The sequence below is a fragment of the Rattus rattus genome, chromosome 14 (assembly GCF_011064425.1).
Source record: "Rattus rattus isolate New Zealand chromosome 14, Rrattus_CSIRO_v1, whole genome shotgun sequence".
Taxonomy (NCBI): Eukaryota; Metazoa; Chordata; class Mammalia; order Rodentia; family Muridae; genus Rattus; species Rattus rattus.
Window position 1 is genome coordinate 59,834,958 of NC_046167.1, and position 71,910 is coordinate 59,906,867.

The window sequence follows — 71,910 nt, forward strand, 5'->3', positions numbered from 1 at the left end:
AGCACACATACCACACAAACACACATACACTACAAGACACACACTATGACACACACACACACTACAACACACATACATTACAACACATACTACAACACACATACACTATAACACACACACTACAACATAGACACACACACAGATCATCTGAGTAGGTATGATTAAATCAATAAGCAATCAGTAACTGCGCCAGGAAACCAGGTCCAGCAGATTGACTGACTGGTCAGCTATGTACAGACTCGATCCTGCCCTTACGTATCACTGTCCCGTTTCTCCTGACTCCACACCTCCAGACTGGTTTGTAAAGTGCCGATATACTCAGACAGGGCTGTTATTAATAGGAGGCAACCACCATGACCTGGCATGCTATGCCTTTTGAAATAAATTGCTAGGTCAGGTGGTGGTGCATGCCTTTGATACCTTTGTTGGTAAAAGGCACAGCCGCTATGAAGCCTTTTCTTTACCTCTTGTAAAACCCCTCCTGACCAGGGTCTGCATCTTACATGTTCCCCAAAGTCACAGAATTCAAGACCATGGAGAAGCTGTAAGTCACATGGATGATCTGGGCTGGAGAGATTGCTCAACAGTTAAATGGCCTGACTGCTTTTACAGAGGACCTAGGTTCAATGTCCAGTACACGTGTGGCAGCTCCCAAGTATCTCTAACTCCAGTTCCAGGGCATCAGATACCCTTTTCTGGACTGAGTAGACCCCAGGCATGCAAACGGATGCAGGCATACATGCATGTAGGCAAAACACTCATACATGTTAAAAGTGTGGGGTCTGTAATTTGGCATTTATTTTATCTTGTTTCTAACACTTCTAAAAAAAATCTTTAACCCCACAGAATTTTATTAGTGGCTCAGACTTCCAGCTACTCAATCCACAGTCGCTCAAAATCTCTGGGACAGGATGTTCCTAGAGAGGGTGAGAAGCCTGCTTACCCTGCCTAAGAAGAACGAACGCATTACAACAAGAAAATGATAGCCTCAGGATATATAACCTGCCTCCAAATTTTTGCCAGTACCAAATCCTGCCAGTAGCTCAGGATTTCTTATCCCCAGTGGGGACATATTTGAGTGGGACACCCATCAAATTAAAGGTCAATGGAGTCTCTGTTAGGTCTCAAACTTGGAACAAATCGTTAGCTGATCAAAGCAGACTTGGTTGCCAGGTTCTCCCAGCATCCCTCAGTCCCTACTTACAGCGTATGGCTGGCAGACCCTGCCCCCAATATAAATTTCCCAGCCCAGGGCTGGGCTGCCCTTCCTTTAGATGCCCTTCCCAGTCATTTTGATTACTCAGCCCTTACGGTCCGCCCTTGCTCTCCTGATCTCCTGGTTCCCCCCTCTTTTCCTCCCATCTGGCTCAGGGTCACGTCACTCTGGTCTCTCCCAGATGTCTCTGCCCCTGTCTATGCTCTCTATGCTACTTGCCTACAATTAAAAAAAAAAAAAAATCTACATACTTTGGGAGTGGTCATGTCCTCTTTTTTATTTCTTTTCTTTTCCACTCCGTCTGAAACCACACAGGGAGCTAAATATAGGAGCACAACCTAAAGTGTGAAGAAAGGGTTTGAACGGTAATCCAGAATGCTGCTTCTGACATTTTGAGGCAGGCTCTGGAGAAAGGTCCAAGGGGAAGGCTGTCCCGGAATGACGAACTACAGCCCTGTACCTTTGGTGAGGGTGAGGCTCTTAGATCTTTGTAACTTCCCTGGCCTCTTCTTCCTAGAGCACTTCTGGAGCTGGGAGCCCCAAAGGAAAGGTCACACCTGGGCTTGGAGAATCAGGACCTCAGGTGTCTGCTCCCTGTGGCCACAATTTTCTAACCTCTGGGGTGTGAGTGGAGGCAAACAGTTCTTTCCATGTGCGCATTCCAGCTTTTATTGTTCCAGTCATAAACAATGCAGCAAACTGCCTTTGCCCAGAAGAGGCTAAGGGGATTCCCACGGATGCTTCTGTGGAAGGTTCCCAGGCAATGTTATCCCTCTGGGAACCTGGTCTGTGGAGAAGAACTGGCTGGAAAAATACATGGAGAAGGAAATCGAAAGGACTTGGTTTCCTCACCATTATCTCCATCTACTCCCCCACCCCCACCCCCACCCCCACTCTGTGGCATCTAAGATCCAGGAGGCTTGGACCCATTTGGACTACACATATATTCTATATTTTCAGAACCAAGCACAGTGATTGGTGGGGTGAGGGGGATGGATGAGTGACTGACTCACGCTTGACCACAGCACCTAAGATTTTCTGTTTCTAGAGATGTTTAATGAATAGCACGTAGCAGGGAGAAAGGGATGAAGAAGATCCTGGAGGGGCCGGAGGGGAAAGGTGGTGCAGGTGACCAAAACACATTGTGAATAACGGAACAAAAATAACAACACTCTAAGAATAATTTGTTTCCTACTATAATTTTCCCCCTTTTACTCAGTGAATTCACATTTAGAATTTGACCAGGTATCTCCATTCAATACATTTGCTTAAATGCAGGGAAAATGCAAAGAAAAAGGTAAAGCACATGATAATACAAGATGTGGAAAAAGACTGGTATTGGTATTCATTAAAGCCAGCACGTGTCTGAGGTTTTCATTCTGGCCTATGCATCCAGGGCATCATTTCTTACCTGTCATGTTATGCCATTAGTATCCATGGATACATTGACGATTCAGGATGACATTTGACCTTCTGTGGAAAATAATGCTCATCTTATGTCCCCCAGTTCCCTTTGTTGAAAATAAGATTTGAAAGAAATTCAAGAAACTAGTAAAAAGAAAACAAAACAATGAAGCAGTCCTTACTACAAAGTTCTGTGGAAAGGACGTGGGTACAAAGAAAGGCAAAGATGGCTTGTGACCTGGATGTGGCTTAAGCATTGGGTTTTAACATCCTTGGCCTGGGAGAGATTTCTATCCTTTTCTCTATTGGTTGAAACTTGCATTCCCAAACTCCAACTCCCATCTCATTGACCGAGGCCACAAAGCCTCAGCCAATGAAGAATTTGGGGCTTGAGGCCACCCCTCTTCCATTCTCACCCCTTAGTCAAGGCCAGCCAGAGGAGAGAGGACCCTAACACCTCTTAACTCTCATGAACTCTAAGTGCATCTCACGTTGCACACAGACTATGACAATCTCTTCCCTTAGTCTTTCAGACAAGGGGAAAGTTACAGATTTTAAGAGGTAACTGGCACTCTCTGGATTTTGCAACGCACATCAATTCATCTCTTCCAGAGTATCTCCTGTGATATTCGAACTTCACTCAGTAACAGGCTAAAATGAGAAATGAACTCCAGAGCCAGGGGGCTAGTGACACGGCTTAGTGATAAAAGGGCCTGTGGCCAAACCTAAGGATCTGAGTTCAATCCTCCAGGACCCATATGGTGAAAGGAAAAGAACCAGCTGTTCTCTGACTAACACACACACACACACACACACACACACACACACACACACACACACACACACACACACACACACACACACACACACACACCACACACACACACTAATTTTTTTTTAAAGAAAGGAAAAAACCTGGGACCCTGTAGAGTTGCAAGTGTATGAGAACTTTTCTTCTGACTTTAAAGATCAACCAAACAAACAAATTAATATCTTTCTTTTTTTTTTGTTTTGTTTACTTTTGAGAAAATTCTTATTATGTTACTCATGCCAACCTTAGACTCCATCCTTCAGGGTCTGTCTCCCAAGGGTCCTCTTAGGAGGACCAGTGTGCATTTCCACATCCTGTCTTTGATGAAACTTAGCGGAGCCTCTTTCCTTCGTTGGTAACACATTGGCCACACAGAGAGCAAAGCACCAGCTGTCTCATTGCAGACTGGTCTGTAAGACACAGGAGGCTGGGGTTCCCGGGCTTGGTGACCTTGAAGCAGGGGGGACCTGTTTCTTTGACCTTTGTTCTAACTGAACCATCCACTGAGACTGAACAAAGGAGGTGACACTCCCTGGCACTCCCTGGCAGGCTCAACCTAATGTAGAACTCAACCCACAGAAGCCAAGTTTTCCCTTCCGTACCCTCAAAATCAGATTATGAACTCGATCAGGAATAGACACCCATAATAACACCAGTGTCTAAGATGTATCCAACATGTAAAATATATCCACCCTTATAAAATACGTGTGATGGCTAATCTTGGTTCTCAACGTGAAATATTTGGAACTAAGAAAGCTCAGTTGAAGCATTTCCCTCTATCAGACTGGCTGGTGGGCATGTTTGGGGGCATTTTCTTGATTGGCCAAACTCCTGTGGGCGGTACTATTCCTAGGCGAGTGGGCCTGAGCTATACAGGAAAGGTTGCTGAACACGAGGAGCCTAGGAGTAAGGCACTACTGGTCACGTCTCCATGTTCTATACGTCACTTCCGGTTTCCAGGTTCCCGCTGGAGTTCTACCTCCTTCCCTTCCTCATGGACTATAAGCTAAGATGAAAGGAAAGCTCTCCTCCCCAACTTGCTTTCGATCGTGGTCTTTATACACAGCAACAGAAAACCAACCGCCGCAGCGTCCAACCTAAAACCTAAATATACTCAGGTCAAACCTGTTGATTTTCTGCAACAAAGCGGGGCTGTCGAAACTCGGTGGTTTGGGGCTCACCTCCTCAGTCAGTACTTAGCCCACAAAGCCTGCTATGGCACGCCAACACCCAAGGGCTCTGGAGCTTTCAGCTCCAGCGCCAACCGTGGTCCTCCTCAGTCACATTTCTTGACCCAAGGTCTTGACAAGACCAGCTTCGTTTTCCCCTTCCCTATTGCCCTGTTGCCAGCCATTTTAAATTAAACCCTAGAACCTGATCATTTTCTACCCATTACCCTTCTGGGTGGCTTGTCTTCAAAGTCTAAAATTAGCTCGGACACCAAGGAGCAACCATGGGCGGAGTGTCGTAGCTGCCTTGCGGCCATAGTCTTCCAGTAGCTGCACAACACACCAGTGTGGGTTTTTTTAGAAATGAAGGGAAAAAAAACAAAAAACAAAAACCAACCTAAGACTCCTGGGTGACTAGCTATGAAGGGTAACCCACATCCAGAGGCTGATTATTGGATTCTCCTCCAGACTGAGATACAGGGGTTCAGGGAGGGGCTTATCTTCTCAAATTACACCCAGCGGGAGCTAAGAGTGGGCAAACACAGGACTCTTAGAGCCTGTGGAGAGCCTCCTCCCTTCACCCAATCCGGGGGAACTTTTTAACCAGGCTCCTTGGCTATTTTAAACCCCTGATGCTTCAGGCTATTTCCTGTGGCTGCCGACATTCAGGAAAGTGAGGCCCCGAATTCAACTATAATAAAAATTAAAACTGTAATTTAAAAAGGGGGATGGGGAGAGTGGGAAACGATCCCAACAAGACGCCTGTGAACTTCATATTTAAAAAAAAATAATAATCCAGGCTTTTTTCTTTCTCTGAAATCTCATCAGGCTTCTCTAGATTCAAAAAGTTTCCACCAACTTCTTTAGCTTCTAATTTGGGCCCAGAGGCGATGTCATGATAAAGTGAATTGTGGGAAATCTACGTTGGGTGGCATAGGTGAGAGTGAAGAAATCCCTTGACACGGGCGCTGGTGTAAATTCAGTTCTCAGTGTATCGTTAACTGGATGTAATAAAAACTGGTTAATGTCCTTCAGCGAGAGTATGCCCTAAGGAGGTAGCATTGTGTTCCGTTGACCTCTGAAACGAATACACACCCTGAGATTTATTGAATGGTGAGCAGGTCTATCCTGGTTCCTGATTTCTTTATACCTGGTCACCTCCTGAATTTGGAATGCTAGGGTGTCAACGCTGAGCAAATGGCCGAGCTGGGTTGAGCCTACTCTTTTACCCTTGGGTCACTCTTTGCCCTCCTGTTGGACATGCACAGAACTCCGGATATAGAATGATTTCCTCTGGAGCAGTGAAGAGGCTCCAGAAAGAAAGAGGCTTTCAGAGATGGCTAAGAGCACCTGCCGTGCTCACAGAGGACCTGGGTTCAGTTGCCTCCGCCCACGGGGTAGTTCAGAGCTGTTTGTAAGTCCAGTTTCAGGGAATCCAACAGCCTTCTTGTGACGTTCTCCGGCCCCAGGCATGCCCGTGGTACACATACATAAGTGTGGGCAAAACACTTAGGCACACAAAGTAAAAATAAAAAACAACAACAACAAAAACCAACAACATATAATCATGCTCACGTTTTATTATTTATGGGTAGGTGTGTGCACACATGTGTATGCACCTCTGTGTGCACATGGAGGTCAAAGGACAACCTGTGGGTGCCTTCTCTCCTTCTGTCATGTGGGTCCTAGGAATGGAACTCAGGTCGTCAGGCGTATCAGACACGTACCTCTCCTGCAGAGCCATCTTCTCACGGACCCATCATTCATTCTTCTTAAAATGACTAGTGTTATGCAAAATAATACTGTCAGCAATCGTGGGCCTTTCTAGAAGGACCCTTGTGGCATTTCGGGTGAGGCACAAGGCTCTACTGCTGTTTTTAACAAAATCTCAATCGTCCGATTTTACCAATGAAACTCGGGAGCCAGATGCTGGGGTGAAAGCCTGCTAGCTCAGAAAGGCAGAGAACGAACCCAGTTGCCCTTCCTCCTCAAGCAACGTCCCACAAGCCATTCCATCTCTTGCTGCCTCAAAAACCCTCCGTCAAATGTGTCTCTCCCTCCTGCTTCTTGTTTCTCTATCCATCTTCCTGACTTTCCCTTACTCTCTCTGGTTTTTCTTAATAATCCTATGTTCACTTCCTGTCAACTGGTTGCTTGCTCTGCCTTTTGACCTATGGTTGACTTTATTTAATCCTGTTTACAATATTCAAGCAGAGAGCTCTTGGATTAAAGGTGTGTGCTAAGGCTGAGCCACACCTCAACTAAACACAAGGTTGTTGTTTTTTGTCCCAGTAAATAACACTATCTTAGGGTTCACAGTGTGATCAAATATCCAGCAGCGTTCAAACTGCAACCAAGCACCAGCTACCTCCTCTGTGCTTCATAACCAAATCCAGAGAGTTGCAAAGTCTAGGAACAGTGAGATGACTCCAGCTGCTCTCGGAGTAGCTACAAGGGGTAGAAGGAGGCTAAGATTGAGGTGAGGGCCAAGTACAACACTGACATCATCGTCTAGATAAACTAGGAGACAAGACCATGGGAATGGTTGGACCAGTTCAGGCAAGCATAATTAGGCACTGACATCTGCATTGACTCTTCCCCACAGCCGAGTTCATTTGAGGTGTACCTGGAGGAAGTCGAAATATTAGTACAAATTAGAGGAACTGTTTTCTTCTTAGGAAAGATCTTTTTTCCCCCTGTATTGAGGAAGTGGTGCGCTCTACGGCATTCTAGATGGACACCTTAAGGAAAGCAACTTCTGTTGGAGTTACGCAGACAAGACTATTCTACAGCAAAATCAACAGCACAACCAGTTTCTGTAGCAACTAGAGACTGTCTGAGACCTAAGGATTTGCCCACAGGTCATTTGTGGAGGTCGTTCCCAAGGCCTCAGATGCATGTGACCCAGAGCTGGGGACCAGTTCATAATTAGCTGCTGTGGGAAATCGGACCTTCTGGGGCACTGGCCTTGCGTGCTAAAAGAGTGATCATGAAACGGTGACAGGAAGCCGCGTGGAGGGGACAGACCAGCATCTCTCTCACTGACAGGATATAAATCGTGTCTTCCTGTTTGCTCTGGCGTTTCTTTATCTTTTATTTTTGTTTGGTTTACTATCGTCTGTGCGTGCACACATGGTGTGGCAGTGTACACAGAAGAGAGAACAGCTTTCAAAAGTCTGTTCTCTCCTGCTACCTCATGGGGCCCAGGCATGGAGCTCCAGGCAGCCAGGCTTTGCAGCAAGCACCTTTACCCCTGAGCCATCTCAAGAGCCCTTGGTGTCTTGGTTTTGTATATACACATATACACATACGTATACATATATGCATATGCATATGCATACATATACATCATATATGCATATGCACACATTACATAGACATATGCATACATATACATATGCATCATATCCACATACACATACTCATACACAAACACACATACACATACATATATATATACAAACACACATACACATATGCATACACATACATATAAATATATATCATGTACATATGCATACACAAACACACACATTCATATGCTTATATATCATATACACATACACATACATTATATATGCATCATATACACATACATACACATGTACATATGCATATGCATACACATACACATATGCATACAAATACATATATATAATGTACATATGCATACACAAACACACACATACATATACTTATTCATCATATACACATACACATACATTACATATACATCATATACACATATATACACATATACATATGCATATGCATACACATACATATACACATACATATACTTATACATCATATACACATACACAAACACATACATTACATATACATCATATACACATATATACACATATACATATGCATATGCATACACATACATATACACATACATATACTTATACATCATATACACATACACAAACACATACATTACATATACATCATATACACATACATACACATATACATATGCATATGCATACACATACACATACATATACATAACATCATGACCATGTACATATGTGTATGCATACCCATACATATGCATATACATCATATACATATGCATGTGCATACACATACATATACATCATATATACATACATTACTTATACATATACATACATACACACACACACACATACACACACATATATATATATGGAATTGAACCCACAGCTTCCAACACACTAAGTAATGGTCTACAACTGAGCTACACTGAAGATTCTCCCGTGTTTTTTTTTAATCAAAATGTGTGTGTCTGCAAGTAGGAGGGTCAAACAAAAGTACAAAATATGAATGGTCTACTACAATAGCATATTGGCCCTCTTATTAAGGTGCAGTGGGAAAACAGGTATGCTCAGTGTGGCACACAGGTTCGTGTATCAGTCTTATAAATCACCTGGCTTCTCTCACCAGTATGAGCACGGAAGCGGAGCATTCGGTCAGTGTCCATCAGCTCGCTGTGTACAAACGATGCTGAGGGATGCAGGCAGATGAGGATACGTGAGTGCAAGTCATCAGAAGACTCCCTTTCCCACTACTTACCTCCGGGTACCCCCCGATCCAGGGCGCATCAGTGGATTCAAACATGTATTATGTGTACTTGGTTTGAGCGCAAGGATTTCAAATGAAAAGCAGTAACCATGTCATTTTCTGGAAGTATGATGGTTAGAGGTTCTGCCGTGTGTGTGTGTGTGTGTGTGTGTGTGTGTGTGTGTGTGTGTCTGTGTGTGTCTGTGTCTGTATCTGTGTGTCTGTGTGTTTATTGTTTATTCTGGTACTCTGCCACTTCCCCTGCCTCAAGTTCATTAGGTAAAGAATTCTTTTATTCGTCATCTGAGGTTTATTCTTATGTCTGACTTAGAATAATAGAATCCTTCTTACACATAAAAACACACCTTTTAAACTGTTTACAAATCTGAACTGGATATAGTGACACACAATTGTAGTCTCTGATACTTGGGGACAGAGTAGGAGCTAAGCCAGTTTCCATCAAAATTAACATGTGAAGAAAAGCCACTTTTCAGAGGAAGACTAGATGCCCTTTCTTACCCCAGCTTCAATTTATGAATAGAGCATGCGCAGAAACAAAGCTCCTCCCCCCCAAACACACACCCCCCATGGAGGGAGGGGCTATAAAATACCATATGCTTCCTGTCCAGATTCTCTTAGGATCTTTCCTCAACTCCCTAGCATACATCCATTTTGGGGCATGCCTTGTCTGTTTCTCTGCTTATTAAAAGGCAAGATGACCCCCGACTGCTTCCTCCTCCAGGCAGCTGCCAGGATTTTCATCTAACTTGTACTGTGTACTTCTCTTAAACACCAATGAAGTAGTCCTGGTCTCTCTCTCTCTCTCTCTCTCTCTCTCTCTCTCTCTCTCTCTCTCTTTTGTTTGTTATTTGTTTTGGTTTTTCAAGACAAGGTTTCTCTTTGGAGACCTGGCTGTCATGGAACTCTCTCTATATACCAGACTGGCCTTGAACTCACAGAGCCCTGTCTGCCTCTGCCTCCCAAGTGCTGGGATTAAAGGTTTAGTACTGTCCAGCTCTGAGTCCATTTCTAATTCCGTGCATGAATGAGACTAAGAACCTCAAAAGGGAGACTCAGTTTCCCCAGCAAAACTGAAGAGGCCAGGGTAGAAAAATGGATTGTGGTCAGTCATTACAGGTCAGTCTGGGTAATAAATAAGTAACTGGAGCTTCCGAATCTGGGAGTCTCTATGTCCAATATTTAAACCTGACTTGTCTCCTCTCTCTTCCCTGGCCATCACAGCACCCTGCCTGTATCCTCTGTGGGGAAAACATGAAACAAACTTGACCTTTGAGTAACTGTAGCCTCCGTGGAATTTGGGGTTGATGGGAAGTTGCTGGTCTTTGGAATATTTTTGTTTTAAACAATTAGCCTTTATTCCTAGTGTCTCAGTTACTTCCTCTAGGGAGTTAAATGATGATGCCCTCCTAGTAGTTAATATGCCTTTTTAAGGACTTCCCTAGCAGCACAGAAAATTAAGCCCTGGAAAGAATTTGGCTCAATAGTTAGTCACCAGCCTTGTTTTAAAGCATACCCAGCTGGTACAAAGAGGGCGGGGAGTATGGGTGGGAAAAGGCCGGGTTAAGCAATTTATTGTCAAGCACGACATTTTTTATTGACACAGTCTCTCTCCAGGCAATGTTCACATGCTCCGAATTGAAGCTTTTAGCTGGCCAGAGCTGGTTAAGCAAACAGACCGAGTCATTTAAATGCAATGATTAACAGGAAGCCAGGGGAGCAGGCACAGTTAACCACAGCCTTCCGCTGGGAGAAGAGGCTTGGTTCCGAGTTCCAGAGCGATGCGGTGCCCGAAGGTCACTGATAGTGATTTCCATGTGAGGACAGGTAGGGTCACTGACTTCCGGAACCTCCCTGGGGTGGGGCATTTTTGTGTAGTAATTGGTTGTAAGTTACTTGGAGGCTGGGCAATGGAGTTACTTCAGAACTCTGTCAGTGGAGAATGAAAATAAAAGCAAGCTAAGAAGGGGAAAGGGAGAGAAGAACCCAGGAGCTGGGCTCATCAGAAACACCTCCGTGTGGATCAGACCCACATCCATGCAGGATGACACTGGGACTTGGCGAAAAAGTAAGTTAAAGGAAGCTTTGCTCCAATTCTGTCGCTAAAGACAATTTGTTCATTTCCTGCTTTTTGGAAGATGGGCTCTTGGAAGTACAGTCTTTTTAGCCTATCTCTTATTGCTGCCTTGACGTTTATGTTCATTTACAATAACAAATTGTGGGAGAACAATCATTTCCCAAGGGCGATTCCCAATACTTCAGTCTTGGCAGAAGTCTGTTTTCAGATGTTCAGTGGGGAGAGCTTTTATGCCGTGGACAGCGCACGGAAAACCACCCTGGAAAAGTTCACCTGTTCCGAGTACAGGGTTCAAAATCATTACATAACAGAGGCTCTCTCCGAAGAAGAAGCCCGTTTCCCTCTGGCTTTCACACTTACCATCCACAAGGATTATGACACTTTCGAGAGGCTCTTCAGGGCCATTTACATGCCCCAGAACGTCTACTGTGTGCACGTGGACAGTAAGGCGACAGAGACCTTCAAAGAAGCGGTGAGGCATTTACTGAGCTGTTTCCCCAATGCCTTCCTGGCCTCTAGGATGGAGCGGGTGGTCTATGGTGGTTTCTCCCGGCTCCAGGCTGACCTGAACTGCATGAGAGATCTGGTGGCTTCCAAAGTCCCCTGGAAATACGTCATCAACACCTGCGGGCAGGACTTCCCTCTGAAAACCAACAGAGAAATAGTTCAGTACCTGAAAGGATTCATCGGGAAGAATCTCACCCCAGGGGTGCTGCCTCCCGCTCACGCGGTGGGAAGGACCAAGTATGTTCACCAGGAGCTGTTAGACCTTAAAAATCCCTACGTGCACAATACAGCAAGATTAAAGACCCCTCCTCCTCACAATCTGACCATCTACTTTGGCACTGCGTATGTGGCCCTCACTCGGGAGTTTGCTAACTTTGTCCTCACAGACCAGCGTTCCCTGGACTTAATCTCCTGGTCCAAGGACACCTATAGTCCTGATGAACACTTCTGGGTGACACTCAATAGGATTCCTGGTATGTATATTTCGTTTCTCTCACACTGTCATCTTCCTCTCAATAGTGTTATTATTTTTTTTTTAAAGACTTTGTCTTGCTGTGCCGAGCCCAGGAACTCCTGAGCTGTCATGACTTCCTGGATATCTGGGATTACATAGGTTTCCGATGAACCACTCTGTCTGTCTCCCTTTTCATTAATGTATATGACGTGATCCATGCTGACTGGGCTTCTCACAAGATGGTAACTTTTATTGTTCTCCAGATAGGGTTTCTCTGTACAGCTCTGACCGTTCTGTTCTGGAATGCGCTCTGTAGAATAGTCTGGCCTCGAACTTGGAGATCCACCTCCCTCTGCCTCCAGAGTGCTAGGATTAATGGCATGTGCCACCATGCCTAGTGGTTAAAAAAAAAAAAATAATTTAACATAACAAACATCTTGGGTCAGAGAGATGGCTCAGCAGTTAAGAGCACCGACTGCTCTTCCTGAGGTCCAGCGACCACATGGTGGCTCACAGCCATGTGTCATGGGATCCGATGCCCTCTTCTGGTGTGCCTGAAGACAGCAACAGTGTACTCATATAAATAAAATAATTCTTAAAAACAATCTTGCTCTCTATGCCCCCATCCACTGCGAGAATGAAGACATTCTCAGCAATCAGACTGTCGACATCATTCCAGAAAATGTCGCCATCACTCTGAAGGGGCGCACAGCCATTGTGAAGGACCCCAGGGGAACTCTGAGGAGGGACTTCAATCACATCAGTGTGGAGCTGAGTCTCCTTGGAGAGAAAAAGGAAAGGCTCCGTGTTGACAATGGTGGGGTAACAGGAAGGAACTGGCCACTGTCAGAACCACCTCAGTCAGGTTCAGAACATGATCAAGGGTCTGACACTGGGCTTCTGTTACAAGATGAGGTCTGTGGATGCTCACTTCCCTATCAACGTCGTTATTCAGGAGAATGGGTCTGTGGTTGAAATCTGAAATTTCTTGGGTGAAGAATATATCTGCAGGGTTCAGATGAGGATGGGTGTTGCTCGTTCTGTCTCTCAAGCCCAGAAGGATGAGTTAATCCTTGATGGAAATGATATTGAACTTGTTTCAAATTCAGCGGCTCTGATTCAGCGAGCCACAACAGTTAGAAACAAGGATATCAGGAAGTTTTCGGAGGGTATCTAAGTGTCTGAGAAGGGAACCATGCCGCTGACTGACGAGTGAGACCTCAGTTTGTCAGCTCCAGAAACAAGATCCTGATCACAAGTTCAATTTGGGCTCTCTGGGGACAATGGAAAATGTATATATTGAAAAAAAAAAAAAAAACTTGGCCGTTTCAAGTGTTAGCATTGGAGCATGGAATATTATTTGTTGATTTTTTTTTAATTACTAGTTTCATTTGCAAACCATGAGTACAATGTGCTTTGATACTAGCAAACGGGATGGAATGAATGACAAGGTACTTAGCATGCTTGCTTGCCTGGTATTTTTGGGGGGCAAGGGGTCTCTTGAAAATTGCTATCTTAGAGGCTGTGTGGTACTCTCTGACCTAGTCCCTCTGTCTGTCCGGGATTTTGTACCCTTTGATCAGCCACTCTCTATTCCCTCCCCACAGACCCCAGTCCACTTCCCTATCAATTCTTTTCCCTGTCATTGTCGATTTGTTTAAGGTCCACGCATTCGTGAAATCATACAGTGTTTTTGCCTTTCAGTGTGTGGCTTTGTTCCGTGGGTGCAATGTCTTCCTGATTCATCCATGTAGCTATAAATGACTAGATTTCCCTTTCTAACGGGTTGAGGACTTTCCATTTTGTATGTACATTACATTGCTGTTACAGTAAAAAAAAGAAAAAATTTGCAGAAATTCTGCTTACAGACCGGGGGATAGGGCTCAAGACTGTTTTACAGCTGATGGGAACATGGATGGGCAGAGTCAAGGTGAAAACTTGCTTGTGCGGTTTGGTTTTGCTGATCTACCTAGCTTTGGGCCCAAAGACCCATCTTAGATGTATGCTTTCTCTTGACACAAGGCAAGAGGCTGAGCAAACACTAATTACAGAAAAGTTTAAACAATTAACCTAATACCTATTAAATTTACGCCATAATGAGGCAGGGAGAGGTGACACACATCATTAATCCCAGGTTTTGGGAAACAAAGGCAGGCAGAGCTCTTGTGGTCAAGGACAGGAAGAGCACAGTTTACATAATGAGCACCTGGCCATCCAGGACTACAGTGAGATTCTGTACATACATACATATGTGCAAACATGCAAGCATGCATGCATACATACATGCATACATGCATACACACATACAGGCCTTATGGCGTTAGAGAGATGGTGCAGCAATTAAGAGCTCATACTGCTCTTGCAGAGGACCCTAGTTCAGATCCCAGCACATCAAGTGACTCACAATTACTCATAATTGCAGGGGATTTGGTGCCCTCTTCTGGTATCCAAAGACATGTCACTCAGACTCAGATAACTAAACACATATAACTCACACATATAACTAAAGTTAAGAACTATATATTTATTAAAAAGGGGGATAAAATTAGAACTCAATATATTAATAATATTTGAGCGGTGATGGGTATTTTTGCCCCCATCATCTCATTGTTCAATTCCCATCCTTTTAAATGGGAAGCAGGTTGGTCATCATGCCTATAATCCCAGCATTTGGTAGATGGAAGGATTAGGAATTCAAGGTCATTATGAGGGACATCAAGATTTCAAGGCCAGCCTAGGCTGTCTTTTCTTGGAATTGGATTAGAAACACAGACAACAACCCCAAGGAGTTCTAGACCAGCGCATCCTCTGCAGAGAAAAAGACATTTGAAACAGTTAGACCCCACGTTCATCTCTGAAGATGACACAGTGGTAAATAACCAGTCTCCTGAGCCTCGTCTTTTTTGTTTTGTTGTTTTGAGACTCTGTGTGTGTGTGTGTGTGTGTGTGTGTGTGTGTGTGTGTGTGTGTGTGTGTGTAGCTCTGGCAATGCTGGAACTTGCTTTGTAGACCAGGCTGGCCTTGAACTCAGAGATCTGCCTGCCTCTGCCTCCTGAGTACTGGAAATAAAGGCGTGTGCCAGCCCTGCCCAGCTCTGAGACTCATCTTTTTTTTTTTTTTTTTTTTTTGGTTCTTTTTTCGGAGCTGGGGACCGAACCCAGGGCCTTGCGCTTCCTAGGTAAGCGCTCTACCGCTGAGCTAAATCCCCAGCCCCGAGACTCATCTTTTAAACCCTATTCTCTATTGGGTATCAATTGTTCCTGAATAAACTCTGCCTTCTTTGACACAAGTTCCAGATGACTTGAGTAATCACAATTGTTTACAGTGAGTTCAATGAGTTCTATTTTAGTTCAGTTGGAAATAACACAGTTGAGACATAGTTCATGAAAAGCAACTCGGGGTGGGCTTGGCGCTGTCAACACCTTTACTTCCAGTGCTCAGGAGGCAGAGGCCGGTGAATCTCTGTGAGTTCAAGGCCAGCCTGGTCTACATAGTGATTATGAGCTAGACTGGACTACGTAATGGGACACTGTCTCAAAGCGGGGAGTATGTAACCGCGATCAATGCTCTGGTCAGATTAGTTCCTCCGGTTTGGAAATTCAACATGGACTATGGGTGTGGTCCTCACCTGGAGCTTAAGAAAATTACTGATCCGTTGGAACGAGTGAGCAGACCTCTGCTGTTGGGGATGTAAGCCATGGAGGAGGGTGGGTTTAGATCTCTGTATACAAAGCGTCCTAGATATAGGGAGTGTTCAAAGTCTGTCATTCTCACAGCAGGAAGAGGGCAATGGACTGAGTTAAAAGAAGCAGGCCTCAAATACAGGTGGGAGCCCCTAAGTATATTCCCATCTTTCATCTTCCTCGTCTTCCTCTTTCTTTCTCCTCCTCCTCCTTCTCCAAGTCTGCTTCCGCTTCTTGCTCTTCCTCACTCCCTCCCTCCTTTTCTGTGGTTGTTGAGACAGGGTTTTGCTATGTAGTCTAGGCTAGCCTTAAATTTTCAGTGATCCTCTTGCCTCAATGTCCTCAGTATTAAGAATACAGATACAGATTACAGATTGTGCCCAGCTCTCCCTACTAACAGTGACCAAAATAGGAAAGGTAAACTCCCTAGTTCTTCCTTCCATATCAGTTACACTATGACAAGGAGTCATGTCTGCTGCCGAACTGTAAGGAACTGTTCCGTGGAGAATAGTCAAGATTAAAACACAAAACAAACAAACAAACAAACAAAATCCCTTTTTTTTTCTTCTTAGAAAGGACCAATGAGCTGGAGAGATGGCTCAGTGGTTATGAGCACTGACTGTTCTTCTAGAGGTCCTGAGTTCAAATCCCAGCAACCACATGGTGGCTCACAACCATCTGTAATGAGATCTGATTCCCTCTTCTGGTGTGTCTGAAGACCGTAACCGTGTACTTATAAATAATAAATAAGTAAATAAAATTTAAAATAAAAGAAAGGGCCAAGATAAACAAAAAGATATTCAATCTGAAAAAGACTTGAAGTGTCTTAATGACAAACCTTGTCACTAAAGAAAGAATAAATGCCACAGTGGCGGGGCGAGGGGGAGAGCCTGGAGTCAGTGGACAGGAGTCAGAGGCACTGGAAATACAGTGGGCAGTTGTGTGACACTAAGCAAAGCCAGGGAGGAGGCAGAAGCTGAGGAACCCTGTAGAGGAAGCCCCTGTGTTGGACACCTGTATGGTCCAGAGTCTCCTCCTACCCTTCACCTGAGAGTCTGTAACTGTTACCAGTTTATTGAACAGAAACAACACCCTGACTTCTCTCCATGATTCACGAATTAAACCTGGACCTTTTTGGTACCCCGGTGGGCAGTGGTGTCAGCAAACCAAGGGAAACCAAAGGCATAGCTTTATGGAGCCCGAAATCTTCCAAGAGTCAAACTCTGCAATAGCTCCTGCGTTTAGTGGACGGAAGTCCCCCTCCTTGTGACAGTTGTCTGGTCACACTAACTGTTTTCCTACCTATGGTCGGCCTGCTCCTCAGCCTGGGTCATGATGCTGAAAGCCTACTAAAGACCTAGGTGTCGTCTTGTTTAACTGTGAGTCTGCCAGTGCAAAAATGAGGCATTTCTGTGGCAAGGGCTATTCTCGTGCTGTGTGGGGCTCTGGGCAAGAGGATAAACCTCGATGCTGGTCACAGTGATTGGAGGTTTATAATGAAGCTTCTCAATGATGGCAGACAGACAGAAGGAGAGACTTTTCACAACTGGACAGGACCAAGGCAGGGGAGTCCAAAGCATCCCAAGATAGCTGCCAGTGTGACCCAACCCATTTGTAGATGACAAGGTTATGTCATGATGTCAAAAGATTGGGCACCAGAGTAAACAAAAAGACTATTCAATCTGAAAGAGGATTGAGAAAAGGATTAATTAAAATTGAGGATTAATTAAAAGATCTGTTGTCTAGAGGATCAGGAGTTCAATACCAGTCTTAGCAATACAGGAGTTCAAGGTTTACCTGAGACTCCAGTTCAAAACTAAAAAATTGGGGTAGGGGTATGCCTCAGCTTATAAAGTGCATGAAGATCAGACTGTGCAGCCACATAAAAAAACACTAGGCATTGCAGACTACAATATCATGACACTGTATCCTCAGTGTTTAGGAGTGGGGATGGAAGGATCCCTGAGGCTCTCTGGCTGGTTCACCCCCTGCAGGAACTCCAGGCTTGATGAAAATAATGTTCAGGGAGCTGGTGAGACAGCTCAGTGATTAAGAGCACTGACTGCTCTTCTGGAGGACCCTGGTTCAATTCCCAGCACCCACCCAGTAGCTTAGAACTCTAACTCCAGTTCCAGGGGATCTGCCGTCCTCACACAGACATACCTGCAGGCAAAACACCAGTGCACATAAAAATAAATAAATCTTTTTTAAAAAATGGTTCAATTAGCATTGACTTCTGACCTCTATATGCATGCGCACAAATTTTTAATAAGATTAAGAAAAATTAAGACTGTCCAATGAGAGAAAAAAAAAATGGAACCAACCCCAATTTTGGAAGAAAACCGAGGATAGCAGGTTCTAGAATCTCACTTTCATGGGGAACCAGAACAACATTGCCCAAAGAAAATTTAATGCTGACCACAAGTCTACTTTTACAGTTCACATGGGGCCTCACTAAAGGAAACTGGAAAACTCCATATAATCTCCTAAGTGTGTTAGTAACACAAATAAGTGTGTTAATCAAAAATATCACTTTTCCATGTGGCCAGTAAGGCTGGTGTAGCTTGTCATAGATGGAGCATGCTGGCCCACACATCAATCCTTACTGCTATGAAGCCATGGTCAGCTTGTCCGTCTTTGTTCTTTGGATTTGCCTATTTCTTCTTGAATTCCAGGGTTCCCACGTGCTGTGGGATGCACGGATCAGTGACTCTGGCTTTCTTCACGTTTCCCCTAGTGTCTGATTCTGTGCTTGGTCGTCTGTGAATGTCACTTGCACAGTCCCAGGGGACCTGCCTTAAATCCTGTAACAGAAATGAAGTGAGTTTGCCACACAGAAGCCTAAACGTATGTTTCAAGTGGGTGGGGCATCTACTACAGCCTAAATGGCAGTGTCCTGTGGTTTAAACGGGTTCTGGGGTTTAAATGCAGGAGGCAAAAAAACATGGCTTCCCACACATAAAGTATTTGAGCCGTTCTTGTGTCTGTCCGACTTGACAGGGAGACTTGATTAACAGACAGGGAGTTCCCACCTGCCTTTAGAATACCACCTGATAAACTTTGGTCGCCACTGTGGGGTAAAAGTCCCTGAAACCCAAACAGGAACCATATTGTTGTTAAGGAGCCTCATTGTCAAACATTGTTACTAAGTCTCCGTGTAAGTTTCTGTTTTCTAAGCTTAATGTATTCTACAAACCACATTTCTTTTTCCACCTACCACCAACTCGGGACCCCATGATGTATGCCCACTCCTTTGCCTTGCTAAATCCGGAACCTGTGGTGTATGATTGCTTTTTACCTTCTGAAATGTGTCTTCCTAGATACCTGAAGACTCCCCTTTTACATGAAGTATTCTTATGTATCCTGAGTCCCCCACTTTCCTGTCCAGCTGCTTCTAAGACATTTATCTACCCCACAGGCAGCCTTGAGGCTTGAGTACCCAACTCTTCTGTCCAGATGCTGACAGCGAATTATCTGGACAGCTCTTTTCTCTCCACCCTAACCCTTCCCCATAAAAGGGACCTAAAAAGCTGGTGGCCCGCTGCTCTCTGAAATCCCGACTTTCGAGGAGGCGGGCAACCAGCTTGCTTTAATCGAGAGTCTCGGAATTAATTTCTCAGCCCTAACTCTCACTTCTTGCTTACCTTTCTCCCATCCGACTAACTTCTCCTCAGTGTCTTCTAATCCAGTGGACAACGGGGTGCTATTAACTTTTAGTCCCCTGTACTACCTGATTGTGAGTGACTGGCTTCTTATTAGGGAAAAGAACTGTTGGTAAACCTGAACGCCAAGATTGGTGTTAAGGAGCCTCATTGTCAAACATTGTTACTAAGTCTTCGTGTAAGTTTCTGTTTTCTAAGCTTAATATATCCTACAAACCAAGCTGTTTTCCCTCTGGGCTACTGATCCTCAGTGTTGATTGGCTCCATCCCTGATTTCACCCCTGATTGGGAAATCACAGTGGGTTGGTTTCATTGGTCACAGTGCCCCTTAGCATTACCCTCTTTAAAAATGACCACTGGTTTCTACTTAATTTGCCACAACGTAGTATTTTGATCAGTACTTGTTTCGAATTTATATTTAACTAGGAACGAGTGAGAGAAGACCCCTTGGAGACTAACCTTTGTTAGTGGCGGGGAAAAAAAGAATGCCAAACTACCCAGGAGAACTACTTCAGCTTTCCGTTGCTGTGATGAAACAGATCTTTATTTTATTATTTGTATTTTTACTGTGTTGTCATTGTTGTTGTTTGGTTTGGGGACAGGTCTCACTACGAAGCCCTGAACACACAGCTATGGACCTGCCCCTGCCTCCCAAGTGCTGGGATCCCCCCCCACCAAAATCACCTAACTTTAAAACAGTGATTGTTCAGAATAGTTGTTTTCCGATGTCCACCGGGAAGGAAAAGGTTTATTCTGCTTAGAGATCACAGCCCACTATCGAGGGGATCAAAGCAGGAAACTGAAGGCAGGATCCAAAGCAGGGAACATGGAGATACACTGCCCATTGGGTTGCTCTCCATGGCTTGCCAGCCAGCTTTCTTACACAGCTTTCTTATGGTCACCCTGCCCATACTGGGCTGGGCCCTTCCGCATTAATCATCAATCAGAAAAAATGCCCCCATAGACTTGCCTTTGGGCCAATCTGATGGAGACATTTTCTCAATTGATGTTCTCTTTGAAGCAAGGTGACTTGAGTTCGACTCCAGTTGATGCATCATAGATCCTTCTCCCCTCTTTGAAGAATTCCCTCTACACCTTCATGCCTTACATATATGTGTGAAACATATACATGTGTTTTATTTCCCATATGAAAGAAAACATACTTGTCTTTCAGTGTGTGGCATCACTTAGCATAATGACCTCTAGTACCACCCATTGTCCTACAAATGACACAATTTTATTCATCATAACTTTTATTCTTTGGAGCTGAATAAAACCCCATTGTGTATAATAATAACAACACATTATCATCCATTCATCTGTTCATAGACATCGAGGCTGGTTTTGGGAGTTACACAGCAATAAACAGATGTGCGCACATCTCTGTTGTATGCTGACTTAGATTCCTTTCCTACAGTCCCAAGAGTGGCATAGCTGGATACTCACGGTCACTTGGATCTGTCATTTCTGGGTCTGTGAAAAGACAGAACATGACGGTCAGAGGTGCACAGTGAAGCAGAACGGTTTGACTCATGGTTCTTGGGAAGCAAAGCATAGGAAAGGATAGGTCAGGGGAAAAAGCTGCCCTTCAGTGACCTTTCTTCACCTAGGTTTCACTTCCTGACACTTCTATCATCTTCCAATCTCCGGTTGATTCTGTGAAACCACTGATGAGGTCAGAGCCCCCATGATCTGATCTCCTCCCAAAGGCCCAACCTACGAACACTGTTGCCTTAGGGACAAAGCCTGAAGCACCAGTTTTTGCAAAGATGTTTCAGTTTCAAACTAGCACAGTGCTTCAAGGGGAAAAGAAGAAATCGGAAGTGGTGAACCTGGAAAACAGACTCTGCCTGTCTCTGTGTTCCATTGATGGACTTTGGGGCCAGACTCTGGACCAGCCCTGTTGCATCCCATAGCAAGCATCTCTCCTGGATCCTGGACGTGGCTGGTCTATTGCGTTTTTATTTTTGGTGCTATCCATGCTGTGATCAATTGAGACCGGTGTACTCCTTGAGCCCAGATGCCAGGAGTGGAACTTTAAGTGATGGAAACAGGAAACAGATCTGAACCACAGTAGTCTAGGGGGTGTCACTCATTCATGATCTATAATGTGCCTGAGAGCTAATATTCATAGGAAACTTATGCTCTCCATCAGGCTCATGAAATTTTTGAGATCACTGGGTCTATGGCCAGAGTTATATGGGAGAAAATCAATTGGATAAATTTTACTATTAGTTGAATTTAAATGATCTCCGTTTCATATATCACAGAGAAAGAGGACCAGTGAGTTACAAGACCTATGATGAGCTCCTTTGGTGGTTTTGTTTTGCTGTTTTTTGAGACAGTGTCTCACTATGTCATGCTGACTAATCTGTAACTCACCTCCATATACCAGGCTGGCCTAGCACACACAGATCTGCCTATCCTTGCCTTCGAAGGGCTGGGTCTAAAGGCGTATGCCACCAGTCGGGCCTTCACCTTTGAGTTTTTTACAAGGACACAGTCTCTTGGGAGGGAGCCAAGGCCCCTGCAGACTTCACCTGTTATGTGGGTAGGTTACCAAGGAAACAGGAGTGTCATTGTTTCCTTATCTATGTGGGAAGGTGGTTGACTGTCTGAATACCTTTCCCTTGCTTCATTCTCTCCTTTGCCCTGGCTTTGTTCCGTGATAGTCTATCATTCTACACACCCTCCAGGTAGCTTTCTTTTTCCTCCTTCCCTAGCTGAGCTACAGTACTATTTCCTAATTTTCTTGCAAGAGTACAATTCCTACCTGTGTCATCCTGAAGTCAAATACCGACAGGACTCAAGGCACAGAAACGTTCACTTACTATATTTTAAGCTATGATAATAAGGTCTTGGTCACAACATTATGGAAAGTGATCCAACGGAATTGAAGACTTCCAGAGGTTTTGACATTTTGATTATCAGACACAGCAGAAGAGGGCATCGGATCCCCACTACAGATGGTTGTGAGACACTACGTGGTTGCTGGAAATCAAACTCAGAACCTCTGAAGGAGCAGTTGGTGCTGTTAACCACTGAGTCATCTCTCCAGCCCCCAATTTATTTATTTTTTATTGTCATTTCCCTATATCAGAAATTGACAGGGTCTGGAAAGATGGCCCAGTGACTAAGAGTATTTGAGCACTTGTTCTTGAAGAGGACCCAAGTTCAATTCCCAGCGTCCATATGGTGGCTCACAGCCATCCATAACTCCAGTTCCAGGGGATTCAATACCTTTTTCTGGCCTCTGGAACAATGAACAAGTGTGGTGCATAGCTATACATGCACACAAAAAACCCACCCACGGAATAATAAAACGACTTGAGGTGGGTTGAGGTAGCCTCAGAGATATCTCAGTCAGGAAAGTCCTTGCTTTGCAAGCACCGAGACCTGAGTTCGATCCCAGAAACATGGACTTGCTATTTAAAGGTAATTGTGGTAGTGAGCACTGGCAAATCTCAACGCTGTTGGGGAAGCTCCCTGGAGAACATCTGGCCAGCCCACTTAAGTATTTGCTGAAATTCAGGCCAATAAGAGACCTTGCTTTAAAAAGGAACAACTAAGTAACACCTAAAGAATGCCTCACAGGGGGTTGGGGATTTAGCTCAGTGGTAGAGCACTTGCCTAGCAAGCACAAGGCCCTGGTTTCGGTCCCCAGCTCCGGAAAAAAAAGAAAAGAAAAGAAAAGAAAAAAAAAAAAAAAGAATGCCTCACAGGCCTGTGTAGTCTCACTCACATGAACACAAAGAAAATGAGAGGTTGAACAGTAGTGATCATGTTGGCCCTCTCACCTTTTAGGGTCTCAAAGGATCAACTAGAGACACATGGCAATTCATATATTGCATTGCCTCTCTAAGCAGCAATCTCTTTCTTATTTCTTTATTCTTCTATTAGCTAGTTAGTTAATTAATCAATTAATCTATTGATTGACTCTTTGACACAAGGTTTCTCTGTGCCCTGGCTGTCCTGGAACTGGTTCTGTAGATCAGATTAGCCTTGAGCTCTTGGAGATCCACCTGTTTCTGAGTGTTGGTATTAAAGGCCTGTGCCATTACACCCAAGCTTCCTTCTATTTTTCCATCCTTCCTCCTTCCTTCCTTCCTTCCTTCCTTCCTTCCTTTCTTTTAAACCAAACATTTCTTCCTATAGTGACCTATCTGAATATTATTATGAAGAGATAAAAAGTAGATTGGAAGACCCAGCAAAAGGGCTCAATGGGACTTGCCATCAAGCCTGCTGACCTGATTTCAATTCCCAGGATCCACAGCTATAGACATACCAAATGGATGCATTTTTAAATTAACTTTAGAAAACAGATGGATGAAAAGGAAGAAACTGAGAGTTGGGGACAACGGGACCAGAGACACTGCTGTCAATTGCTATGCATTTTAGACTTCATGAAGGCTATTGAGTGGGTTCCACAGACACATTGGCTTACTCTGCACAGTTAGATGGTACTCATTGATGGATTGTCATCATCGTCATCATTGTCATCATCACCACCACCACCACCACCACCACCACCACCACCACCACCTCCACCGTTGTTGTGGTACTGAAGGTGACACACAGTTCTCACACCTGCTAGGCAACTGCTCTCCCAACTGCTCTCCACAAAGGGAGTTAGCAGCCAGTAACCCTGGCAGACAGCCTGGCTCTACTTGTAAGAGTCTGTTGATCTTCAGGCAAGATACTTAATTTCTCTGAGCTTAATTGCTTTCTCAGATTCTGAGGATGAATTATCTCTTTGTAAGGCTGATAGAAAGGTTAAACAGTATCCAAACCGAACTGGCAGGTCCTAGGAACTCATCTGATGCTAAAAGACAAAGGGGAAGAAACACGAACTTTTTTTCCCTACTCCCTTCCTTTCTCTTCCTCTTCTTATTCATTGCTGCTTAGTCTTTGTTATTGTTTTGTTTTGTTTTTCAAGACATAGTTTCTCGGTGTAGCTCTGGCTGTCCGGGAACTTGTTCTGTAAACCAGTCTGGCCTGCCTACCTCTGCCTCCAGAGTGTTGGGATCTAGGGTGTGTGCTACCATGGCCTGGCAAACATAGATTTCTCTTCTTTTTTTTTTTTTTTAAGATTTATTTATTTATTATATAAGTACACTGTAACTGTCTTCAGATACCCTGGAATAGGGCATCTAATCCCATTATAGATGGTTGTGAGCCACCATGTGTTTGCTGGGATTTGAACTCAGGATCTCTGGAAGAGCAGTCAGTGCTCTTAACCACTAAGCCATCTCAACAGCCCCAAACATAGATTTCTTACTATTGACTCTTGAGGGTTTCATATTACTATTTCTAAAACTTCTTTTTTAAGGTTAAGGAAAAAACAATGCCCATGCGTGTTTGGTATGAAGGCCTTAGGTAAAGTTCACGATTAGGACGGGGAACGTGGTCACAAGGGTGACACAGGTGTCTGGTCTTTTTTTCCTCCGGGAGTGGCAAGCACTCTGGGAACTGGTTAAAGCATCTCTCCGCTCCCAAGGCAAACATTCGTTCGTTCGGCACACCCTTGTTCGTTCCGTTCTCCGTTTGTTACGGAATGCTCTTTATCTTAGCTGTTCATTCCAGTCAGCTGCCCTTGAGAACCAGCCAAAATGTCACCCCTCCATTCCTTTCTCCTCCCCCAGGACCAGCCCTCGCCCCGCCCCCTAGCCTCCTCGCCTCCCCGCCCCCCTCCTCTCTCCGCCCCACCCCTTACCCAGCCAGGAATTCCCTCTTGACACCTCCAATCCATTGTGTAGATCTATCTCAGTTCCTCCTACAGCAGGTTCCTGAGTGACCTGCCCACACCGAATGTGAGACAGTGAACTGAATGGCTGCGACCACATTCTATATATATATTTCATCTAACCTCATGAGCTCGACGGGACGGGCGCAAAAAGCCTGTGGAATGAGGAACATGATTAGGGTGAAAACGACCCGTCCTTCCTCTGGACCGGCTTGCTTTGCAGCCTGGGGTTCAACTAATCTCAAGTGGAAAACGGGCAATAGCAAAAACAGCATCCTGGCTTTTTCCTTCTTATTATTCCCTAGAGCCTAGGGCTTAGACGGTATGGTACGATCATATAACCACTACACTGTTTTTACATCGTATTGAAAGTCATCTGGGACTGATTTAAAGTCCGCAAAGGGTGTGGAGGCTCTAGGTGGGTGGGTACTAGGGCATAGTATAGAAAGGACCTGAGCATCTGCTGACGCTGGAGAGGGATCCAGGAGTAAGAAGTCCACAGTTGTACTGTTACTCTTGCCTTAGAAATATTGTCTACGGGCTGGAGAGATGGCTCAGCGGTTAGAGCACTGAGTGCTCTTCCAGAGGTCCTGAGTTCAGTTCTAGGCAACCACATGGTGGCTCACAACCATCTGTAATGAGATCCGGTGCCCTCTTCTGGTGTGTCTGAAGACAGCTACTATGTACTCATGTAAATAAAAATTAACTTAAAAATTTGTAAAAAGAAATATTGTCTACAAATGTATTTTTCCCTTTTCATGCTGAAAGTTTATCTAACGAATTTCTCAGTTCTGCCTCCAGTTTTTTTGTTTTTTTTTTTGTTTTTTTGTTTTTTTTTCAATAGGGATGAGTCCTGTCCTCACATGCGCTCGCCCCCACAGGCTTCTAAGGGGACACACCCTTTGCTACCTGTGTGATACCATTCAGAAAGCATTCTCGGGAGTGTGGGTGATCCGTGGGACTTCTCAGTCATCATGAGACTGCTCAGTACAAACAACCCTCTTCATAAATCTGAAGAGTGGAGTTATGTGGGTTTCATCCCTGTCTAGAAAAGTTGGGGAGGAAGAAAATAAAAAGCATTCCTGGAATTTGCCTGAGTGATTTTGGCCCTGTGAGGCTTCGATTTAAAATATCCAGAAAATGCAGTCGAAGTGGGTTGCTTGGCTGTGAGTAGCTGCTGTTTCCAGATGGACCACTATGCCAACTTTACACTTAGTCCTTCTTTGCCCTGGAAAAAAGCAATTATTATTATTAATTATTAGAATTATTAACTGTGCTGGGGACTGAGCCCACACGAGCTCCTCAGGTGAGCCACCTCTTCCTTCTTGCCACCAGTGCAGAGCCCCACTCAGGGAGCATGGCCTTGTCCCCTCTGCCCCTCCTCCACATTCTTTACTGACACCTCTCCTCCCTGCAGGGCGGTGGATTCGGAGATTTTCTGTCTCTGTGAGTTCTCCTAGGTTGCAAGAGAATCACCATGAATTCAAGGCTATCCCGATCTGTCTTGTGAGTTTCAAGCCAGCCAGGGCTACCTAGGGTGATCCTCCCTGAAAACAGACTAGGCCCCACTCCAAAGGAAACAAAGGTTCACGCTTGTAATCCCACCCGCTGACAGCCACTTCCCACACCAGTCCTCATGTGGGATCATATTTTCTGGGAGTTGTGTGTGAATGGAAGCATACAGTTGGGGCTCTTTGAATGGGAGCCCTGTCACTCAGGCGAGGTTTTGAGTTCCTCCACATTGGATCTTCAGTCTGTTCCTCCTCCCTCCTCTGCTTCACAGCATTGTTTTGAGCAGAGATAGAGGGCTGGCTGCAGGGGTGCAGGGCTGGCTGCAGGGGTGCAGGGCTGGCTGCAGGGGTGTAGGGCTGGCTGCAGGGGTGCAGGGCTGGCTGCAGGGGTGCAGGGCTGGCTGCAGGGGTACAGGATTGGCTGCAGGGGTGCAGGGCTGGCTTCAGGGGTACAGGGCTGGCTGCAGGGGTACAGGGCTGGCTGCAGGGGTGCAGGGCTGGCTGCAGGGGTACAGGGCTGGCTGCAGGGGTGCAGGGCTGGCTTCAGGGGTACAGGGCTGGCTTTAGGGGTGCAGGGCTGACTGCAGAGGTGCAGGGCTGGCTGCAGGGGTGCAGGGCTGGCTGCAGGGGTGCAGGGCTGGCTTCAGGGGTTCAGGGCTGGCTTCAGGGGTACAGGGCTGGCTGCAGGAGTACAGGGCTGGCTGCAGGGGTGCAGGGCTGGCTTCAGGGGTTCAGGGCTGGCTGCAGGGGTGCAGGGCTGGCTGCAGGGGTGCAGGGCTGGCTGCAGGGGTCAGGGGTACAGGGCTGGCTGCAGGGGTACAGGGTTGGCTTCAGGGGTTCAGGGCTGGCTTTAGGGGTGCAGGGCAGGGCTGGCTGCAGAGGTGCAGGGCTGGCTGCAGGGGTGCAGGGCTGGCTGCAGGGGTGCAGGGCTGGCTGCAGGGGTGCAGGGCTGGCTTCAGGGGTGCAGGGCTGGCTGCAGGGCTGGCTGCAGGGGTGCAGGGCTGGCTGCAGGGGTGCAGGGCTGGCTGCAGGGGTGCAGGGCTGGCTGCAGGGGTGCAGGGCTGGCTGCAGGGGTGCAGGACTTGCTACAGAGCTGCAGGGATTTGTGTGTCTCTCGGTTTGCTGACAAACACTTGGGCTGTTCCTGGTTTTGTCTCTGAAGAAGGATGTTGCCGTGGACATTGCTGACCAACTTTTGGGTGTCATGCCAACTTTTGGAGTGTCCATGCCTCCTTAGTAGACAGATAACGAGAGTGGAATGTCTGATCCATAGGGTAACATTCTGTTTAACATTCTCCAAACTTTGCAATGGAGCCCAGGAGCTCACACACGAAAGACAAGGGCTTTACTGACAAGCTTCATTTCACCCCCAGACCCCAAGTGCAGTTAAAAGACTACATTTCTGTTAAAAATTAGACTCAGGCCAGGGGGGTGATGGCTCATGCCTTTAACCCCAGCCCTCGTGAGGCAGAGGCTGGCAGATCTTTGTGAGTTCAGAGCCAGCATGATCTACAGAGTTCCAAGACAGCCAGGGCTACACAGAGAAATCCTGTCTCAAAGAATAAACAAACACGGGGTTGGGGATTTCGCTCAGTGGCAGAGCGCTTGCCTAGGAAGTGCAAGGCCCTGGGTTCGGTCCCCAGCTCCGAAAAAAAAAAGAAAAAAGAAAAAAAAAGAATAAACAAACAAAAAAACAGGGGGAAAAAAAGTAATGAAATCGTCACCCTGAATGGTGGCACCCACCTCGAGTCCCAGCCATTTTATAGACAGAAGCAAAAGGCAGAACTCCAGGGACAGCCTGAACAACTTGAAAAGAGGGAAGGGAAAGAAGAGGGAGAAGGACATTCACTGTCCAACAGAATAGTAAAGGATGAATTTAAACTTCTGCCTAGCCAGGCAATTAAATAAAAACAAGTAAAATAAAAACAAAGCAGGCCGTTTGGTGCAGACAGAGCACGTGGTTACTGTAACTAGGCCCCTTTCAGAGGATTTATAGGAACCAAGCAGCCTGTTCCTTCTTTCCATAAGAGTCTGTCTGTCTCCAGTCTCCTCCTGCGTCCGGCCTCTCTAGCCCTGAGTTCCCAGGCCTCACCTGGGATTCGAGGCAGTGTTTGTGGCTTGTGCCATTTGGTTTCCTTCATCTCACAACCCGTCCCCGACTACAGTTTTCTCTTTTCTGTGTGCTAATATTTGGTTTGATTGAGCGAGTTATTTATTTATTTATTTATTTATTTATTTATTTATATTTATTGACACAGGTTCTCATGTAGCTCAAATTGACCCCAGACGCACTGCGTAGTTAAGGTTGGTCTTGGTTTTCTGAAGCTCCTGCCACCATCTCCTAAACGCTTGAATAACAGGTGTGTACCACAACACCCAGGTACACGTCCTTATCTGTTCTTGTTGCTGTGACAATTCTTTGTTTTTTTTTTAAGATTTATTTATGTATTTGTTTGTTTTATTTATGAGTACACATAGCTGTCTTCAGACACACCAGAAGAGGGCATCAGATCTCATTACAGAGGGTTGTAAGTCACCCTGTGGTTGCTGGGATTTGAACTTGGGACCTCTGGAAGAGTAGTCAGCGCTCTAACCGCTGAGCCATCTCGCCAGCCCTGCTTTGACAATTCTTATGTAACTTAGCTTGTTAATTTCGGGACAACATATCTGATAGCTCTCCACATACATTTGCTTTACTTTGGATATCCACAGATATATCTCTTCCCAGTTCCCTTCTTAGGAATGAAACCATTTTCAGATCCCTGCCCTTAGTAGGCCCGTAACTTGCAGATCAGAGGTGAGCTATCAGCCGCTCCTCCAGCACCAGACCTGCTGCCTGTTGCCATGGTGTTCATGGTCTAACCCTCAGAAACTGTAAGCAAACCCCCAAACAAGTTGTTCTTTTTATAACCTGCCTTGGCCGTGATATCTCTGCACAGCAAGAGAACTGTAGCTTGTCTGGGCAGCAAGTGCTCTTGACTTCTGGGCCACCTCTGCAGTCCCTCCCATTGCTTATCAGATGGCTGGTCACAGTAACGAGAAAAGGAAACCAATAAGAGGTGGCTGTTGCTATCTTTTGCTTGCAGATAAGGAAGCTGAGTCGAAAGGCAGCGGAGCGTTGCTTAATCTAACAAGCCCCAGTGCACGGTCACTCGGAAGGTGCGGTAGCTTAAGCAATGTATTCAGTGAACCTAGCAGTATTTCAATGACCAGTTTACGGCTAAAGATTTTAGTGAGTTTCAACTTTCGTTATTAAAAACTTGAAGGATGTATAGAATTCTCCTATGTGCCACCTGTAACAGTCAGCCACACTGCCCTGGAATAGTCTCCTGTGTGTGTGTGTGTGTGTGTGTGTGTGTGTGTGTGTGTGTGTGTGTGTGTGTAAGAGAGAGAGAGAGAGATTCTACAATTATATGAACATTTCCAAGTGTATCATAGCAGAGGATCTCCTATGCAGTCAACAGATACTTGTTACTATTTGACCCACAAACCCAATTTCAGAACCACTGGTTTCGAACAATGCTCCCTACACAAATCTGCGCTCTCGTCAAGAGTCTTGTGTAAAAGAATGGCTTTCGTACGCCTTCCTTTGTTCTCAATAATGACACGGAGACCTTCATATTTATTAAAAGCTTCAGGCACTAAGCTGGGCAGATTCTGAGCTATTCTAACTCCACAGTGTTGACCTTAGACAGTTTCCCAGCCTAATCAGCCACGTGGCCATGTGGCCCCTAACCGGTCAACTTAGTCTCATTCTGGTGTCCTAGTGGCCAGCGACTCCTCTGGTTCTTCACCTGAGACTCTTCCTCTCTCTCTGGGCATGGAAGTTCTGCCTTGTTCTCTCCTGCCCACTTAAAGCTCTATTCATTCATTCATTCATTCATTCATTCATTCATTCATTCATTCATTTATTATAAAGATTTATTTACTTTACGTTTTGACTACACTGCAGCTGTCTTCAGACACAGCAGAAGAGGGCATCAGATTTCATTACAGATGGTTGTGAGCCACCAAGTGGTTGCTAGGAATTGAACTCAGGACCTCTGAAACAGCAGTCATTGCTTTTAACCTCTGAGCCATCTCCCCAGCCCCCTCCAGCCCTTTATTTTAACCAATCAGAAGATTGTGGAGAACAATGTTTTACAAAATGCTGAGTCGGGTGGACTTGATAATCATGACAATACCAAAATCCAGACTGCCACCAGATCTAGGGGTACAGAAATCTACCACTGAATATACGGAGCATAAAACCATCCGCTAACAGTCTTGAGCTGAGCGCTTAACTGACACCTGGAACAATTGCTGTCTGTCGTTGGTGACCTTTTCATCTTTGAAAAATACATGTCCAAGATTCCTCGCAAGCAGATTCAGTTTATCTTTTGGACAGCCATCCTAAAGAAACAATGTTGCCCAGGCCCGTGGTGTTTGTCTTCCTGGTGAGGCAGTTACTTCTTATCTTTTAGTTAGGACAGTGCCTGCCAAGTTTTTCCTCTGTAAAGTTAAATGATAGTATTTTGTGTTTGTTATGAGGTAGTTAGAGTATCTTATACACAGATAAGACATTTTAGATACTCTGTTCCACAAATGCTCGGTCCCATTTCATTCTCTTACAGATGGGTTTGGATTCACGCAATCATCTACTTAGCAGTTGCTAAATCCTAGTGTTTTTTCTTTTTCCTTTAAATTCTTCATTCTCTGTTAATTAGCTGGCATGGGGTAGTAAGGTAGAGCCATCCTATATCCCCAAGTGTTCATTTGTACTTCTAGGGACTTGGATTGCTTGTTCAGTCTGTGGGCTACAGTCAGTAAAATGTCTACTTACTTTACTGCTCAAATTGTTCCAGACCTAGGTGGTTGGAGCCCTTCAGCTGGCTCCTGGGTCCTTTCAGCAAATCCTCATTGTTCTTCCTGTGCCAGGACCACATATACAAGGCAGGATTAACATATGGCCAGTGTAGAAGGAAATGACACAGAGAATTGGAATACTCGGCATCAGTAATAATGGGATTTTACTCATTCTTGTGCGTGCGTGCGTGCGTGCGTGCGTGCGTGCGTGCATGTGCGTGTGCATGCATGCATATGTGTGCTGAGACAGAGCTGGCCTGGAGTTCACAGAGATCCTCCTGCCTCTGCCTCTGCCTCCCAAGTGTGTGTACCACTGCCCTACCTGAGATTCTTAAAAAATGAAATAATACAGACAAAAGAGGGGGAGGAGAGAGAGAGAGAGACAGACAGACAGACAGACAGACAGACAGACAGACAGACAGACAGAGAATGCTTCGTGGACAGAACTCTTGGAGAACAGAGACTTTGGGGCTTCAGTAGAAGATTATAGCTATGCTAATGTGACCAGCGAGAACAGGGCTTTAACCTGTCTGTAATCGAAACTCTCTAGAGGCTGAGACAAGTGGAACCTTAGAGTTCCAGAGCAGTCTGAGCTACGGAGTGACAGGGTGACTCAAATGGAAAAAGAAAAATCTAAAAGAAAAGAAGAGGAGAGGAGAGTGGGGAAAGAGGGGGGGGAGGAGGGAGGGATAGAGGGAGGGAAGAAAGGTGGGAAGGACAGAGAAGGAAGGGAGAGAGGGGAGGGACATACAGAGGGAAAGAGGAAGGGAAGGAGGGACAGAGGAGGGAGGGAGGGAAGGAAGGAAGAGAGGGAGGAAGGAAGGAAGGAAAGAAGGAAGGAAGGAAGGAAGGAAGGACTGGATTGGGCTTACTGACAATCTGTTTGTTTTGGGTTTTTTTTTGGTTTTTTTGTTTGTTTGTTTGTTTGTTTTCTTTTTTTCTTTTTCCGGAGCTGGGGACCGAACCCAGGACCTTTCGCTTTCTAGGCAAGCGCTCTACCACTGAGCTAAATCCCCAACCCCCTTACTGACAATCTGAAATGGGTGTGAGTAACATTGGGTGACCAAGCTTCTGTCTAGCACTGGGGACACTGAAGAACTCCTTCTCTGTTGAGGAACCTGAGGTTTAAGTCCTTTTCCCTCTTCACTGGCAGGCCCATCTAGAGCCAGAGCTCACTGACATTCTTTATGTAAATCAGCCCTCTTTTGGGCGACTAAAAGCAGGGTAGGGACAGAAAGGGCCATATGGAAGCTACTCAGTGAAAGGATGTAGCTTTTTGTTAAAATGGCAACTGATTCTAAGGGAATCTCATCCTAGCACTTCAATCGCCTTTTCTTCCAGGGGGGTCACAGGCATTGTCTTCACAGGGTTAAAAAAAACAAAAAAACAAAAAAACACCTTTAGCGGAAGTGATCAAGCAGCAAATGTATGAGGATGATAGATTGTACCTGGGTCCTGAGAGTAGGAGCTGAACATCCACTGGGACAAGAAAGGTGATTCTGACACAGCGGACTGTTAACAACTTTTCCTGGTTTTGTGACAGAATGCCTGACAGACGCAACGTAAGAAAGCACAGGTGTGTTTTGGCTGGCAGTTGGAAGAAGTGTAGCCAGCTCATCATGACATGGAAGGCACAGAGGCAGGAGTGTGGGAGGGCTGGTCACCTTGTGTCCAAAGTCAAGACAGGTGAATGCTGGGACGCAACCGGCTCTCTCCTTTTTCACTTATCCCATTTCAAATCCCAGTCCACGAGATTACAAGAACTGCCCTCTGACCTCCACACCCATGCCATGGCACATACACCCACAAGTAAATAAATTAATATTTCAAAAAATGGTATGTTTAAAGGGATACAGGAGGCAGAGTCAAAAGCTGATTTCTCAAAGAAAAGAGAGAGCAAGCCAGCACCCTGCTGATCTGTCGGTCATAGGGGCCAGAGAACATGTCTGGGGACAAGAAATTCTGCCCAAGCCTGGGAAATGGCCCCCCATTGCCCCATAACCCTCCAGAGACTTCCCTTTTGAAAAGTGGGACTGTATTTTTGAAACTTAACTAAAAGTATCTCTTCTTCCGATTTCTGTTGCCTGGTGTGTGTGATGTGGGTTTGGGTGCATGTGTGGTGTGTCTGGGTCAATAGTATGTGGGATTTTTTCCTGTGAATTTGTGTATGTGTGTGTGTGTGTGTATATGTGGTGTGTGTGTATATGTGTGTGTGTGTGTGTATGTGTGTGTGTGTGTGTGTGTGTGTGTGTGTGTGTGTGTGTGTGTGTGTGTGTGTGTGTGTGTGTGTGTGTGTATGTCTGTCAGTTTCTTTGGCTATAATGTGCCAGGTAGTCCCAATTTTAGTTGATAGCTGGCCACTGGCAAACACAGGTTCTTAACTGTTAATCTTAATTACTGATATTATCAGATCACACATTATATATCATTCAGTAATTATATATATGTGGATTACACAATATCTAGAAGAAGGTTAAAGAGGCCTGCAGACAAGTTTGAAGAGTTGTAAGAGGCCTTTCTGGAGGCAGAGGCAGCTAACACAGTCTCAAAGGCAGCTCCCTGCCCATGGTCAGACAAGATGTTAGTGAACCCAGTTTGGAAAGCTGCTAGTGGCGAACAGAGCTGAACTGCTTGGGTTGCAAGTCCAGCCATGTCTCAGGGTTGAATTGAGCTACAGCGGGGAGGTGCAGGACCATGGAGGCCATATTGGCTCCGGACAAGGTCCAGACGGACAGACAGATGGATAGGCAAATAGCACCTGAAGGCTGCTGCATTGCTGAGGACCAGACTGACCTGAAAAGCCACACGGACAGCTAGGAATTCTCCAGTGGTTCATTGGCACATACCGGGAGGTCAGATTCAGAAGGACAGAAAGACAGAGACAAATGCAGGACCTTAGAGGGAGCGCATGAGAAGAGAAGGCATGCCTGAGCTGCTGACAGAGTCAGAAATCCTCAGGCCGGGCTGCCCACAAAGTGTCCGTGTTTTCCAAAAGACATCTTATCAAGGACCGTTAACTGGGCTTGACTGATATATAGCCTCAAGTTCCCAGCACTCTCCTCTCATTTTTCAATCTAAACCCTCCCCCTCGTAATTCCACCTGACAACTTTGTTTACGCAAGAAAATTTCTCAACTTTTTACCACTGCTGGAAACTAGATCTCTGAGCAATGTGTTAAAGGTGTGTGTGTAGGGGGGAGGGGAGTGTGTGTGTGTGTGTGTGTGTGTGTGTGTGTGTGTATGTGTATGTGGGGGGGAAGTGTGTGTGTGTATGGAAAAGTGTGTGTATGTGTGTATGGAAAAGTGTGTGTGTGTGTATGTGGGGGTGTGTGTGTGTGTGTGGGAAGTGTGTGTGTGTGTGTATGGTGTGTATTCAGTGTGTTTGTGTGTGTGTGGGGTGTGTTGAGTGTGTGTGTGTGTGTGTGTTGTGTGTGTGTGTGGTGTGTGTGTGTGTGTGTGTGGGGGGGGGGGGTGTGTGTGTGTGTGTGTGTGTGTGTGTGTGTGTGTGTGTGTGTGTGTGTGTGTGTGTGTGTGTGTGTGTGTGAGTGTGTGTGTGTGTGTGTGTGTGTGTGTGTGTGTGTGTGGGGGGGTGTGTGTGTGTGTGTGTGTGTGTGTGTATGTGTGTGTGTGTGTGTGTGTGTGTGGGGGGGTGTGTGTGTGTGTGTGTGTGTGTGTGTTGCATTTTAGCATCTCTTAGGCTAAAGAGCCTATACCTTAACAGCCACACAAATCCGACTTGTAAAGAAACTTGATTTAGACTCCCCTCAGTGAAGCCCACACCACAGATGGAAATCTTCATTCTCCCCTTGAGCATCTCCCTATTAATCTTTGTGGTTAAGACCTGTGTGAAAATATCATTTAATAAACCCCAACTCTGTTTCCTACGGACTCATCCTAAACATTGCTTTCTGTAGTGAAGTCATCCTGGTTTTGCTCAGTGGGGGGTCCCTTGCAAGAAAGAGAATGCTTCAGGCCTCTGTCCCTGACACCAGTGACAGATCAGTGGTCATCCCAGTATTATTAGGTGACTTCCTCTTTCTGGGGTCTGGGTGGAGGTGTCAGAGCCTTCCTCAACTTAGTGTTTTGAGTGGGGGGAGTTCTCAGGTCTATCTTTTGATTGGTTGGTTGATTGGTTGGTTGGTTGGCTAGTTGGTTGGTTGGTTGGTTGGTTGGTTGGTTGGTTGGTGGGTTGGTTGGTTGGCTGGTTGGTTGGTTGGTTGGTTGGTTGGTTGGTTGGTTGATTGGTTGGTTGGTTGTTGGTTGGTTGGTTGGTTGGTTGTTGGTTGGTTGGTTGGTTGGTTGGTTGGTTGGTTGGTTGGTTGGTTGGTTGGTTGGTTGGTTGGTTGGTTGGTTGGTTGGTTGGTTGGTTGGTTGGTTGGTTGGTTGGTTGGTTGGTTGATTGGTTGGCTGGTTGGTTGGTTGGTTGGTTGGTTGGTTGGTTGGTTGATTGGTTGGTTGGTTGATTGGTTGGTTGGTTGGTTTCTAGGCGTCGCTATGTTCCTATGGGACCACTCAACTTTGCCAACTGTGCACGTGTGCTTTCAGGATCATCACTTACTGATCTTTGCTTTGGGGACTGCTGGGCAGGTGTGGTGTCTGTGTCCAGGGAGGCACAACCATCCTGCTCTGTGTTTGTGTTCAAAATGGGGATGAATAGAGTGGAGCCCAGCCCACAAGCCACTCCTTTACACCCGCCAGAGTAACCCTGAGCAGGGTGCAACAGTTTTACAGTTTTACAAGCTACTGACTATGAGCTAAGGGTCCATCCTCCATGACTCTCAAGCTGCTAATAGGCCACCAGTGACCTAGCATTCCAAATATCAGGAAAATGGCGGCTATAACTTCCTCTAAGGTTATAAGCCCTCATCACTCATATTTCCTAGCCCCTGTTCCACAATCAGGCTGCAGGTCCCTCTCCCTCCTTAGAGACTCTAGACTCCAGCTGCCTTAAAGGGCCAGTGCCTCTGTTTGCAGTCAGAGTGTCCTTATTAAGTGTTAACCTCCTGGTTGGATTGTTTTTCTGCTTGACATTGTTCACTGGAAGGGAGGTGGTGGCCGTGAAATAGCTAGAGGTGGTTGGTGTCAAAAGAACCATAGTAGAAAAACCCGGAATAGTTCCTGCTTTTGGAAGCAGCCCTTCAGAGAGGATGGATCTGACATGTGGTATCCATAACTATTAATTATTTGAAAGGGGCTGTACTGGCTGGTTTTGTATGTCAACTTGACACAAGCTAGAGGCATCACAGAGAAAAGAATCTCAGTTGAGGAAATGCCTCTATGAGATCCAGCTGTAAGGAATTTTCTCAATTAGTGATCAATGGGGGAGGCCCAGTCCATTGTGGGTGGTACCGTCCCTGGGCTGGTACTCCTGGGTTCTATAAGGTAGACTGGGTAAGTGAGAGGAAGCAAACCAGTAAGCAGACCCTCCATGGTCTCTGCATCAACTTCTCCCTCCAGGTTCCAGCCCTGCTTGAATTTCTGTCCTGACTTCTTCCAACGATGAACTATGTATTTGGAAGTGTAAGCCAAATAAACCCTTTCCTCTCCAATTTGCCTTTTGGTCACGGTGCTTCCATTGTAGCAATAGAAACCATAACTAAGACAGGGTTCTACTCTTAACTTAGTTTTAGATCTTCTACTAACCTTGAAAGTATTTTCTGGGGAAAGAAATGTAACTGAGTTTTGGGGGAACATCTTGAGCTCTAGGCCCCACAGCAGGCCCCCAAATGATGATGAAAATGACCAATGATAGTGGATAATGAAATTCCTATAATGTGGCCACATTGGGAAGAGAAACAAACACAGGAGTCCAGTGAAATCAGTCTCCAGATTGACATGTCTTGACATGAAAGTTAATTATATGTAAAGAAAGAACTGGGGCAGAGAACCAAGGGCGTGCTAACCCAGTCATCCCAGTCCGAGTGTGGTCCAGCTGACCATGCTCTCTGCTCTGGCTCTGCAAGGTGGCCTGAAGAAATTCGTATCACTCTGGTTGTCAGCAGCTGAAGATGTCATTCTGGTCCTCAAGAGATGGTTACTTCAGCTCCACGGTACAGCCTTGTCATGGCAGACAGTTGTCTTCCTCTGAGGTGGAAATGTCTGCTTCCACTATTCAGAGGACCCAGGGTGACTCAATGTGGACAATGACTTACACCTGGGCCATCAGCCAAAGTAAAGGAGGCAGACTCACATGAAGGCAGAGAAGTCAGGCTTTGGCCCTGCTGTGAGTACCTGAGGGCCTGCATGAGGAGTCAATGCTTTTCAGCCAAGTTCCAAGTGTCTGTTTCAGAATGGGATTAATGCATACATGTTCAGTATGATGCGTTTTCATACGCTACACACTCCCGAGCACAGCACCCCAGTGGATAGTCTCATGTTCAACAGCGCGGGTGGTGTTTACCTTATAGACCCAGAACTATACAACATGGCAGGCACTTTGGGATCAGAAGATTTAGATTTTCTTATGACAGGCCACTGAATTTCGTGCCAGAATTCTCATTACCAAATATAGAGAAGGACCAGGAGACATGTGTGGTGGTCACAGCTGAAGGTTGAAAGCAGAGGATGCTACTGGAATCTAAAGAATGGAGGATAGGACATCGGCTGGACATCCTGCATTGCACACACAGACCTGTGGAAGGCATTTCAACCTTGGATATCAACAGTGTCCAGGTTGAGCAATGCACTGTGAAATAACTACTTACAGGCATTTGATTGGTTTTTTTACTTTGTGTCAAGCATATGAGTCACAAGTTTGTAGGTATTATTGGATTATATGTCCTTTGATATATAAGTATCTTTCTCCTGAGCAAGTTCCTAGGAGGGGAACTGCTGGATTGTTGCCATTACTCCTCCCTTTACTTTCCTTTTCTGTTCTTTATATGAGTACACTGTAGCTGTCTTTAGACACAACAGATGAGGGCATCCGATCCCATTACAGATGGTTGTGAGCCAACATGTGGTTGCTTGGACCAGAACTCAGAACCTCTGGGAAAGCAGTCAATGCTCTTAACCATTGAGCCATCTCTCCAGCCTTGCCAATTTTTCTGAGTTGTATTGATTACTACTACCCTGCTTTAAGCTCTGCGTGGACCAAGCCAGCCACTGCCCTGGTTCTCTCGGATCTGCAGATGAAACACACACACACACACACACACACACACATACATTAGCTCATTTTTAACCTGACTTACAGCTCAGTGGCTGGGCTCATTTAAGCCTCCCTTGGCCAGTGTGTCCTCTTTATTCCTTCCTCAGCACCCTAAATCTGCCCTCAGCTTAGTTGCATTTCTAATGTCTCACTTGCTACCCCAGGCCCAGCTGGGGAAGCAGCCAATGACCACTCCATCTGAGATCTCACATGGCTGGTGGGCTCTCTCTCTCTCTCTCTCTCTCTCTCTCTCTCTCTCTCTCTCTCTCTCTCTCTTTCCTTGAAGCGTGATGAATCCTCTCTCTTCTCCTAGCTTGGCTGTGGGAACCTGAAAGTCCTGCCTCTTCCGCCCAACCATTAGCTGCTGGTATCTTTATTGATTGATCAAGAACCAATTGGGGAACAGGACCTTCAGCATTCACTCACAGATTCCCAATCAAAGCATCAGAACCACCCCCTTACTCATATGTCTGTGGTGTTCAAGCATGTGTATGCATGTTGACATGTGTAGGGGTATATGACAGGCCAGAGGTCATCGACCTTAAAGGGTTTTTTTCCCCCCGGAGCTGGGGACCGAACCCAGGGCCTTGAGCTTGCTAGGCAAGTGCTCTACCACTGAGCTAAATCCCCAACCCCGACCTTAAAGGTTTTTATCCGCCACTTTCTACTTTATTTGCTGAGGGGGCTCTCTCTGAACCTGCAGCTCTGAGACGCAGCCAGTCTAGCAAGTCAGCTCACCCCTAGGCACACTCTGGAATCATTATTAGAATTAAAGACAGGCTGCTATGCCTACCAGTCTCTCCTCATGCTAGCCTGGGGAGCTGACCTGCAGACCTCATACCTGTGTGGTAAGCACTTTGTCCCCTGAGTCACACCTTAGGTTCTCAGGCTAGCTGAGAGGATAACCTTGAACTTTAGACCCTCCTGCCTCCATTGTCTGACTGCTAGAATTCAGGGACTGCATTACCAGTGTTTCCTTCAGATTCCGCAAGCACTCTATCAACTGAGCTCCAGCAACAGTCCTCTTTTTGTCTTTATTTTTTAAAATCTTTTTTCCTAGACACCTCCCATCCCCCAGTCCAACCCCCTAATTCAGAAGGCTAGATGCCCCACACAACGATGCTTGTTAAGTTATCCTTCCCGATGTCTTCTGAAAGACGGATCACTGAGCACAGTAATCAGAGACGTATCAGGTGATGGGTGGCTTCTAACTGGGGTTTCTCTCATTTCAGTGGCAGCCACCATATGTCTGCATGCTCAGCTCCTCACGTTCTTCTTGTAGAGCTGGCCTGTCGCACCATGGCTCTGAAGTCATGGAGTCAATAATCCTCGGGTAGAAACCATTCTCTCAAAAGAATATTGCATCTGGCAGTTGGGTGGTGCGGTGTGTACACTTTTAATCCTAGCTCTTGAAAGGTGGGGGCAGGGGGCTGGAGAGATGGCTCAGTGGTTAAGAGCACTGACTACTCTTCCAGAGGCCCTGAGTTCAAATCCCAGCTACCACATGGTGGCTCACAACTATCTGTAAGGGGATCCGATGCCCTCTTCTGGTGTGTCTGAAGATAGCAACAGTGTACTTATAAAATAATTAATAAATAAATATTAAAAAAAAAGAAAGGTGGGGGCAGGAAGATCAGGGGTTCGAGGTAAACCTCAGCTATGTAATAAGTTCAAGGGCAGCAATGGTTCCAAGAGACCTTGTCTTACAAAACCTTTACTATATACATATACAGAGTTTTTCTTGTCATTATTCCCTACATAATAAAGTATGACAACGGGCTGGGGATTTAGCTCAGTGGTAGAGCGCTTACCTAGGAAGCACAAGGCCCTGGGTTCGGTCCCCAGCTCCGAAAAAAAGAACCAAAAAAAAAAAAAAGTATGACAACTCCTTACAGGACAATTGCATTATACTATTATTTGAAGTCATCTAGAGGTGATTTTAAAATATACATGAGGATATGCACAGGGTATATGCAAATATTAAGTCATTTTTCATAAGTGATTTGAGCATACAAGATTTTGGTATCCTGGTAGAGATCAAAGAATGCCCTAGAACCGATGTCTTACATGATACTCTGGGACAACCAGTCCACCCATTCATTTTCCATGATAAAGCCTGCTCAGGATAGCCATCATTTTAGTTACACAACTTTTCCTACATTGCGTGGCATTTTTAAATTACAAACATTTTCCCTTATAGTGTATTATTCAGTGGTAGTCAAGGAGATCCAGAGGGACTGTTGAGGGAGGGAGGAAGTAAAAAAAAAAATTGATCTCTGGTCCATGGATTCTCAAACTTTGCTCCAGGGATCTGCAGTACCATTATTATCTAGGACTGAAATGTCTATCATTGGACTCCCCTGGTACCTTCTGTACTCCTGGGTGGAAATCCTGATCCTGTATTTAGCATCTCCACCCCAATTCCAGGCAGTGAGATGGTAAGCTACATTTTGTCAAGTCACTGATCTCCTCACTTCTTACCTTGGATCTACAGACACACCCACTTTGGAAGAGCACTTGTTTCGGAGACACAATTAAGGAGTCTGTTGCCATCCCAAGGTTAAACAATTAACTTCTACAAGTAAATATAAGTTACATTTTGAGATATGGTTTAGAGCTGAAGGCTGTTACCGAGACTGAAGCAGGAGAAGTCAACATCAGCCCAGGCTTCAAAGTGAACCCCAGGTCAACCAACCTGGACTACAGACTGAAACCCTGTCATTTTCTAAGTCCCCAAAGCCAAGATCTTCTTGTTTCTGATTGCTAAATGCAATACTGTCACTGTGCGCACCTTGAGATGAGTTTATCTGGATGCACTATGACTGTGTATTTGCAAGTATTTGCTTAAAACCATCCTGCAGGCAGAAAGAGTCTGTGTGACCAACCTTGGCCTCAGCAATAGGTGCAGCTCACAGGTGCTGCCATGGACTGGTAACCCATTAGGCTTACCATGAGGGTCTTTAAAGTCCTGCATGTCAGATAAGCCCCCACCCACACTGAGACAAGGATTTCAAATGATGCTTTGGATTCTGCAGATCAGATAGCGACTTGTTTTGTTGTTAATTATGTAAAAGGAATAGATAGCAAGATGATTGGCCCCAAGAGAAAGGTTTTCTCTAGAGGACCCCATTGGAAGACATGTAAGTAGTGGAAGAATTGTTTTAGACTGGCTTTACAATTTTACCTCCTCCTCTTCCTCCTCCCTCTCTCCCTCCCCTCCCCCTCCCCCTCCCCCTCCTCCTCCTCCTCTTGGTCATCAATCACTCTTGAGGCATAATTGAAAAGTATCATTTCGGGTTGGGGATTTAGCTCAGTGGTAGAGCGCTTGCCTAGCAAGCGCAAGGTCTGGGTTCGGTCCCCAGCTCCGGAAAAAAAGAAAGAAAGAAAGAAAGAAAGAAAGAAAGAAAGAAAGAAAGAAAGAAAGAAAGAAAGAAAGAAAAGTATCATTTCTAAACCGTCAACCAACCAGGGATAGCGTGATTTAACTGATCAGGCGGAGTAGCTGAGGACGTCAAGTCCTTTACTTTCTCAGCTTAATTCCAAGTGAAAAGCAAGTCACTACACTTTATAATGAAGGAGAGTTCCTTGAGTCATTTGACTAGCTGCCGTTACAAAGCACACTGCAAAACCCAGTATGGTGGGACTTGCCTATCAACCCAGCACTCGGGAGGCTACAGCAGGACCATTGAGAGTTCTCTGCTGGCCTGGGCTACTCAAGGACATGGCCACACAAGGAAAGCAAACTTTAAAGCAAACTAGGTGAAAAGTGTCCTTCCAAAGAGAAGCCCAAACATTCATCTGGGTTCCCCTCCTCTGTCAGGCTTTGTGCCTGGATAACTTGACCCCCCTCAATGTAACTCATTTTCAGCCAACCAACCCAGCTAAGCCTCCTATACCTTTTTCGCTACTATGTAGCTTTACTAATCGAGTGTTTCTGTCTGGTGTTTCCATATGAACCTGTGCCTTCTCCAAATCTTCCCTGAGTAAAGAATAGTGATTAACTGGGGATGAAGAACAAGTCCCAGACCAATTATGAAACCATAATGAGGAGTTAGTCAGTGCCTGCAGCTCAGCAGAGGAAAGATGCAGGAGGAAGCCAGAAAGCTTCCACCGAAGAGGTCGCCCTGTCTTGCCTGGAGGTGTTCCTGCACGTGACCTTTTTGTGTGCTTCTGAGTAACAGGATTAAGCCCAAACTGTTTGCTTTGCTTTTGAGCAACACCCAGGTCTTCCCCGCCTCCCTTACAGTTGACTGGGTGGGGCAGCAGCTCTCAGTCCTTGCGGTTTTTTGGTTTTTTTTTGTTTTGTTTTGTTTTTGGTGATTTGCCTCTAACTTGCTTTTTTTCCCCCTCAGAAGTACTGAGTGTCTGAAGGACAGGCCTTCCCATTCTCCATTCTTCCTTTTCATTCTTTTTGTCAGTGCTGAGGATTGAACACAGGGCCTCCTCGTGCATCATGTGTGCTAGGCTACATGATGTTCTGCCCCTGAGCCGTCTCTCCAGCCCCAATTTAAAAACTTTTAAATTGTGCTTTCATTTCCCTCTCTCTCTCTTTTTTAAAGCTCTATTTTAATTTCTGTTTTCAGATAGCGTCTCATTAAATTGTCCAGGCTGGCCTTGAACTTAATGTGTTTCCTGCTTTTAGTCTCCAAAGTGCTGGGATAACATAACTGTATTAGGTTCTAAGTCTTCTTTTGTTTCAAATAAACAAAAATAAACAGTACTCTAAATTTTGGAACTGTGTTCTATATAGCATAATGACTCTCTCACACTCTCTCTCAGTGTGTGTGTGTGTATCTTTTCCCCCCTGTTGTACTAGACATTGAACCCAAGGCCTCATGGGTACTAAACAAGTGCTTTACCACTGAGGGCTAAATACCCAGCCCTCAAAAAGAAGTCTTGAATAGTGTTCACCACATAAAGGGTTCTGTGTGCAGTAGAGAGAATGTCTTTAAGATGGCCCCAGGGAAGGATAGACTTGTCTAGCCTGATTAATTGGCTAGTTCAGGAGTAATTGCTTCCAAAGTGAGGACTCAGAGCATTGTTGCCAGGGCTGCGAGTATCAACTTTGTCCTTGACTGAAGGAAAAGGCAGGTAGGGAAGGGAAGGCCGAGGCATCCTGTTTCATTCGCAAAAAGCTCACAGTCTCCATTCTGGATAAGATGGCTGGACTGCAGTCTGAGCAGAAGTAACAGGGAACAGACATCCTCTAAAATGATAACCAGTTTTGTAAAACATTCTCCTGTAGGGACTTGTGATCTAGGACCTGGGAGTTGGGGAAACTGGTTGAAGGGCAGGTAAAAGAGGAACAATAGCTACATTTGTGAATATGTAAACAGCACCATTCATTGGCAGTCCTGGATTGAATTCAGAAGCATTATGGGAATTCTTATTTCAGTTAGTGTCTGTACATCAAAATAAAGTAATGTCATTAATGTTTATCTGCACCACCCCGGGCCCTGCCCCAGCCCCCAGCCTGTGCAAATCTGAGCCTCCATGTTATTGGCCAGTTGGAAAGGGTCACGTAAACAGATTCAGTTACCCTAATTAAGTTATGTATCTGTATACTGAGTGCTTTGTCAGGCTCCAACTATTTCAGTATTCATTGGAAGCCGAAGACATTGCCAAAATGAAATTACCGATGCCAAAATTACCCTCCGTTGTTTAGACACAGCAGACGTAATAACCTAATATTTAACAGTGTTATTTTTGGAAAAAGGATGAAGCCAGAGATTGAACTGTCCTTTGCCCTACACCAAAGAAGATTCTGGAAGGAGAGCGACCTGCTTTACAAAAATGGTTGCATTTTCTTCGACAACTGACCTATAGACCCTGGGGCAGAACGTTTGTTTGAGGCAGGTGCAGGGAGAGTTTAGAAAGAGGTAAGAAAAATAAGGTATGAGCAGGAAAAACAAAACATGTAAATAAAAGCTGAAGAAATGAAAGTCCAGCTCAGGACAAGCCATGCCATTGGACTGGGTGCTTGGACTCTCAACTTCCTACTCATGGGAAGGGGTCTGCCTGCTGTGCTAGTCTAGACTTTGCAGAAGGGAGACTGAGTACCTGAGGACGCTCTTTCTTCCCAGGCTGGAATGAAAGCTCATTTCCCACTGGAAGTCAACCCACAGGGTACAGGCTCTCACTTGTGAACTGCAGACAAACATTGAAGGAAAAGGGAAGGGCAACCCAGCGGTCAAGAGGACGCTTAAAACTGCATAGAATGTTGGTGGTGGGAAGAGGGTGTTAGTATGCGCCTGCTCTTGGGACGCACAGGCAAGAGGATGGGGGGCGGGAGAGGGGCGGGGCTCAACTCTAGCTTCTGCTACTTAGTGAGTTCTAGGCCAGTCTGACTGGGTGAGATCCTGTTTTGTTTTGACTATAAAGTTACGGAGATAGGAGAGATTTTGAGTGGTCCCTGGGTGCTTAAATCCTTAATGTGCCTTGTTTGGATGTAGATTTTTAACGTCCTTTGCGGCCGGGATTCAAGCTCTTCCGGTCTCTTTCAAATTAGACGGTACAGTTCACTACCTGCACATTCTGTAACACGGTGGCAGCGACCTGAGTACGTGGAGAGGGGGGTTCACGTCAAAGTCACTCCCCCCCCTAACCCCCATCTCTGCCCTGTCAGATCCCTTAGGAGCGGAACTCCTCCTCCTGGGAGCTCTTGTTTTGGAAACTGGTGGGGTGGGGCCAGCAAACATTACAACGGAGCTGGGATGGAAGAGGTGTGCTTTTACTTCAGATTGTGTCATCCGAGTAGAGTCTCCCGAAACAGCAACTGACAGAGCCGAGGCTGCTTTAGATCCCCTGGGTTGTTAACCTGGCACACGGCGGAGAGTAGGCAACAGAGCAGGCAAGAGAGGCAGTGGAGGAAGGCAGGAAGCCCTTCGTACGCCGAGCCCGGCTCATCCCAACCACTTTGGGTTTTGCTGGGCTCATTGTAACAAGAGGAGAAAGAGCTAGGAGAAACCTCTGAAGGCAAAGAACGAAAGTTGAGGTGAGAAACTCAACTGAAAAAGAGATAGCAGGGTGGGGGTGAGGGGGTGAAACCCCGCAGATGCAAACGGGGAGGTCGGAGGAGGAGGAAAAGGCTGGGCTTCGGCAACCTGCTGCTAGGATTTAGACAAAGGAGGTTTGAGAGAGGCGGGATCAGATTCTAATATCAGCTCCAGGAGAGAGCCAGCTGCTGGGCTCCGGGAGATGAAACGACCGGAATTCACAGTGACTGGAGTATGTACCACAGCGAGAGCTCCCAGGAAAACCTAAGTCTGGGGAGGGATTTGCCAAGCTTGACGGACTTGGAACATCGAGACCCTCTTTGAGGCATGCCTCCGTCCATGCGTCACTTCTTCATAGTGTCTGTGACTACTGTCATCGTCTTTATTGTGCTCTACGTGTTAAGTTTTGGGGGAGATCAAAGCTACCAGAAGCTGAACATCTCAGACTCCGCGATGCTGGCTCAGGTGTGCACATCCTTCATCAACGGGAAAAACCCGTTCCTGTGGAGAAACAAACTAATGATGCACGAGAAGCCTTCTTGCACCGAATATGTGACCCAAAGCCACTATATCACAGCCCCTTTATCTCAGGAAGAGGTCGAATTTCCTTTGGCGTATGTCATGGTCATCCATCACAATTTTGACACCTTTGCAAGGCTGTTCAGGGCTATCTTCATGCCTCAGAACGTCTACTGTGTTCACGTGGACGAAAAGGCAACAGCTGAATTCAAAGGTGCCGTGGAACAGTTAGTGAACTGCTTCCCCAATGCCTTTCTGGCTTCTAAGATGGAACCAGTGGTCTACGGTGGGATCTCCCGCCTCCAGGCTGACCTGAACTGCATCAGAGATCTGTCCACCTCCGAGGTCCCCTGGAAGTACGCCATCAACACCTGCGGACAAGACTTCCCCCTGAAAACCAACAAAGAGATAGTTCAGTACCTGAAGGGACTTAAGGGGAAAAATCTCACTCCAGGGGTGCTGCCTCCCGCTCACGCGATTGGACGGACTAGGTACGTCCACCGCGAACACCTAAGCAAAGAGTTTTCCTACGTGATCAGAACCACCGCTCTGAAGCCGCCACCTCCCCACAACCTCACCATTTATTTCGGCTCCGCCTATGTCGCCCTGTCCAGAGAGTTTGCTAACTTTGTTCTCCATGACCCACGGGCCGTTGATTTGCTCCATTGGTCTAAAGATACTTTCAGCCCCGATGAGCATTTCTGGGTGACGCTCAATAGGATTCCAGGTATGTGAGAGTCCATGTTTCATGCAAAGGAGAGGCCCACAGACCTCTTTATCCACAGATGACACATTTCAGGGTTCAACCCCACTTGAATGGAAAATATTCATGAAACAAACAAGCAAGCCAATGTGCCTGTATTGAGTGTGTGTAAGCTTTCTTGTGTGTTTTTTTTTTAAAGCAATGCAGTTTACCAATTATCACATGGAATTTACGCTGCGTTAGGTGTTACAAGTCATGCGGAGAACATGTCAATATACAGAAGGGTGTGCATAGATTATTTGAAAACACTGCACCATTTGATGTAAAGGGAGCCTGGCACCAAACCCCCAGGGATGCTGACAGGTGGCTGTGTTCAAAGGACTCTTGAAGAATCTGCCTCTTTAAAAAACAGAGACTAGAGATGCGAAGTTCAGTGTAGGATCTTCCTCCTGTACTTTTCTGGACACACCTGATACTCTTTGTAAGACCTTGCAGGGCCTTCCCATGCACCACCCCGGCTTCTGCCTGTCAGTCATCTCTTAGATCTGCATTTAGCTCATTCTGGAAGTTTTTCTTCTCCACTAATTTGTCAGATTTCCTCTAAGCCCAAGATCTTTGTCCGGGCTGCCCTCTTGCTTACTCCTAGAACCATACACTTTTGTTCTCACCTGCCAGACCTCAGCTTCTCAGAGGAGGGCTACTCTGACTAAATCTTTTCCTCTAGTGCCCCTTCCCCACCCACAGCCATGGGCCAGACCACTGCCCAGTTTTCCCTGCAAAGACCCACAATGCAGAGTGAGGTAGCGTGCATACCGATCTGCAAGGGTTTGCTGCTGGTCTTTTCTGTGGGTGCTCCATAAAGTTGAGGTCGTGGTCTGTCTCCATGACTGCTACCTCCTCAGGGATTATATCATATCGTAACTGTTCAGTAGGTTTGTGTTAGAGCAAAGGGCGTGCAAAAGCAAGTGTTGAGTGAATGAAGGGCAAAATATGGGGTTTTACTATGTGTGGGGGTCACAGCTGTGGAAAACCCAGAATGTTGGGAGGTATTTGAACTCATGCAAGTATCATTACATCGTGTGATACACACACACACACACCATACACATTTATAACACACATGTAACACATATAATATACATATATAATACACATGTAACACAGACACACACATGTAACACAGACACACACAACCCTATAACATACACACGTATATAACAGAAACACAGGTGTTATACATGTAGCACACAGACACATATATAACACAGGAACACACATGTAACACACATCTATAATACACATGAATATGTAACACACATACACACACACACACACACACACACACACACATCTCAGGGTTGGAGAGTTGACTCAGCAGTTAAGACCACACACTGCTCTAACAGAGGACCAGAATTCAATTCCTGGAAGGGTTTCTTACAACCATCTGTAACTCCAGGTCCAGACTCTGACTGTGGCCTCCACAGTTACCTACAACCTCATCCAAGAATTTGTACAAAAGACACACACACACACAGACACACACACACACAGACATATACACACACAGACATATACACACACACAGACACACACACACACAAAACTTAAAAAATAAATTTTATAAAAAAGTTATCTTTTACTTCATACAAATAATGTGATTCTAAGACAAATCCCCTTCTTTTTCATCAGTGTTTTAACTCTAATCTTTTTAAAAGATTGATTTATTCATTCATTTATTTATTTATTTTAAAGATTTATTGATATGAGTACACTGTCCCTGTTTTCAGACACACCAGAAGAAGGCACCAGATTCCATTACGGATGGTTATGAGTCATCATGTGGTTGCTGGGAATTGAACTCAGGACCCCTGGAAGAGCAGCCAGTGCTCTAACCACCGAGCCATCTCTCCAGCTCCAAAATGTTTTACCTTTAATAATTGACTACACAGGTTATTTTTATTACACTTTTATTTATTTTGTGTAAGGGAGTGCGGAGTGTGCCACGGCAGAGACATGGATGTCACACTGTCACGCTCTATACCCCAAGAAACTGAGTTTGGGCCCTTGTCCTCAACAAGCCAAGGAACACAGCCACATTGACAGTGAAACGCACAAAACAGATTTCTCCACTGTGATCGCATTGGTAAGAGGGACCACAGGGTGTCACTAGCTCTCTTTAACTTCTTCGGGTATATACTGTGACCCCAAGTTTGGTGACCAGGACAGCTGTTGGGAGTTGGTTCTGGGAAACAAACTTTTGTCCGTCTCAGCAGCAGGTGCCAATCTGCTGAGCCATCGCGCTGGCCCTGAATCTTGCTCCTCAAACATAGAGAAAATGTCAGGCCATTTCTTTGGAAGGCAAACCGCATGCTTTGGGCCCAGTGAAAAAGACAAAGTGGATTGCTAATGAACTAGACAGCACTGTTCCGCAGACAGAAAAGCAATCATTGTTCTCTGGTTGGGGGAGTGCCAAGTTAGGAATGCTGCTAAGTGCTCTGGGGCACCAGAGCCGGGCTTGCTGGGCCATAAACATACTCATGTTCTGGAAAATACCAGGGAGTTTGGTCTGTGAATGCAGTGGGACTGGCAGAGCCACCCAACTACAGCACAGCCCGCCCTCTCATCCTTTCACCTTTGAGCCGCTCTTTTCTATTATCGGAGAGCAATTTGGGGAGCATTGAGCACTTAGAGGCCGATTTTCATGTTAAAATAGTTATTTCCTTTCTCTTTCCAGTATTCTCTTCAGATTCATGGGGGTTGGAGCCTAGCCATGTGCACCTTGGGTATGATACTGAGTGTGATAATGTCCCTAAGTAACTTTGTCAAAGTATGGCTTGTGGCTATTTTTTTTTTTCTTTGAAGAAAGAGATGAGCAGGGATGGCGGTACATGTCTGTAATCTCAGCATTCGAGAGAGAACCAAGGATTTGTATTCAAGGACAGCCAGCTTAGCCTTCAGGGTCCTGCCTCAGAAACAAGGAAAGGAGGGGAGGAGGCAGATAGGAGATTGGGTTTTGGTTCAGGTTCAATATATCGGATTACTTCAGCCGGGGGTGATCACTTTGGTCTGTGTCAAATCAGTAAAAAAAAAAAAAAATCAAAGACAGAAGAACCTCATTTTCCCCTCTGTCCCCTTCCCCTTTCCTACCAGTCAACAGACAAGATGAGAGATAAAGAATGACCAGTATGTGTGTGTGTGTGTGTGTGTGTGTGTGTGTGTGTGTGTGTGTGTGTGTGTGTAGAGGGGGATATAGACAGATGGCTCAGTGGTTAAGAGCACTGATTGCTCTTCCAGAGGTCCTGAGTTCAATTCCCAGCAACCACATGGTGGCTCACAACAGTCTAGTGGGATCTGACACTCTCTTCTGGTGTGTCTGAGGACAGTATCACTAGGAGAGTGACATCTACCTGCCATTCCAATGTAGGGATGCTGGAGCAGGAGGTTTCCTTGAGCCTGGAAAATTGAGGCTACTAGACCCCATGGTTAAAATAAAATAATGAACTCTTTGTCTGTGGTGTATGCTAGCTTCTGCCTTCTCACCTTGAGGGAAGTTTGGAAGGAAATTCATTCGTCTCTAGCTACAAAACTGGGAGGTCCAGGCCAGAAGAGTCCACTCATTCCTACATGTGCCACCCTTTGCAGAAGGCACAGTGCCCAGGATGTCGTCATACCTCTCACACAGCACCTGTAGCAATAGGAGTGGAAGTGCTCGGAGCCTGGGGTCTGTCAGCCTCACTGATAGTGCTCCATGCAGGAGCTGAAGGAGACAGCTTCTCAGCTTCTCAGCTTCCTGTGGAGGAAGGCGAGGGCAGCCCATGCCAGTGGCTGTCTACTCTGCATGAAACACACTTCTGGATAATAGGACGCTTCCTGGGGTTCTGCCTTCTTCCTTTCTTGGACAGTTGGGAGCATTCTGGTTTAGAGAGAAAGGAAATCCTGTTTCTTAGGTGGGGCCTTCCCAAATTGCAAGTGAATTAGAGAACAAGCCATTAAAAGAACTCTCCAGTCGAAGTAAAATGTAATCTTGTGCTTGGCTAACTCCAGCTTTTGACTATGGAGAGATCTTTGTAATTTAAAATTCAGGGAGTGTATCTGATTCTCTACTCCTAGCTTTTAGTCCCATTAGCTAGCTCACTGTCACCTTTTAAAGGGGAAAGCTCCCCAGTGCCAACGCTTTATGTCCGCAGGGTGATATTTCTTCCTGGAAGGTCCCCACCTGCTTGTCTCTTGAAGACTTCAAAGTGTTTGTGTTGGAAAGATGCTGCCCAAATGTATCACTTCCCCCAAAAACATTCCCAAGAGAAACATGACTGAGGGGTTTAGTGGCATCTGATATGGTGTTGTCAGAAAACAAAGTATGAACCATTGAAGAGGCTGAAAGGCTACTACAGAGACGGTCCTGTGTCACATGACATTATGCCGCTCTGGTTTTCTTGGTCCTTGAGTTGTAATTCTATGAAGAGAATAGCTCATTTCTTAGTGTTTTAATCACTGCAGTAGAAATGGTGTCTGTGGGAGTGTAGCTCAGTGGTGTGGCACTTGTCTGGCACATGCTAAATGGGTCCCATCCTTACAGAGTACAGAGAAGCAAAACTTATAAAGCAAAAACAACTTAAGGGGGCTGGAGAGATGGCTCAGTGGTTAAGAGCACTGACTGCTCTCCCAGAGGTCCTGAGTTCAATTCTCAGCAACCACATGGTGGCTCACAACCATCTGTAATGAGATCTGGTGCCCTCTTTGCAGGCAGAATGTTGTACATAAAATAAATAAATAAATCTTAAAAAAAAAAAAAAAAAAACAACTTAAGGGGTTGCCCAAAGTTAGCCATACTGTGCGATCTCACCTTCTTAGAATATAGAGGGAGGACAGCCTAGTCTATAGAATGAGTTCTGAGATAGCTCGGGCTACACAGAGAAACCCTGTCTCAAAACAAAACAGAACAGAATAGAACAAAGCAAAACAGAACAGAATTGAAGAACAAGGAAAGAACAGCATGGGTCAGAACCAGAAAGCTTAAGAAATGGGGGATAGAATTGAGATGCTACTTTAAGGTAAGGGGGCTGGAGGTGTAGCTTAGGCAAGGCCTTAAGACGAAGATGGGGGCAGAGAGAGAAAGAACGGGAGACAGGTGGAGAGGGATGAAGAGAAGGGGCAGGAGAGGAGGGAGAGAGGGAGGGAATAGTGAGGAGGGAGAGGGGATGGAGGGGGGGAAGGGCAGGAGAGGAAAGGTGTGTGGTGGGGGGAGAGGATGGGAACTGGGGGGTGGGAATTGGTAGGTAGAGAGAAAAGGAAGAGGGAGCGAAAGTAAAGATAGGATGGGGATGCCTGGACGATCCCAAAGAGATACGAAGGGTCCACAGTGTCGGGCCTTCTTCAGAAAGCCAGGGAGCACTCCTGCCACTCTGAGGTGGCTTTTGTGCCTTCTCCCTTCTGGCAGCCTCCTCAGAGGAATCCCAGGTTGCGGACGCAAGGGAACTTCAGGTGTGGCAGTGTCAGATGCCTTGACGTCCATCACTCGTGCGCTGTTACCCGCCACCTTGTGGAGACGCTCGGGTTTTTGTGGTTTTTTTTTTTTTTCTTCCCCTAGCACTTCCTGTTCTGTCGTGTTTTTGTTTGCCTGCCCAAGAAAGAGCTTTAAAGGCCTTGTAGCTCTATATGGCCATGTGGCACTGTATGACCATGGAGTGTTGTGTTGTGTTTTGTTGTATTTGGGGGTGGGGCTGGAAAGGAAGCCAGGCGAGGCCTCCTGCATGCTATAAGAGATCTCTCCCATGGAAGCTCCCCACCCCCACCCCCAAGCCCTCCTAAGATTTCTGGCTCAAGTCTTGTGAGACGACTCCCCATCTATGGAAGTGTTGGCCGCTCAGTTTTGTTTTGTTTTTTAACAGTCTCCTGGGCTAGCTAAATTGTCTTTTCTCCCTTCAGGGCAGGTCTGATTCTAAGAAAACAGGTAAAATTACTTTGGCTTCCACACCTCTCCCTCCCCAAACCACCTTATCTGTTCTTAGGAGTCTTTGCTCATTTGCAGATCTGACCTTTCTCTGCCACGACTGTTTCCCTCACACCAATGTTTTCATTTGCTTCTTCGTTTGCTTTCTTTCCCATTTATGTATGTACATGTGTGTGTGTGTGTGTGTGTGTGTGTGTGTGTGTGTGTGTGGTGTTGTGTGTTGTCGACACGCGCAACACACAGCACACATTTCAATGCTTTTTTGTCAAACAATCTCCACTTTAGAAGAGATCACGTGATCCCCTTTGGTCCTTGTATTTTAACTTCTAAAAATAACGTATTTCCTACTTTTGATTTATCTTCCTATGTTAACAGTGACACATTCCTTGGGAAAGTGTATTAATATTTTAGGTTGCAAGAGCCAGGAGCTCAAAGTAGCTCAAAGTAGCTTAAATAAATCCCAAGGCTTAACTCATGAAGGTGCATCTCAGGGATCTGGCTTAGCCTCCATATCAGTTGGCTCAAGGGGTGAAACAAAGTGTTCAGTGTCTTTCTTACAGAGCCCTCTCTCCATGAGGTGACCAGCCCTCCATATTTGCTCAAATCTTAGGGGTGAGGTAGAGGGCCTAGGACTTTAATGACTAGAACAAAACATGGCCTGGGCAACATGGATGTGCTAGTCTCACTGTCTCTGTCTTGCTATGTCTGAACTTCCCTTGGGCAGATTTTCTCCACACAGTCAGACATAGGCCAGAAATAGCTCCAGTTTTTCTTGGTTTGGCTTTCCTGGGAGGAAGGGAAGAGCATTTCCTGATGTCCTAAGAGCAGATCAAGGGGGACCTCACATTGGTTCTGCTCTGCCCAGATTCCCATCAGTAATAAAGCCAGGGACTGACTGAAAAGGGCTGACATAACTTTCTTGGGTTGTTGTCCCACCCTGAAACTAAAGGCACAGGGCCAGCCCTGGTTCAGAATGGCACTGTGGTAGGGGGGAGGACAGACAGAAGCACACGCCTGTGGTAGGATGTCTCCCTGTCCTCACCTACGATTAGAGGGAAACCACCTATGTGGCTTTAAAAACCTCAGAAATTAGAACTTGGAAATTTTTTTGTGGGAAAGGTATAAACTCTTCACCCACCTTTTTCCCTCAGAAAATATTTATTTTTAATACATATTAATTATTTCTTTGAGAATTTCATACATGCATATAACAATGTATTTTAATCATAATTACCCCATTTCTCTCCCTAACTTCTCCCAGACCCATTCCTTACCTCCCTACCTGATTCCACTTGTATATTGTTTGTCTTGTTTTTTATGACCTAGACTCCAATATATGCTTCTAGCTCTGGGGTAATCCACCAGAACATGGTCAATCTAGCAGGAGCCACATCCTTAAAGAAAATTGACGCTCCCTCTCCCAGAGCCATCACAGGTCATTGGCTCCTCTATGGGGGTGGGGCCTCCAGAGCCACCCCTCCCCAATCCATGCTGGAACGCTGAATGGCTTGACCTTGTGGTGGTCTTGTTCAGTTAACCACAGCTGCTATTAGTTTATGAGTAGGGTCCTCATGTCCCAGAGATGCTGCGTCTTTGAATTCCCACCACTGAAACCTCTAACTCTTACAAATTTCCCACCCTTTCTTCTACAACAGTCCCTGAGCTCCCGTGGGTGGGCGGTGGATAATGGCGATCGTCTCATTGGCGGCAGAGCACCCCAGAGCAATTTATTCTCTGCACTTTGACCCATCGTAAGTTTCTGTATCCCACTGTACAACGAAACTTCTCTGATGAGGTCTGGGAGGAGGGCTCTCCCAGAAGAGAAATGAGGATTTAGAGAGTAGTCTGATACTATGTTGACTTAGCAAAGAAATAATAGGTTCACCCCGTGGCCCCATGAGCTCCCCAACCATTGGTTGGTTCTTAGCCAGATTCACAGTCACAGGCATGTGTTTCTTCCTGGGAAATGGGTTCCAAAGCCATGAGAAAGTGGTTGGTTTGCCTCTATAACATTTGTATATCCATGAGTATATCTCGCCATGTCAGTTATTCCGGTAGTTCACTGGGGTCACAGCTCGGCAGGATGTTGATGAATCCCTTTCCTTTCCGTAGCCTACATAGCACCTTCTAATACTGTGGAAGCCAGTCGGAAGGTGGCTGGGTCTACGAGACCCAGGACTCCGACTTGGTATTCTCTGAGTTGGAAGCCTAGGTCCCAGACGAAGGCAAATCCTAAGTCGGGTGGAGAGGCAGTAGAAGACATCCTGGGGTAGAATTCATGACAAAATTCTCCATTAGAATTCCCTCTAGAAGAGGGTAGAGGGAAGCAGTTATCTGTGAGCACGGCTAGCTAAGCACCCCCTGTGTGTGCACTGCTCGGTTTCCAGTGTTTGGAGCACAGTGCGTTTGTTACTGAGCTGCCTGGAGTTTACCCTCCTCTTGCAAAGCATGGATTTAAGTGCCCATGCGACAGAATTTGTCAAGTTTGGTCTTAGTAGGTTTAGCTCACGTGCGAGCATACACCCTGTATCCCAATGTTTGAATCTGGGCTCTGCTCTATGCACGTTGGGTGACCTTGGATAAGTTAGCCAGCATTTGTATTTCAGTTTCTTTGTCTATAAGATGAGGAAAACAATATATGTCAGATACATAATGAGGGTTTAGTCAGTTATGTATAGTTGCTAATATGTTACTGTTTGTGGTAACAGTCGTCCTGTTTGTGAATCCCACATCTGAACTGTCAGGATCCAGAACTGTTTCAAATTTTAGAAAATTTTAAATCCTTGAACATGCATAATGTAATGTCTTAAAGATGGGATTCAAGTCCAAACATGAAATTCACGTATATTTCGTATACATCACCCTGAGGCAATTTCAAATGATGTAAAATATTTTTAATCATTTCTCGCGCACATCCACGGTGGAGTTCTCCACTGTGCTCTCGTGCTAGTATTTAGAGTACTTTATAAAATAAAATAAATAAATCTTAAAGGGCCGGGGGGGTGGGCACTGGAGAGATGGCTCAGAGGTTAAGAGCACTGACTGCTTTTCCAGAGGTCCTGAGTTCAATTCCTAGCAACCACATGGTGGCTTGCAACCGTCTGTAAGGGAATCAAATGCCCTCTTCTGGTGTGTCTGAAGACAGCTACAGTGTACTCAAATAAATAAAATAAATAAATCTTAGAGTACTTTAGATTTAAAATTTTTGGGTTAGAGACGCTAAATGGAGAATTTAGTCAGTAGATATGTATGAAGCTGGATGCTGTCCCAGAGTTTAGTCACGAGTGTGACAAATGAAACTCTTACCTTATGGAGTGAATATTCTAGAAGGGGAAGAAAGAGAATAAAATCTGAGAAGCTAGGCAAGAACATTAGAAATACGAGAAAGGACTTTTTTCGTCCTATGAGGGTGTTGGATTTTCTGGGAGTGGAGTTACAGTTGTGAGCTGTCATGTGGGTGCTGGGAATTGAACCAGGGTGCCCCGGAAGAACGGCCAGTGCTTTCAACCACTGAGCCATCTCTCCAGCCTCAAAAGGGCATTTTTAGATCAGGTGTTACGGTAACAAAAGCTTCTTAGAAAGCATACTGTGTGCGTCTCCAAATGAGAGCGTGTCATTCACACCCCTGGGAAAGAAGTCCCAGGCCGAGAGGATAAGGGACTCCTCTCGGAGTCCCTACTGGAAATGAAGGTCACAGAGCTGGGGCTGAGGTAAAGTGGGCGGGGCATGTCCCTTGCAGGCACTTGTGTGAATGTCCTGGAATGATAAATCCTAGTAGCCGCTACTCCCGGGGAGTAAGGGCAAATGAAGCCAGAGGGCGAGGCAATGCCAGCACTAGGCGCAGGCATTCAGTAAACTGCATCTGGCCACCAGCACTCCAGGCACCGGCTGCCTCCCGTTCCTGCCCCCATGCATTTCCGAGTTCCTCTCTCTTACAATAACCTATCTTCTAAACCTGCCTCCACCACAGACCGCTTTAAAAAATAATTTATTTTCCACTTTGACCATGTGTGGGTGTGTGCGTGCTACGGGTGGAGGTCAGAGAGCAATTTATAGTCAGTTCAATCTTTCCACCGTGGTTCTGGCCATCAGTCTAATGGGACGAGTGCCTTTATCTGCTAAGCCATCTCACTTTTCCGGAGCACTTTGACTTACCTTACCCTCCAGTGACAGAATGGCCTTTATAAAAGCATCTCTTGTCACTGGTCTCTTCTCTCCATTTGCAGCCACTCCTCCAGTGTGAAATCCACATGCTGGGTCCACGATGCTCACTGCTGTGTGGGATGTGGACTTTCCAGTGCCTCTATCTGTGTCCTGTTCTTTTTACATTTTAGCTCTACCTGATACCGTGTGGGTCCCAACTGTGCCATATCCAGCTTCCCTGTCACAATCTGTGGCTTTCCCTGCTGGTATAGGATGTTCTGGGATGTTCTTTTTGTCTCCCCTACACCCAACTGGAAGATGTTTTCCTTTTAAGACGCAACTTAGAATCACATTTAGAAAACCTATTCTCACCCCACCCACCACCCACCCTCTCAGGGCTCCTACGCTCCGGCTGTCAGTCTCGCATTGCTACTGTCTTGAATGTTCCTAGGTAGCAACTGCTGAAGCCCAGCTTTCCTTCGATAGAGACTGACTCACAAGCTCGCTTCGTACAGTGGAGATTTGCCTTCATGGCGTCTGCATACGCGCAACTGGATGGTGACGGTTGATTCACACACACACACACACACACACACACACACACACACACACACACACTAGGACGGACACAGAAATGCTTATTCACTCCAGGTAGGCTCACAGCACACCAGAGAAAGGACTCCAGTTGAGCAGGAGAGCGAGTAGGGGGGATACATGAAGAAGGTTGCTTCTAGGAACATAGGAGCTGTTGCCATGAGATAGCCTGAGAGCTGTGTCCCTGGATGTCCTGTATAACATGCAGAGCCCTATAACAGCCATTTACTGTTTCTCTAACGCTCTAGATCTGAAGAGTTCTGTAAGTTTCTCTAAGTTTCGTAAGCCTCCAAACCTCTTCCTTCTCTCTCTAGGAGAAAAGGGTCAATCCAGAGGGAACACCACAGGATGGGTACACTCTTATGTAGATTTATTTACTTATTTGAGTCACCAGTTTGTCATCCAGGCTAGCCTCACATGTCCCGCCTTTCTCAGTTTTCCAAGTATTAGCACTACAGGGTGTGTCCATGTCCAGATTTTACAGAAATGGTAGGGAGCATCCCAGCTTGATCTGTATGCCACTCCGTGAGTCTGGGGTCCAGAGAAAGGCGAGGACCCTGCTTCTCACTATGCTGTGGTCTGGTCCCGAGGCAGGTTAACATTAAAGCACAGTCTATAGCATAAGAGCCTCAACTCTAGCTCTTCATCTGCTGCTCATTAGGAGAAATGGGCGTCTGGATCGAGATTAAAGGGGAATTTGTCAGTGTTGGAATGGTGGGGACACTGCGAGTCATCTTAGAAGGACACATCCCCACGGGATTGTCCCAGAGGGATTAGGAGTGTTAACATCGATGTTTTCCAGTAACTCGCTGACTTTGTCACATGACCCTCCCCCCACACCCCCTTGAAGATGCATAAACCACCTTAACAATTCAATTCCCAGAACGTATAGAACAGCTAGCAATTGTCAACGCTAATTCATTATCCTTTTTTCCATGTAATTCAATGCATTGTTCACAGGGCAACGTGTAGACTTCTTCTTCTGGAGTTGTCACAGCTTTTTTCATTTCCCAGAAGCCGTTTTTTAACTTAAGAAGGCAGATGGGATAAATGTGTTAGAGACGGCTCGGCAGTCAAGAGCACTGGCTGCTAGGACCCAGGTTCAGAGGACCGAGTTCTGTTCGCAGCACACACATGGTGGTTCACAACTGTCTGTGACTCCTGAGGATCCAAGGCTCTCTTCTGACCTCCCTGGCCCGAGGCACGCAGATGATGCATAGACACCCCTGCAGGCAAAACATCCATACACATAAAATTTAAAAAAAAAAAAATAGGTATGTAGAAATAAACCCAGCAGAGACAGACAGACGATAGCTGTTTTTGCATTACGAATTGGTTGTGAGACTGGGCTACCATCGAGAGATCATGACAGACTGTCATGCTGCCAAATGTGTCAGAGTTCATGGTTTGGCTAATCCCTCCGTGGGAAATGTTCACAGAAATGGATAATTCTGTCCTTTGGGTATTCTCCATCACCGATATTTGAAAGGACTCTGGGATACCAGTCGAGTTTAGCACAACTGTTCTCAGGGAAACCGGAATGAAGGAAAGAGAGCCTTAAGCACATTTCCCAAGCCTGTTCTGACTTTCCCATTTGGCTTTCACGGCCCCCTACATCGTGGTGATCTCGACACTGGCAGCGCATCCCTAAAACCATGCAAAACTCACTTGCCCCTGCCCTACGTTTCTCCTTGCTTTTGGGGTGCCTGTTTCCAATCTCCTACTCATACCTACTTGGCAGACTGTCCCTTCCTCCTCACAAACGCATCTATTTAGTCACAAGGGTTGTTCCCGGTGGCCAAGCTCTCTGGCCAGGACTTACTGCTCCCTTCCTCCCATCTAACCAGCACCTATCTGCCTGTGGAGGATATCTAGTGAGTTCTGGGTTCTCATAACTGCTGCCCTTCTCCCAGACCTCCCATCCTCATAAGCAGACTGACTGCATCGGACCCACCCAGATGGTCTCTGGCCTGTGTACCTCTTCAGAATAGTCAAGTACTCCCATCAAGGCGTAGCTCTGGGAAAAGCATTTGTTGGTTCTAAACATTTCTGGAAGTTGTCACGAATTATTGAGCCATGTGGGTGGTCTGGACTCTCTGAGAGAAAAGCGTAGCAACCCAGAAGCTCGGTCTGTTTACGCTATACCACTGAACAGGAATGTGGGGGTCCATATAGTCAAGAGACAGGGTTATTACTGGAGATAAAGAAGGAGGCAGGATTATGATATACAGTTGAAGTTGGAGGCAGGTTTAGCTAATCTTGGCAGAGCAGTCTCTGTATGGGAGCGGTCTTCAGGCCGTAACCATCCGGGAGAGAAATGTGCAGTGGATATTTTCCACCCACACTAGCAACATTTGCTGTGGACCCTAGAAAGACTTTACCATCTCTCTCATCTCATCCGGGGAAGGCTTTGCCATTCCTGTAGGGCCAAAGCATTAGTTCCTGACAATGACTGGCCATGCCCATATCAGAACAACACACATTCATTCACTCTGGGCTTTACTTCCTTCCCCATTTGTGATGGAAATGGACTCGGAGATCCCTCTGGGATTGCAAACTCTAAACAAGCCCTGCGTACTGGAAGTTGCCTTGGTCAGGTTGTTTATCACGAATATAGGGAAGAAGCTAATGCTGTGAGCTTACCACCTCCTAAGCCATAGTGTGCCCTGAAGAAGCAAAAATGAGCAGTCAGTAGAAAATCAAAGGCTAATGCTTCGAAGAGCACGTCTAGGTTACAAAGCTGCTCTTTTTCTTGGAGTTAGAATATTGGGAAATGTAAGAAATTACCTTTCTGAAAGGGTTTTGTGCCAAAAAAGTATTTCAGAGATGGGATGGTATTTTTAAAGGTCCCAAATAATATTGGGATCTAGGGTGCCATTGGGAGGTCATTTGGATTGGCTGTCTAAGGGAAACTTGAGGCCAAATTTTACTGTAAAAGCAAACACATTTGGGGTCCTTCAGGGCAGGAGCCAGGTGGAGGGGAGGCATCCTAAAGGGGATAAGAGGGTGTGGAAGAAAGACATGGTTTTCCTGGAGGAGAGGCGGTGTGGGGGGGGGCGGGGAATGTCACTATCGGCAAAGGTGTCCTCAGGATTCAGGAAGACACAAGCTATTCAGTGGTTATCATCGAACTCCACAGGGGTCAGGGCAGATAGCCTGAGGAGACTGAGTACCTGGTACCAGGTCTTTGGAGTAAGCCCAAGGGGTGAAAAACCAAGCTCAGGAATTAAGTGTCACCCAAGGGAAAGGGTCAGGGGTGGGGCTGGTGGAGAGGGCCAACCAAGGCCTTAAAGACTGTGGGTGGGGTTACCTCCGCCTCCAAGAGTACCATAGAGGGCTCTAGACGCCAACGGACTTTCCTTGGACTCCGGTGTGTTTACACCGACTGATTGCCAGTAATGTATGGATGACCGAGCAATTGGTGAGCCGGAAGTTGGGCCAAAGACACTAATGACAGGGTTTTGTGTCAACAAAGTATTTTTAGGAGGCCCAAACTGCCGTTTAAAAAGAAAAACACACCACAAAACAGACATAATGCAAGATATTTATTGGTGGGTGGGGCATGCAAAAATGGCTATAAGTGTGGATGAAGGCAGCGACAGGCCAGGCTGTGATGGCGGGCTTTATGCGGTGAAGGGGAAATACAGCAACAGTGGAAATGCGTTGCATTGCTGTTGGGGGTGGGGTTAGGGTGTTGGCGATGAGTTCTTGAAGGCGGGGTGGGGGATGGGGAACTCCAAGGAACCTGGTTCCGGAATGTGGGGGGAAAAGGAACTTTTGGTAGAACTTAGAATTTTGGTACACCCCTGTTAGCATTTTATCTAGGCTCCGCCCCACAGTTACCTGGCAACAGCCAGGTGTGCCAACTGACTATAAAAGGGCTGCTTGGCTCCTCCTCCTCTTGATCTCTTTTGCCTTCTTGCTCTGTCTCTGCTCTCTCCTGCTCCCCCCCACACACACTTCCTTTGACCTCTATTCTCTTACTCTGCCTTTCTCTTCCGCTACTATCCTCTTAACCCCCAGTCCCCCCACCCCCGAGCCTTAATAAACTATTTTATACTATACTGTCCTATGGCTGGTCCCTCAGGGGGAAGGGATGCCTCAGTGTGGGCCCGCAGAGGCACCCCACTTCCCCACACCCGACTACACCTCCACCAAACTTCTTTCCTTATTTTTATAAAACAAAGCAACCCTTGCCTTTAATCCAGAGTCATACAGCAGACAAGTTTTTAACCTTAGAAAGCTGTAAGTAATTGAAGCAAATTTGCATTCGTTGCTTTATCCCCCCACCCCCATTGGCCAGGTTGAGCTTGGCGATCCGGGAGTATGCATTACTGTGGTTTCAAGGTGGGCACGGTGGTGCATACTCACTGGAACTCCGGCGCTCTAAGTCAAATATACGTCATCATCATCATCATGCCTCCCTTGAACAAGAATTGAAAGAGCTTGTGTGTGTGTAGGTCAGAGGAAAACTGGGAAGCACTCCTCACCTTCCACCTCACTCAGGCAGAGTCTCAAATTTTCTCCTGTGCTGCATACTTGAGACCGTGCCTGCTGCCCGCCATGCTTCTCGGGCCCTGGAACCCCGGCTGGGGCCAGTGAGGCAAAAAAGAAAGGACCTGTGCATAAAGTGTGATCCGTTGTGGTTTTCTAACCCCTGCTGTGGGGAACTTCAGCAGGTTCCTTAAGTACCGGGGTGGCTGTGGCGGCGGTGGCCTTTGTCGGGAAGCACTCCCCATCTATAAACATCCTAGAGGAGGAAGCTGCTTCTGTCAGTCTTTGCATATCTCTGATCTATGGTTCCCCAGACTCCCAAGGAAAGCTTTATTACTCCCCTTGAGCCTCCCCGGTCCAATTTACCATAGGACAGTGGGTCTCGGAGTTCTCCACCCACGGAGGGGCTTCTCTGCTCCCTACGCTGGTCCAAAGGCTTCTTTCTGGCTGATTCCCGAGTGTGTCCCCCCCCCCCCAAGCAGCACCGGGATTACAGCAGCCCACGACTGCAAGCTTTATGCGTGGGTTCCAGGGACGGATGGAACTGAGATCAGATTCACGGCGTCAGGCTTTACCTGCTGAACCAGGTCCTTAGCCATACAAGCCACCCTTAATGTGATTCTCCACGACCCACCTAGCCAGAGGTCTCTCACTGTACACAAGGCGTGTGATTCTTTTCTTAAGCTGCTTCTGGGCAAAGCCATGAGTTGTTTCCAGACGTGTTTACGTTGCGTGTCCCTTCAGTGCCATGATCCTAGAAAAGAGTAGGGTGGAGTTTGAACCCTGAACCCTGCTCTTCCACAATCTCCATTCCGAGTGGTCTTTCTCTTCAGCTAGATTGGAGAAGATCAAAATTTAACTGTGGAGATACGGGAAGAAACAACGTGGTTCTTTCTCAAGAGAGCTGGAGGCTCAGATTGACTTGGTTTTAGCTTTGGGCAAAAGCCAGCCTATCTCTTCTCTGGACACTTCCTGTTTGACCTCCTCTATAGCTATCTTTCTGAATGCCAGTCTTTGCCTAACTCCTCCTTCACGGAGCTGTACTCCACCCAGGCCTGAGAACTGTCTCCGTCTTAGGGTTCTGCAGAGGGAAGACCTCCACCTCCAGCTTTTCTCTGGTTTCCCACATAGCAGCTGCCTTCCCCAGACTGCAGGGCCAGGAAAGGGCTCACTGCTCTCTCTGTTTGGCTTTTGTTCTCCCAAGCAGTTAGTGCCTGAGCTCACTGCTCTACACACCACTTCACAGCCTTTTTGGTTTATCTCTATTCTATTATCTGACAACTGTTTTTGGACTTCCGCTGGCAACCCCTCGATCTAAACCAAGCTTCCCCTTACGACGTCCCTGTAAAAGCAGACTCTTCTGTGGGCTGGAAGCGGGATTAATGATGGATTTCAAGCCAAAGGGAGCCACAGAATGCATTTCATTCCAAACCTAAGGAACAGATTCGCAAGTCATGAACCAGAGAGACAAAATGAATGGCCTGTCCTTTTTTTTCTTTTTTTCTTTTTCTTTTTTTTCTTTTTTTCGGAGCTGGGGACCGAACCCAGGGCCTTCCGCTTGCTAGGCAAGCGCTCTACCACTGAGCTGAATCCCCAACCCTGAATGGCCTGTCCTATAAACTGATTTTTTTTTTTGAGCCTCTTACCACTTCCTGACTATCTTAGAATAAACATTCCCATTCACACACACCCCTTTTAAATTAATGCCACACGACATAACAAGATCTCTAATTCCCATGTACTGGGACAAGAGGAGGTATGGGTATGGTATCATTTATGAGAATTGTCATCTTTTTAGCTTTCCCATCATTTGTGACTAAAACATCATGTCCACGAGGGAAGGAATTCGCAGTTAGTTAGCTTGGTTTAGGCACACTCTCCTTGGTTCACTGAGAACCTCTCCTGGGAATGTTAATCACTCTGCCCCACACCTCACTGGTTTGGAGAAATGTGAAGAAGGGGCACATAGACTTTGCTGTGCGCTGCAGACTCAGTCCCTGTTCGGTTCTTTGGGCAGCCCTGCCAACAGCTTGAGGCTTTCTTCCCCTTTCATGTGGATCAATTACTAGCTATTTAATAATCAGTAATACCCTTCAGTAGTGACTCTCCACTGAGAGCGGATGGGACCGATGGTACCCAGAGTGACCAGTTCTTCCCGGTTTGCCTAGCACTTATCAGGTTTTAGCACTGAACACCACCTGATCTGGGGACTCCTTCAGTCCAGGACAAACAGGTACCTGGTTACCCTGAGACTCTTTGACCCATTCCCACTCACCCATCTCCTTCCAAGGCATGTCAAAATCAAGAATATCAAGAATTAGAATGAAGACGTAGTTCAGTTGCTAGCCTGGACGACTCCCTGGGTTTGATCTCCAGTGCTGTACGTACTGTTATGATGGCAGACACACGTAATCCTATCCCTCAGCAGGTAGAGACCAGAGGATCAGAACTTCAAGGTCATTCTCAGCTACGTAGTTTCAGGCCAGACTCAGCACCTCAGATACCTCGGTTCTCTTCAGTGATGCCTCTTGTGATAACTGCTCGGTGCCCCACTGGCTGGTCAAAAAGGTTTTCTCCTGCAGCTCAGCAACTCTGGTCAGTAAAGACAGGCAAACTTCCAGACACTTGAAGAACAAATTCAGACGGAATAAGCAAATGGGGCTGCATACAGGGTTTCGCTGTCTTAGGCAAAATAAGATTCCTAACTAGTTAAGTTCATTTTAAACATTAGAGACTTCAAGTATAGCAACTTTGAATCTGGAGTAAATGCTTATATTTAAGAAGAAGGAGAAAGAGAAGGAGAGAAGGAGAGAAGGAGAAGAAGGAGGAGGAGGAAGGAAGGAAGGAAGGAAGGAAGGAAGGAAGGAAGGAAGGAAGGGAAGGAAGAAAGAAAGAAAGAAAGAAAGAAAGAAAGAAAGAAAGAAAGAAAGAAAGGAAGGAAGGAAGGAAGGAAGGAAGGAAGAAAAGAAAGAAAGAAAAGAAGGAAAAAGAAATACATTGCAACAAAAAATTTTAAATATCTGTTCCCTGAGTACCTTAAAAGGAAAGCCAGTTCAATCGGTGGAGAATCCGAGGCTGTTCCTGAACAGGGAGGACGTATCTTGCAGGCAGATTTTGTGTCCACTATCATTTTCCAAGGGAGCAAGAAATACCTGAATTTGATGATTTGCGCACGAACTCTGTCCTAATAAACTGTCTGAACTCAAGCAAATGACAGGCTCCGTTCAGAAAAAAGCAGATTGAGTAAACTAAAAACCAAGTCAGAAATTTCATAGGGTTATTAAAGTTACAAGTCGGAGCAAAAGCAAACACCTGTCTTGTGTTTCGTTTATTTGGAAATGCCGGGACAATGGGATCCTGGAGATACAGGCTTCTGGCAGACGCTACGTTGTAAAATGTCTCGTCTCCAAGACGGTTGGAGCTTGGTGGAGACTTCATGCTTAGCTTCTGGGAGACAGAGATTCGGTTCCCAGCCCAGTCCCAGCACTGTAAAACAAACAAACAAACCTAATTAACTGAAACCCCGCTGAGGGTCTGGGGGCCAGTTGGAAGTAGCTGAGGTGAGAAGAGACCCCCCCAAGCACGTGCAGATTTAGACCTAGAGCTGGGGAGACTTTGTCTCATGAATTTGCAACTTTTTGTTGTTGTTTCCTCCCAAAGGAGACATCAGAGATCAGATAAAGGTTGTTTCAAAGGACAAATAGTTACTTATGCTGTTCTTTGAAATGGAACTAAATAGACACATAAAATGTAGGGTTGAGCTTTCCTGTTCTCTGCTGGGTTTGTTTTTTCTTCGGTAAACTTATAACTGGCAAAACCTGCAAACACTGCTGCCCAGTAGGACTGGGTAAAGAAGCAAAAAAAGTGTTTCTGAAAGAGCAAGCTAGGCAGGCAGGATTATAGAGGGAGAAGGCCCCGGGTGGCTTTTTAGACAGATGCCATTATTCTCCTAGACGTTGCCTTTTTAATTAGAAGTTTTAGCTGAGCATGGAGTCACACACCACTTGCAATTGGTGGGAGGAGGAGCCAAAAAAAAAAAGAGAGAGAGAGAGAGAATCATGAGTTCAAGGCCAACCTCAACACATAGTAAGTCAAGTGCAGACTAGGCTACATGGGATCGTGTCTCCAAAAATATTACACACACACGCACCCCAACAATGAAATTTAATAATAGAGAAACTGAGGCACATTGAGGGCAGCAAATGTTCCCAGAGTGCACAATTGTGTCTCTACATTGTGCTGTGCTAGCCTATTTCAATCTTGCAATAGGCTTATAAGACTAATGGTGTTTTTTGATGCATATGCATGTGTGTTTTGCTTACATATGTGCCTCTGTACCACATACATGGTACCAGAAGAGGCCATTGGAGCCCTTGGTTCTGGAGTTACAAGTAGACATGGGTTGCCCCGTGGACTCTGGGAATAGAATCTGGGTCCCTTGGGAGAGCAGTAAGTGCTTTTAAGAACAGAGCCATCTCTCCAAGCCCACCCAACTGTGTTTTTGATATCTCCATTTTATAAAAGAATTAGAAGGAAACCAAGGCATACAAGGGTATCACACATAATGGCAACATCGGATTCTGCGCTCACACATCCAGGGGTAGCCAAACAAATGGGTCCACTCTTGAGTCTTTGTCGGTCACTCCCCTTAGAGACCAGGGTGTGGTCTCCAAGTGCTTTTGTGTACACTAGCCCATTTAATCCCCACTGTGCACACCGAAGCCTCTGCTATCTGCATCCTACAGAAGAGGAACTTGAGGTTAAAATCGTCAGTTACTTGTGAAAACTCTTCCTCCATCCAGCTCTGTGTGCTGTCACATAGGCTTCCCTGTGGTTATATATACAAGGTTTCCAGCACTAAGCACCTTCCTCCCAGGGAACGATACAGATGTTACAGTGGATGTCAACATCACTTAAGTGGCGATATGTAGCCTAGGAGAGTAAAATAAAAAACCGAGGGCAGCGATCAGCCTGAGAAACCCTGTGGCCTATCTGACCTGGGTCTGCATAGTCTACTGTTTTCTCTTCTGTTTCTGATTCCTTCTTTTGTTGTTTTTCTGTTTGTTTTTTCAAGACTAGGTTTCACTGTGTAGCCCTGACTGTCCAAGTCATCCTTGAACTCAGAGATCCACCCATTTCTGCCTCCTGAGTGTTGGGACTAAAGGCATGATCTACCATTGCCTGGCCTCAGGTTTTTTCTATGAGAGATTATAATTTTTTAAAAATGTTATGTATATGAGTGTTTTGATTACATGTGTGTCTATATACCACGTATGTGACTGCTGCTCGTGGTGGCCAGAAGAGGGCATTAGAGTCCCTAGGATTGCGGTTACATATAGTTGTGAGCTGTCACATGGATGCTGGGAATAGAACTTAGATCTTCTACACGAACAGCCTGGGCTCTTAACCACTGAGCCATCTCCAGTCCTGGTTTGATTTTCTTTTGGTTCTCTCTCTCTCTCTCTCTCTCTCTCTCTCTCTCTCTCTCTCTCTCTCTCTTTCTCTCTCCCTCCCTCCCTTCCTTTTAAAAAGAATTATTTATTTATTTAATGTATAAGAGTACACTGTAGCTGTCTTCAGACACACCAGAGAAGGGCATCGGATCCCACTACAGATGATTGTGAGCCACCATGTGGTTGCTGGGAACTGAACTCAGAACCTTTGAAAGAGCAGACAGTGCTCTTAACCACTGAGCCATCTCTCTAGGCCTCTGGTTTGCTTTTCAACCAGTTGAGAACAGCATCAAAAGAACAGACTGCTTCATGGAATGAAGAGTTACATTACTTTGGGATTTCGATGTACCCACCCTCCAGCTTTGCTGCAAAATGGTCACAGTGTGACTTAGTCACATCTGCGCTATAGCATCCATGTAGAACAGCATCTGTGCAGAGTGACACAAAGAGAATGACTAGATAGATGGATGAATGAATGAATGAACAAATGAATGAATGAATTACTCACAAGCTTAAAATATTTACTCCCTGGCCCTTTTAGAAAGGACATTGCCAACTGATACGGTACGATGAGTGTATTTGCCTGGAATTTTTGAAGAAAATGTTTGATCACAATTGTGAGTTTCCTAGGTAATACAAGCCTTAATCTCTTAAGTACAGATTGATTAGTTAAAATTTACAGCAGGGCTGAGGAGGGGCTCAGTGGTAGAGCATTTCCCTAACGTTCTGGAGTTCACTGCTCAGCACTACACACACAAAAAAAAATTATTAGATAAATTTCAAAACTGTGGGGTTTTGTTGGCGTTGGTGTTGGTGGTTAAAAACCAAGCTTAACTCACTTGATTTTTCTTGTGTAAGACTCTAGAGAGGTCCGGGGAATATAACTCAGTTGATAGAGTATTTGTCCAGGCCCTCAGAAAATATAGATAAAAGGATCAGAAATAGATACGCATCCTTGGCTGCATAGTGAGTTCAAGGCCGACCTGGGACACAGGAGACTCTGTCTTGGAAACATAACAGCAGCAGCATCAACAAAAAAATGTGTGTGGATCCTAGGCCCTGTGCACAGGGACTCTGATGGGCTTTCAGAAGATGGTCAATGAATTCCTGATAGGGATGGTCTTTCCAGAGGTCACGGGTCAGTTGGCTACATGTCTTGAAGATAGCCTCAAAACTGTCCTTGGTGAAGCCACCCAGGTGTCAGTGCAGCCCTGCCGACGTGGATCGGTTATTAAAACGAGCATCAGCTTCTCGGACACAGAAGGGAGGAGAAGCACGGCAGAGGTCTGTCACCTGTCATAGGATGGAATGGGACTTAATGACCTTGTCATCTCAGCAGCCTGTCTGCACAGGATCAGTGGAGATCTTGACCATGGTAGAGTGTTTAATATCCAGGCCACCATGACCACTTTAGTTTCCAATGGTGACAAAGTTTTGGCCTAGTCTCATGGCCAGTACGAGTTTGCTTCCACTCCAGTCTCATCTTCGAACCTCACCCTTGAGGGGTGCCCACCGGAAAAAGCCAATAGCGTTAAGACTTCCTGATGGGCAGCGAGCAAAACTGGTCCCCTCCAGGGACTTGTTCTTTATATCCTTGGGACTAAGCATTCCATCTTGGTGATGGAAATCCAGTCCTTGTCTTCACCCTCGCCTTCATGATCCCTGTGACCTGTCCCCAGGCTGCCACCACTGTCTAAGGAAGCTACCATGGTCCCCTGAGGCTGGGCTGAAGCCTCTGTGACTTTTCAAGAGTAGGTCCCAGGAGTAGTTGCTGTTGTTTTCTCGGGGAAAAAAGAGAACTGCTTTTTCAAACAAAATGTGCAGAATACTGTGTTTGTTCATATTTCCGTGTTAGCCTTTGTACTCTGACCCTTTTCAGAGGAACATCTCGAGTTGACCCAGACCTGCTGGCATTGAGCTTCCTGGCTTCTGCTACGTCCATTCACAGTTAGTAATTTACCTGTCTTTGTAAAGACGTGAGGTGTCGGTTGGCCTTACAGAATAGCAAGATGGGCACTGGAAGGAGACCTGGAAACCAGACACAAGTGTAATCTCAGGCTACTGGAGGCTGAGTCAGGAAGATGGCTGAGTTTAAAGACAGCCTGAGTTACATAAGTGGATTCAAAACCGATGTTGGCTTACGTAAACAGGGCTTAAATAAAATGACAACTCTGAGCGGTGCCATGGTGGCATTTTGGAATCCAGATGAGCTCAGGTGAATTTGAAGTTGAACCTGTTTCACTCTTGGGCCTGTTGCTCACTCACGGCAGGCACCTCTCAGCCAGTCTCACATCCCTGCTGGGCTGTGAGAATGCTTGTTGGGATGGTGTGCGAGAACTAATAAGGAACACTTCTCCATTGAGCATGCGTATGTACTGCGATTTTAAAACCTATTTTTTTTTTCTTTTTTCTTTTTTTCGGAGCTGGGGACCGAACCCAGGGCCTTGTGCTTGCTAGGCAAGAGCTCTACCACTGAGCTAAATCCCCAACCCCCAAAACCTATTAATCATCTGATAAAATGTTGAAAGCTCGTGAGCGGCTCCAACACAAGGCCCTTGGTTCAGTGTGGCGTTAGACGCTAGCGTGGCGAGTAAGCTGCTTTGTGGAGGAGGTGGTGAATTCCGCTTCCCTCCTCCTCCCATGCCAACATACCTTCCAAGGGTGGTAGTCCCACCTGCCAGCTCACCCCCTTGCCCTCCTGCCTCCACTAAGCACTGTGCTTTCTCACACCCCCGTGCAGGGGAGAGCACAGGTCTACCCACAATTCCTGATTACTGCTCCCCCCCCCCCCGGATAATTTTCTGCTTACTTTCTGACCTTTTCGGTGTAAGATTTAGAAGTTGCTGGACAGATGTGACCAAAGGCTTCCATACAGAACAGCACAGAGTGACCTTGAACAAGGTCATGCAGGATTCAACCTAGGCTTCGGTAGAGTCTGGCTGGGAAGTGTGCTTGTGATACAGTATGCTGTGTGTACAGTAGGTCAGCCATGATCAAAAACAATTTCCTCTGCCCATCAAAGGAACCAGCAAGGAGAGAGGGGGCTCCTAACAGAGAAATGATGGCAATGTAAAATGCTCTGATGTAACATGGAAATGTACTGAATGACAATACCAAGCATGCATACGCAAATATTATGTCAGTTAATAAATGAACAGTACCTTGGTTCTATAGCCAAGGGTCACACCCAGAGTCCCAATCCTGTTCTGCCTTCCTTAACTGAAGTAAAGCCCCCATGAGATTAATGAGAAGTTTTTTTGGTCCCACCTCAGCCTCTGATTACTGGGTTCTTTGTTGTAGAGCCCAACCATGTCAGCCTTCTTCTGTGTCTTTGCGACCATAAAGGTTATCCTGAGCCACAGAGAGGCAGGATACAAAATGTTCACTTGAGGACACTTTTTAGTACTTCTCTTCAACCAGAGTGAACAGAGCAGAAATAACGTTCCTGTTGGAAGTTAATAGCCCCACTCTCCCAATCATTTGCTAGAAGAAAAAAAAAAATGCCTGCCTGGTTACAATGGAGACCAGGCAAAACAAACCTACTGCTTAGGCCAGCCAATAAAAAGAACACGGACTCCTCTCAGTCGCCAGAGACGAGCCAGGGCAAACTGCACTAGCTGCTGAGGCATGGTTTTGGTTTGGCGCTCAGGGATGGGGAGTATACCATGGCTTTAAACCATAAATCATGTGGCAACACCCCGGCTTCTACCTCTACCTCCACCCCGAATTCTTGAATTCACTTTCTTTTGGCACCCACCAGCACTCCCTCTGTAAGATCAGATTGGGACAAAGGTAAGGAACAAAATTGGAACCTCTAACTTTCCCTTTGCCACGGCCTTTGCCAAGGTTATATTTTACTTGAAGGAATGTAGCCGTCAGAATGGTCTATTCAGATAGTTCCCTTATAGAGCTGTGTGTGTGTGTGTGTGTGTGTGTGTGTGTGTGTCTGTGTGTGTGTGTGTCTGTGTGCTCTGTGTATGTGTATATATGTGTGTGGTGTGTGTATATGTGTGTGTATATGTGTGTTTATGTGTGTGTATGAGTGTGTGTCTGTGTGTGTGTGTGTGTGTGTGTGTGTGTGTGTGTGTTCTTGCTTGCTTGCTTGAGACAAGCTTTCTCTATGTAATCCCAACTCTCCTTGAACTTTCTATGTTAACCAGGCTGGTCTCAACTCACAGGGATCTGCCTGCCTCTGCCTCTGGAGTTCTAACATGAAAGATTTCGACATCGTACCTGGCTTGATGGGTTTTCTGAGA

The 71,910-nt window shown here is 45.9% G+C and overlaps 2 protein-coding genes across 2 annotated transcripts; both read left to right on the forward strand.

Annotated features, from left to right (window-relative positions):
* Window positions 1-10,768: 10,768 nt before the first annotated feature.
* On the forward strand, window positions 10,769-40,573 carry LOC116883344 (N-acetyllactosaminide beta-1,6-N-acetylglucosaminyl-transferase-like). Its single transcript, XM_032884420.1, has 3 exons — window positions 10,769-12,229; window positions 40,036-40,219; window positions 40,422-40,573. The coding sequence occupies exons 1-2, from the start codon at window positions 11,311-11,313 to the stop codon at window positions 40,083-40,085; spliced, it is 969 nt and encodes a 322-aa protein (XP_032740311.1). The 5' UTR covers window positions 10,769-11,310; the 3' UTR covers window positions 40,086-40,219; window positions 40,422-40,573.
* A 5,306-nt stretch (window positions 40,574-45,879) lies between these two features.
* Window positions 45,880-47,052, forward strand: Gcnt2 (glucosaminyl (N-acetyl) transferase 2 (I blood group)). The gene has a single exon (XM_032884422.1). It carries the CDS (start codon window positions 46,126-46,128, stop codon window positions 47,050-47,052), a length of 927 nt encoding a protein of 308 aa, XP_032740313.1. The 5' UTR covers window positions 45,880-46,125.
* The last annotated feature ends 24,858 nt before the right edge of the window (window positions 47,053-71,910 follow it).

Coding starts and splice junctions, on each gene's coding strand:
- Gcnt2 (XM_032884422.1), top strand. CDS start 46,126: ATGCCTCCGTCCATGCGTCACTTCTTCATAGTGTCTGTGACTACTGTC.
- LOC116883344 (XM_032884420.1), top strand. CDS start 11,311: ATGGGCTCTTGGAAGTACAGTCTTTTTAGCCTATCTCTTATTGCTGCC. Junction 12,230..40,035: donor GACACTCAATAGGATTCCTG/GTATGTATATTT, acceptor CTCTCATTTCAG/TGGCAGCCACCATATGTCTG.